This window comes from Mustela putorius, unplaced genomic scaffold, assembly GCF_011764305.1.
Source record: "Mustela putorius furo isolate JIRA1106 unplaced genomic scaffold, ASM1176430v1.1 tig00000127_pilon_pilon_pilon, whole genome shotgun sequence".
Classification (NCBI taxonomy): domain Eukaryota; kingdom Metazoa; phylum Chordata; class Mammalia; order Carnivora; family Mustelidae; genus Mustela; species Mustela putorius.
The window spans coordinates 10,671,415-10,724,760 of NW_025421288.1; the positions used below are offsets into that span (position 1 = coordinate 10,671,415).

A 53,346-nucleotide genomic window follows, 5' to 3' on the forward strand; every position below is an offset into this window, starting at 1 on the left:
CAGTGGGGCGCCTGCATCCCTTCCTCTCTCTCTGCCTGCCTCTCTGCCTACTTGTGATCTCTGTCTGGCAAATAAATAAATAAAATCTTTTAAAAGAAATAATAAAATAAAACAAAATAAATCTAATATACAAAACAACAAACCGAAACATCTGAATCCCCATCACCAGGAAAGGAAGTCCACAAACCACCCAGCACCAGGTCCGTCCGCAGTTCCGCCCACTTCCCCAGCCCCCCACTCCCCCCAGACACCCCCCTACCCACCCTCCAGCGCCAAGCAAGCGCAGTTCCTCCCGGCGACGCCTCCTGCGGTCCCGGCGACGCCTCCTGCAGCCACTAGGAGACGCCCGAGCCCGGTCGTCCTCGAAGCACAAACCTGTTCCCACGTGACTCGCGCTGTAACCACGTGACCGGCGTCGCGCCCGGTGGGCGTCACGTGACGGACTCAGGTTTCCTCCAATCGTTGTGCGCGCTTCGGGGATTCCGCCCAGGACTCGGACCGAAACTTAAAACACCCCACTCTCCCGCCAGCCAAACGGCACGGCTGCTTGCTTCCAGCTGGACAGGGGAGTCTCTCAAAAGTCTTCTTCTAAAGCGGCTTCAAGAGGCGCGGGCCTACGGCGCGTTGAACCCCGGAAGTGACGTCTCCCAGAGGGGCCGGAAGTGGCAGTGGAGGGAGGGAAGATGGCGGAGGTGGTGAGTCCGGTGCCCGGGGCGGGGCGGAGGGAGCCAGGGGAGGTGGGTAGAACCCGAGGCCCCCCAGTAGCCGACCCTGGCGCCGCGCTGTCTCCCCAGGGGGAGATAATCGAGGGCTGCCGCCTGCCCGTGCTTCGGCGGAACCAGGACAACGAAGATGAGTGGCGTGAGTGACGTCGGGGGGCGGGGCTAAGGAACCTGAGGGCGAGGGGCGGGAGGGAGTCAACCGAACCCTCGGGAGGGGGTGGGGCCTCTATAATCCTGAGGCGGGCGGGGCGCAGATACCCAGGAGGGGCGTGGCTTTCTGCCTCTCCAATGGATAGGGCGGGGCTTGGGGAGGGGGCGGCACTTGATGACTAAAGGGGGTTCGGGTGAAAGCTTCTAAGTGCTGGGGCTTAGGGATCCGGCCTGGGGGAGGAGATCAGGTCTTAGGAGGGTGGACTCTCATCGCCTGGCTCGACTAAGGCTCCTGCCTGTGTTGTTCCCACAGCCCTGGCCGAGATCCTGAGCGTGAAGGACATCAGTGGCCGCAAGCTTTTCTACGTCCATTATATTGACTGTGAGTCCTGGGCTGGGGTGAGGTAGGGAGGCAGGGTGGGGTTGGGAGACAGCCTCTGGCATTCCTTCCTGAGCCATCCCCACTGCTGCAGTCAACAAACGCCTGGATGAATGGGTGACCCACGAGCGGCTGGACCTGAAGAAGATTCAGTTCCCCAAGAAAGAGGCCAAGACCCCCACGAAGAACGGACTTCCTGGGTCTCGCCCCGGCTCTCCAGAGAGAGAGGTGGTGAGTAGGTCCCCTGCTTCACCTTTTCTCTCCTGCCTCCTACTTTTCTCATCTCTTGGCCTCAGGGGCTTTTGGATGGGTAGAAGTCTGCACCCTTCCGCTCTGGCTTCAGCTTGCAAAGGATGGGGGCAAAATTGTAGCTTCCAGAGTTCAGTAGCTATTCCTGTGTCCTTGAGAGGGCAGAGGGTGGGGCTTGATTACTCCACGTTGAGGGGCCCCTACTCCCCTTTCCCATCCCACCACCATCCCCACCCCAGAGGAAGACCCTGGACCTATCTCTACAGCCGGCCTCCGCCCAGGCCAGCGGGAAGACCTTGCCAATCCCGGTCCAGATCACACTCCGCTTCAACCTGCCCAAGGAGCGGGAGGCCATTCCCGGTGGCGAGCCTGACCAGCCGCTCTCCTCCAGCTCCTGCCTGCAGCCCAACCACCGCTCAACGGTACCCTCAGCAATTCCAGGGACCTTGCTTTCCTCTGAGGTCCCACCTTCTCTACCTTCTGACCCACCTTTCTTGGTTTCTCTCTGCAGAAACGGAAGGTGGAGGTGGTTTCACCAGCAACTCCAGTGCCCAGCGAGACAGCTCCAGCCTCGGTTTTTCCCCAGGTGAGTCCCCCAGACCCTTTTCTTCTTCCTTTTCCCGTCCGGCAGCCCCTTTCAGGCTCCTCTCCCCACTCTCCGTTCTCTCTCCCCATGTTACCTGCAGAATGGATCAGCCCGTAGGGCAGTGGCAGCTCAGCCAGGACGGAAGCGAAAATCAAATTGCTTGGGCACTGATGAGGTAGGTCTGGGGAGGAGGGAAGCTGAGTGAAAAGGAGGAACATGGCAGGATAGAGAGTTTAGTGATGGGTTTAAAAAGAAACAAGAAAGGGCACCTGGCTGGCTCAGTTGGAAACGTGTGCCACTCGATCTCAGGGTTATGAGCCCCACCTTGGGTCTAGAGATTACTATAAAAGGTAATAAATAAACAACGCCTGGGTGGCTCAGTCAGTTAAGCATCTGCTTTCGGCTCAGGTCATGACCCCAGTGGGATTGAGTCCTGCATCAGGCTCCTTGCTCAGTGGGGATTCTGCTTCTCCCTCTGCCTGATCCGCCTGTAGCTCCCCTTGTTTTGCTCTCTGATGAGTAAATAACATTTTTAAAAACAAACACATAAATAAGTTAATAGCTAAACAGGAGGTGATGGCAGTGATGATTGTTGGTAGGATTAGGAGCCAGGTAGAGCTGGTTCGGGTCAATCATTAGTGTTCTCTTTCAAACCGCAATTGAGAACTTTCCTAGTTTCCTTTTATTTGGAAAGTGGGGGATATAATGTAGTACCGGTCTCCCCCTCTCCCTTGGCTGGTTGCTAGGCTTGAACAAGGAAAGCTGCAGAAGGGTTATGCGAGCTGTTAGGTGTCCTGCCTGAGCTATTTTCTGTAACCTGGTTTTTTTTTCCACCGGCCTGGGCAGGACTCCCAGGACAGCTCAGACGGAATACCGTCGGCGCCACGCATGACTGGCAGCTTGGTGTCAGACCGGAGCCACGACGACATTGTCACCCGGATGAAGAACATCGAGTGTATCGAGCTGGGCCGGCACCGCCTGAAGCCGTGGTACTTCTCCCCGTACCCGCAGGAGCTCACCACGTTGCCCGTCCTCTACCTCTGCGAGTTCTGCCTCAAATACGGCCGCAGCCTCAAGTGTCTGCAGCGTCACTTGGTACGAGGAGTCCTGGGGGGCTGCTTTCCTACCACCCCCCATGCAGTCCCTGCCTCTGATCCTCCTCTCTTCCTCAGACCAAGTGTGACTTGCGACATCCTCCAGGCAACGAGATTTACCGCAAGGGCACCATCTCTTTCTTTGAGATTGACGGCCGTAAGAACAAGGTCTGTGACCAAGGGGCAGTGGGGAGTCATCGGCGCTGGTGATCTGGGGGAAGTGAAACGCGCAGCTCTTTCCTGCTCAGGAAAACACAGAGCAGCCTGGCCAACAGATTAGTTTATGCCACTTCTGTTGAATTCCTGCTATAAGGCAGGTATTGGGGGATATACTGACCAGTAATTAGACAAAACCTCTTGAGTTTCATAGTCCGTGGAAAAAACAGATTTGCCAATGTCCACTTAGATCCCGGGGCTAAGGGTCACGAAACAAAGGGTGGGTTATGAGGACTGGGAGATGGCCCACAGTGCTTCCCAGAGGAGGTGGTCTTTGATCCTTGACATGAAGGATGGGGTAGGTCAGGGGATCCCAAGCAGCGGGGACGGATGTACAGATGGTATGAAAGGTCAGGATCATTCCCGCTGAAAGGCAGAGAGGAGAGGCAAGGCTGTTCTGAGACAGAGCTCAGGTGGCGAGAAGGTCAGCTGGGGGAGGGGGAGCGGTCACTGTAGGTTTGGGGCTTCAAACCTGCCTGGGTCATTGGCTGCGGGAAGGAAGAAGGGAGCCATCTGGGTGTACTCTTAAGACTGCGAGACCCTTCCTGGGGCACAGAGGGCGGTAGGGGAGAAGTAGGCATCTTGGACTGCGCGGGAGAGCTCTGGCTCGGTTGCTGAGGAGGCTCGAGGGAAGGATGTGCTGCTTTCACCGCTGTTCTGTTACTAAGACTCAGGCGCTCAGATGGCCGTGCCCAGCAGCTGGTTAAAAAGCCAAGTCTGGTGTGTGGGGGGACGTATGTATGGAGGTGAAGCAGAGCAGTAAGATTGTTTTGCTCCTGAAGCTGTTACTTTCAGTTTCAGAATATCCTCCCTCCGCTGTAGGACAGATCCGCCTCCAGCAGGTGTGACTGTAGGCCAGGAGAGTGTCGTGGTTTTTGACAAGCAGATTCCTAGACTGTCACCAGGGTAGAGCTGCTCTCCTAAACCCTGGCACAGTCTGTCTTCCTGGACCGACCAAAGTAGAGGGCCGTGGAAGCTCCCCCGCAGGCCTTAGGGGGAGGTGTGGGGAACAGGGGTAAACCAGCCCCAGCTCCCCAGCAAGACAGCTGGGGCAGACACTGTCCCGGAGCGGGTACACGCGCTCCTTGCCACTGAGAAGTAGCTGTGCCTGAGTGCCAGGGACAGCCTGACTGAGAGAACGGGCCAGGAGCCAGGGAGGAAGGGTCGTCACCTGTCACCAGCTTCTGGAAGAGATACCAAATGGCCACATTTAAGACAGGGTACCCAGAGCGGTGACAAGCCTTTTCCTTTGCAGAGTTATTCTCAGAACCTGTGTCTGTTGGCCAAGTGTTTCCTTGACCACAAGACGTTGTATTATGACACAGACCCCTTCCTCTTCTACGTCATGACAGAGTATGACTGCAAGGGCTTCCACATCGTGGGCTACTTCTCCAAGGTGAGCACTCACCGGGACCTGCTCTCGGCCCTGCCCGGAGCTGTGGCTCCGCCTCACTCACTCACCCCCATTTCCCAGGAAAAGGAATCCACGGAAGACTACAACGTGGCCTGCATCCTGACCCTGCCTCCCTACCAGCGCCGGGGCTATGGCAAGCTGCTGATCGAGTTCAGTGAGTACCTGCGAGCTCGGCTGGGGGTGGGTGGACCTGCAGGGCCAGGCCTGGGACCAGGGCTGCCAGCACACCTCCGCTAGGTGCTAGGTTGCTGTGGTCATCAGCCCTACCTGGCTGGCCAGAAAGCAAGCTGGCACTTGGCCAAGGTTCCCTCCATGCTCAGGGTGACTGCCCTGTCTATCTGGGCTAGGTTTGCAGCTCCTCATTTTGCCTTGGCAAAAGTTTTTAAGCACCACCCAATTTTTCCCAACTCTGATTCATCTGCTCCCGCCCAGGGCCCTGGACAGAAGGCAGGTGAGCTTGTCTGTCTGATTCTGGGCCATCATACAAATTCCTGAGCAAGGAGCAGTGCTTCGTTTGACTAGTTGTGGCCTGAGCCTTGCAGGCGGCGGAAGTTCGAAATGCTGTTAATCCGGCAAAAACAAGGAAGCACTGACTCGTATGGCTTTGGCTTCTTCTCCTTGGGTTCAGGCAGGTCCATCTTGTGAAGGCCATGAGGGACTCAACTCCTTTGTACATGAACTCTTCTCTGTCCTCCAGCTGCCCCTTCTGCTTCCCAGCAGCTTAATCCCACTCCGTTCAACTCACCACTCGGTGGAACCCTTGGGGTAATCAAGCCCTGACCTGAGAGACAGGAGGGGGCGCCTCAGCTGTTTGATGAAGACGCAGAGGCTTGACTTGATCAAGGTCACAGTCTATTTGAGGAATATTATTAACAGAATGAAGCCGGGATGGGGTCCCATCCTCAGAAAGCCCTCAGCTTGGTAGGGTGGGCAGACATTTAAAATGAATCTAAGCCTTGAAGGTCAGACCTCAGTGGAAACAGAATGTGAGCAAGGTGACCAGCGCGAGGCACTCGGTCCTCCCCCGCAGGAGCGGACAGGTGCTCCAGAAGCACCCCCCGTGGGCAGTACTTGATGGCAGGTAGATGTTCGCCAGGGAGGGGCCGGGAGCTCCCTGCTGAGGCAAGTGTGGCCTCCAGATGGTCTGTCGGGACTCCACAGGCGCTGGCGGGCCCAGCAGAATTCAGTAGGAATCAGGTGTGCCTCCTACCCCTTCCAGGCTGTTTTTCTCTAAAGCAGCAGCCTCTCTGTCCCTCTCCCAGCTAGACTGGTCAGTGGAAGTCACAGGAAATTGGGCCACGCTGACTGATCAAGATTGGAAGGGGTGGGCAGAAAGGGCCATGACCCAACATAGTTATGATTGAGGGTGAAGAAGGGCTTCTAGAGGTAATGGTGACACCCCAGAACCCTGAGGGACAATGAAGATTCTGTCAAGAGACACGAAGCTATATAAGGTTCCACAGGGCCTGAGGGTCTTACTGGGAACTGTGTGTCAGTGGCCAGTGCTCAGGGGGTGGAGGAGGGCAGAGCAGTCCGAGGGAGAGAACCCGTGGAGAGGTCAGTTACCTACTGAGCCGTGGCCACGTTCTGACCCCGGAAGTGCATTGGTGCCTCTCTCTTGCCATTGTGGTCTTGGAGCAGCTGATGCTCCTCGGGCTGCAGCTCGGGGGACTGATTTAACTGCAGAGCCAAATCTCCGGCCTAGAGCAAACGTGGGGTCTGCCTTCCCTTCTCACTGGCGGCCAGAGTCTGGAATGATGACAGTCGGGGGCACTTGCCTTTCCTCCCATTTCCTCTGCGCCCCCCTGGGATTATAGCCGTTCCCATCAGTACCTACCTCTGCCGCACAGAGATGAAGAAGGAATGGTTCTTAGTTCTCTACAGGGAAACAGACGAAGCAGACAAGCCCCACGGGGCAGGACCGAGATGGGAACCCGGCAGTTTACTTCTCTAACTCGTGTTCTGGAACGTTGGTTGCATGAAGGTGTGATCACTGACCTACCCCTTCCTGCTCCCTTGCTGTAGGCTATGAACTCTCTAAAGTGGAGGGAAAAACGGGGACTCCTGAGAAGCCCCTTTCAGACCTTGGCCTCCTATCCTACCGGAGCTACTGGTCCCAGACCATTCTGGAGATCCTGATGGGGCTGAAGTCAGAGAGCGGGGAGAGGCCACAGATCACCATCAAGTGAGCCTGGCCCTCCTTCCTCCCCTGGGGGTGCATGGCATGGCCCATCCTCACTCCTGAGGTTCCTGGGGGCTTGGGGCAGAGACGAAGGCCTCCAGAGGACCTGATCTTTGCCCTCCCACAGCGAGATCAGTGAAATCACCAGCATCAAGAAGGAAGATGTCATTTCCACTCTACAATACCTCAACCTCATCAACTACTACAAGGTAGGGAGGCAGGCAAGGGGAGACAGGTGCGTGTAGGGCTGCAGAGTGCAGGCCCCACGTGGGCTGACCCCCTCTGGCCCCCGTCTCCCATCCAGGGTCAGTATATCCTCACGCTGTCCGAGGACATCGTGGATGGACACGAAAGAGCTATGCTCAAGAGGCTCCTTCGGATCGACTCCAAGTGTCTGCACTTCACTCCCAAGGACTGGAGCAAGAGGGGAAAGTGGTGACCGGACACTGGCCACAGCAGTGGTGACAAAGGAGAACTGGGGCTGACGGCACATCCCACCCCTACTGGGGCCCCCAGAGGCACACCAAGGGAGGTGGCGCTGAGGACAGTGCCATAAGGAGAGGACAGGCCTGGTAGGGGCTGCTGGTGCCTAGCACCAGGGTAAGCTCAGGGCTCAGATCAGCTCCAAGGTCAGCCGGCTGCAGGTCTGGGCCTGCTGTGAACCAGAGACTGGACAAAGCCAGGCAGCTGTGTACAGTGGGATGGGGGGGGTGGGGTGGGGGAGTGGGTACACTCTGTACAGGGGGCCAGTGGCTGTAAAAATTTCTTTTGTAAAGTAGGAGTTGCGGGGGAATGGGTCCTGGCTGCAAAATTCTGGCCTCTTTTGCCCTCACTGCCCCTTGGCAATAAACTCTTTCTATGGGCCAGAGCCATGAAAGTTTCTTGTTGGAGAAGGGGCAGTGTAGTTCGGGGACTCCCAACATGCCCACAAACTCACTGGTGCTGTAAAGAGCTTGTTTATTGGCGGTGATGGAATCTGCGGTTCCGAGATGAAGAGCTGACTTATTGGGGTGGAGGGACTGGTGACTTTCAATGTCACGTTCAGGTTTTCAGTCCTCAGGCACCTGTGCGTGAATCTGCAACAGGAGTCCCCTCTACTGTTAGATTTTTGATATACAGTGACTGGGTGGCCCACGTACTCTAGGTGGGACCAAGCTATGCAGAATGATAACCCTCTTCTAGACAGGTCAGGGGTGGGGAAACCACACTGCGCGCCCCCCCCCCCCCACCCCGTCTAATCCTCCAGACCCAGGCTCCATCTGCCCCATTGTGCTCCCGGGCCCGGAAGCTCCAAATCCACTCGGGCAAGATTCTGAACAACCCAGGGAATAACCTTGAAGTCACAGGATAATGGATGGGGTTGTTAGAGTGAGAGCCCGTCCATCCACTCACCGCTGCAGCGAGGCTGGGCCAGGTTAGGGCCCCGCGCACTTTGGCATCCGGACCAGGAATGGTCTCCAGGCCCCACAGTGTGAAGCGGCTGAAACTGGCAGCAGCTCCGATAAACTGGTCCTGAGGAAGGGACTCAGCTCAACATCGGGGCCACCGCTGCCGCCGCAACCCCCGCTCCGCCCCTGTCCCCCTGTGCTCACAAAGTCCCGCTCCAGCGCCTCGGGGGGCTCCGCCAGCTCCAGCTCCTCTCGCTCATCCTCATTTGACGAACCTTCCGAGAAATCCTTCCCTACCGGCACCTCTCCCTTTTCTTCCATCACCGTCACGTATCCCACGAGGCCGGGCGGCAGCACCACCTCCTCGCCTCGTAGTCTGCGGCCCCGAAACGACACTTCGAGTCCTGCAGGAAGCAGGCGCAGGGTCTCGGTGAGGACCTGATTCAGGCCTTGCGGGGCAAGCCCCTTGGGGCCCTCCCCCCACCTCAGGTGGACCACGATCCCCAGGAGTCCTCGCGCCGCTCCTCGCCGAAGAGAGCGCGCGGTGGGCGCGGGGGCTGCCGGGAGCCGTAGTCCCGCGCTGAACGCTCACCATCCGGACCCTGGCGGATGGCTGGGGTGAAGAAGCGCTCCACCGGGGCGGGCCCGTTAACCTGAACCTCGCAGGGCAGAAGATGCAGCGTAGCGCAGGCGGCGTCGCGCAGCGTGCCTGGGCGCAAGTGGACGCGGCACTTCTCGACCGCCACCTCGTCGCTGCTTTCCATTCTCCGCCGCGATTCCGCCGCTCGCTGGCTAAGGCCAAAGCTGGCGCGTAAAGCGCGCGGAGCCTGTCGGGAGGCCAGGGACAATCAGCGCAGAGGCTCCTGGGAGGCGTAGTCCTTCCCTGAGACTCCTTTGAGCCCCTTGCGAGCCCCGCCTCTCCGTGTTCAAGTCCCGGTCTTTTTTTCTCAAACATGTTTTTCGGTGGTACATTCTTATTGTAAAAAATTAAAACTATTCCGAAAATTACTCTTTTTGTGTTATTGGTAGGGAGAGTTGCTTGTTTGTTTGTTTTACTGGGACATCAACCCTTCCTCAAATGCGTGGAAGATACTGTATCCTAGTTCGTGGTTTGTTTTCCAAACAGTGACTTTTATTTTTTTGTAGTAGATTTATCAAGCTTTTCTTCTTATGCCTTTTTTGTTTTCACAGTACTATTTCGTTTTTGGTTTCTTAAGCCCTCTCCGTTTATTTGTCCAGATACCCAAGTTAGATATGTTTTGCCAAGTTCTTTTATAAAACAAGCACATACAAAACTGGCAATTAAGATTACAATTGCACTTGATTTATGGACTTGAGAAAGTGAAGCACACCTCTAGACGTCCAGGTGCTGTGCGTGGTGTTCTGTGAAACAGGAACAATTTCACAGTACGTCAACATCAGACGATGTCACCCCGTGACGGGCGGGATCAAGACAATAACAAGATCATGTGAACAACAGCAAAGACAGGAACATTGTCCAGACCGCAAAAATGATGAAACATGCCTCCATCTTGGGTAATATACGTGACCTTTACCAATTACAGCTTTAGCTTTTGTCTAGGTAGGACTTGTTAACATATCCCATCCTAGAAACACGCCCACTTCTGACAGTATCCAATCCAGAGGAAAACTCTGGCTTTCTTAAACCTTCCCCTAAATCACCTAGCACAAGCCCAAATCCTACAAATCCTTCCTAAACACCCTTTTACTCAGATGCCCAACAGCGCAAGAGTAAAAAATCCATTCCTTCAACTATAGGTGTGTTCTTGGTAGTCTTTGGCTGGAGCGTATTAAAAGAGAAGAGTCTTGCTTTAGTTTTCTATCAAGCGTAAGATACATAATACCACTTATTCACATCTCCTCTTATGTCTGTGCAATTGTGAAGTTTTCTTTATATATAATAGTTATTAAATATTTTAAAGTTTATTCTAGATAGCTTTTATTTTTTTCGGTTATAAAATAGATTTTTCCCATTTTATTTTATTATTTTTTTAAGAGATGGAGGGATGGGGAGGGACAAAGGGAGAGGGGGAGAGAGACTTTTTAAAAAAGATTTTATTTATTTATGAGAGACAGAGAACAGGGGGAGGAGCAGAGGGAGAGGGACAAGCAGACCCAGCGCTGAGTGCAGAAACGGATGCCCGGCTCGATTTCATAACCCTTAGATTATGACCTGAGCCAAAAATCAAATCAGTTGCTTAACCAACTGAGCCACCCAGGTGCCCCGCTTTCCATTTTGTTTTAGCTATTATTTATCTAAAGCAGAGGTTGGCAAATTTCACATATGATCTCTGTCACAATTACTCAACTTTGTCATTGTAGCATAAAAACAGCTATAAACAATATGCAAATAAATAAGCATGGCTGTCTTCCAGAAAAACATTGTTTGCAAAAACAAGGCGTGAGCTGGATTTGGTTGGCAGGCATAGCTTTTGGGAAATCTGTTGATTCTGACACATTAGTTCTTAAACCGGATAGATACTGGAGTCTTCTGTTATTTCTAAGAGTTTTCATTTTATTTTCTTGGTTCTTCCAGAATTAGTCCTTCCACTTCCAAACAATGATAACTTTGCCTCCTCATTGCATTATGTACTTTGTATAATTTTCTAGCACTTTCAGAACAATTTCACATTCACTAGTATCAGTGGGCATCTTTTTCTTTTTTCCTGAAATTTTCGTGGGAATGCTTTGCTATTTCACCAATAATCATGAAGCTTTCAATTTATTATATGCATCTGGTTAAGGCTATACTACTATCCAATTTTTTAACTCAGGAGTAGATGTTGAATTTTATTTTTATATTTTTGATTCTGCAACTTTCCCACAGTCTAGATTCTACTGATTGTGTTCCTAGGGTCATGGGCATCTGTCCTACAGTTCCTTCAAATTAATAGTGAGATCTAGAAGTGCCATCAGATTCTTGGGGTGGCGTTGGGGGGGCAAGATTTATTTCAAGGAGATGGCTTCTTTTTCTGCCAGGGGTCTTCTCATATCTCTTTTTTGTGAGGTTAGCAGTCATAGATGATCACTTTCTAGATCCTTTCATTCATTAGGAGTAACAAAAAGCTGATATTCTAAGTCTACCATTCTTCTTTTTTTTTAAGATTAAAAAAAATTATTTACTTATTTATTTCACAGAAAGACAGACAGACAGAGCACAAGAAGTCAGAGTGGCAGGCAGAGGGAGAGGAAGAAGTAGACTCCACACTGAACAGGGAGCCTGATGTGGGGCTCTATCCCAGGACCCTTAGACCATGACCTGAGCTGAAGGCAGCCGCTGAACCGACTGAGCCTCCCAGGCACCCCAAGATTTTTAATTTATTCACTTGAGAGAGAGAGACAGAGCAAGTAGAGGAAGAGGCAGGGGGGAGAGGGAGAAGCAGACTCCCCGCTGAGCTGGGAGCCTTACATGGGGCTTGATCCAAGCACCTGGAGATCATGACCTGAGCCAAAGGCAGACACCCAACCATCTGAGCAATCCAGGTGCCCCCTAAGTCAGCCATTCTTCTTTCACTGTTTATAATACTTCTATAAAGACAACAGTCCCTCATCAACTATCTGGTTGCCTCTTGGTACAGTGAGTATAAGTAAAGTAAAATAATTGTTTGATGCTTTCCTTTTATTTCCGTTTTTAAAATAATAAGTTGTTTCCCTGGCATGCTCCAACTATGACCTTTTTAAAAAATTATTAAATAGATTTTTAACATTTTTATATAATTTGGCTAACTGTGGTTATTATTCTTTTTAAAAAAGGTTTATTTAACCAGAAATAGGCCCTCAACTCTATGGTCATCTAATCTTCAGCAAAGCAGGAAAGAATGTCCAATGGAAAAAAGACAGTCTCTTCAACAAATGGTGTTGGGGAAATTGGACAGCCACATGCAGAAAAATGAAACTGGACCATTTCCTTACACCACACACGAAAATAGACTCAAAATGGATGAAGGACCTCAATGTGAGAAAGGAATCCATCAAAATCCTTGAGGAGAACACAGACAGCAACCTCTTTGACTTCAGCCGCAGCAACTTCTTCCTGGGAACATCGCCAAAGGCAAGAGAAGCAGGGCAAAAATGAACTATTGGGACTTCATCAAGATCAAAAGCTTTTACACAGCAAAGGAATCAGTCAACAAAACCAAAAGACAACTGACAGAATGGGAGAAGATATTTGCAAACAACATATCAGATAAAGGGCTAGTATCCAAAAATCTATAAAGAACTTATCAAACTCAACACCCAAAGAACAAATAATTTGATCAATAAATGGGCAGAGGACATGAACAGACATTCTGCAAAGAAGACATTCAGCTGGCCAACAGACACATGAAAAAGTGCTCCACATCACTCGGCATCAGGGAAATACAAATCAAAACCACAATGAGATACCACCTTACACCAGTCAGAATGGCTAAAAGTAACAAGTCAGGAAATGACAGATGCTGGCGAGGATGCAGAGAAAGGGGAACCTCTTACACTGTTGGTGGGAATGCAAGCTGGTGCAGCCACTCTGGAAAACAACATGGAGGTTCCTCAAAAAGTTGAAAATAGAGCTACCCTATGACCCAGCAATGGCATTACTTGGTATTTACCCTAAAGATACAAATGTAGTGATCCGAAGGGGCACGTGCACCCGAATGTTTACAGCAGCCATGTCCACAATAGCCAAACTATGGAAAGAACCTAGATGTCCATCAACAGATGAATGGATAAAGAAGATGTGGTCTATATGTACAATGGAATACTATGCAGCCATCAAAAGAAGTGAAATTTTGCCATTTACAATGACGTGGATGGAACTAGAGGGTATTATGCTGAGCGAAATAAGTCAATCAGAGAAAGACAGTAATCATATGATCTCCCTGATATGAGGAAGTTGAGAGAGGCTTGGGGGGTAGGAAAAGAATAAATGAAACAAGATGGGATCAAGAGGGAGACAAACAATAAGAGACTCTTAATCTCACAAAACTAACTAAGGGTTGCCGGGGAGAGGGGATAGGGAGAGGGTGTCTGGGGATGGACATTGGGGAGGGTTTGTGCTATGGTCAGTGCTGTGAAGTGTGTAAACCTGGTGATTCACAGACCTGTATTCCTGGGGCTAATAATTCATTATATGTTAATAAAAATTTTTTAACGGTTTATTTATTTATTCTAGAGAGAAGGGTAGGGGCAGAGAGAGAGAGAATCTTAAGCAGACTACACTGAGCACAGATCCTGATGTGGGGCTTGATCTCACAACCCTGAGATCAGGACCTGAATGGAAACCAAGAGTCAAGCGCCTAACCGACTGAGCCACCAGGCGCCCGTGATTCTGATTCTTATCAGTCCCCACATTGTCCTATCTTGTCAGTGCTCGCCTCTTCAAGTTACCTCATGAGTCTCTCTATGTGACCTTTTTTGAGACTTCTCTAGTTTTTTGGTTTGTTTTCCAGGATCACAAGATGTTCCTGGCTCATTTTATACCTCATTGTTTATACATTTATATCTTTTTTTTTTTCTGCCCCAGACTTGAATCATCCATTTCTTCAAGGACCCTGGTTTTCTTACTAAGAAATTGTATTTACTAAACCAATGTGAAACTATAGGTTATTGTTAGTTGTGAAACTATACCAATGTGAAACTAAACCAACATCTAGATTGTTTCTAGATGTTTTCAGTTTCTAGATGTTTTCAGTGGACAAAGCTAAAAATATGTGGATTTTTCTTTTAAAAGGAAAATGCCTCATGAAATCCTACTGTTACTTCTAGGACTACAGGACTTTTTACTAACCTCAGTGCTTGTACATTTGTGTGTGTGTTTTTTTAATTTAGATTTTTTTTTAAGATTTATTTATTTATTTATTTGACAGAGAGAGATCACAAGTAGGCAGAGAGGCAGGCAGAGAGAGAGAGAGGAGGAAGCAGGCTCCCTGCTGAGCAGAGAGCCCGATGCGGGACTCGATCCCAGCACCCCGAGATCATGACCTGAGCCGAAGGCAGAGGCTTACCCCACTGAGCCACCCAGGTGTCCCTGCTTGTACATTTGTATCCTTTTTTTCTCCACTGAAAAATGCCAGTTCTCATCCACTTGGTTCCCCCACTATATACGCAACAGTGTCGGAAGAAAAATAACACCACAACTAACAATAACATTAACAAACACAGTTTGAACATTTATTTTTGTAGTTTCCTTTGTCCTTAAAATAAATTCTACCAAGGGCACCTGGATGGCTCAGTGGATTAAAGCCTCTGTCTTCAGCTCCGGTCATGGTCTCGGTCCTGGGATCGTGCCTCGCATTGGGCTCTCTGCTTCCCCCCCCTCTCTCTCTGCCGCCTCTCTGCCTACTTGTGATCTCTCTCTGTCAAATAAATTAATAAAATCTTTTAAAAAAGGCATATTCTACCAGAGGTATATATAATTCTGTTACTGTTTTCAAAAATCACTGAAATATTGGAAACTTTGTGTATTATTTTATTTTATTTTTAAGATTTTATTTATTTATTTGACAGACAGAGATCACAAGTAGGCAGAGAGGCGGCAGAGAGAGAGGAAGAGAAGCAGGCTCCCTGCTGAGCAGAGAGCCCGACGTGGGACTCGATCCCAGGACCCTGGGATCATGACCTGAGCCGAAGGCAGAGGCTTTAACCGGCTGAGATACCCAGGTGCCCCCATTGTGTATTATTTTAAATCAGTAGCCTAAATTTATATGCATTGAATTCAATTTCCGATATTTTGTTGAGGGTTTTTACCCTGTGTTCATGAGCCATACTGATCTGTAGCTTTCTTTTCTTGCGATGTCTTTATCTGGCTTTGGCGCTAGGATGATGCTGGCCTCATAGAACGAGTTTGAATGTGTCACCTCTGCTTCTATTTTTCTAGAAGAGATTATGGAGAATTTTTATTGTTCTTTCTTTTTAAAAAGATTTTATTTATTTATCACAAATAGTCAGAGAGGCAGGCAGAGAGAGAGAGAGAGAGAGAGAGAGAGAAGCAGGATCCCTGCTAAGCAGAAAGCCCGATGCAGGGCTCGATCCAGGACCCTGAGATCATGACCTGAGCTGAAGGCAGGGGCTTTAACCCACTGAGCCACCCGGGCGCCCCTAGATTTATTTTTTAAATAGACTTTGGGGCGCCTGGGTGGCTCAGTTGTTGAGCGTCTGACTTCAGCTTGGGTCATGATCCCAGGGTCCTGGGATCAAGCCCTGCTTCTCCATCTCCCACTCCCCTGCTTGTATTCCCTCTCTCACTGTCTCTCTCTCTCTGTGAAATAAATAAATAAAAATATTTAAAAAAACACACACCTTAGTAGGGCACCTGGGCAGTGTAGTTGGTCCGGGCCCCAAATCTTGGTGTTGGCTCAGGTCTGATCTCAGGGTCTCAAGGTTGAGACCCGCTTTGGGCTCTGCACACGGTGCGGAGTTGGCTTGTGTTTCTCTCTCCCTCACCCTCTGCCCCTTCCTGCAGCTGTGCTCTCTGTCTCTGAAATAAATAAACAGATGTTTAAAAAAAAAAAAAAAGGAGCTTAGTGGCAAAGAGGTCTAATAAGGAGGTTTGTACACAGACTTTTTGGGATGGGTTCCGAGCGTAATGTTCGATCTCCTGGATAAGGGTGTCGAGGGCGATACAGTAATCTCCCAGTCATTTCTGTTCTTGTCCGATGGGCTCCTGGGATAGTCGTTCTGGGGCAGGGATGGGGGCTGCACGGTGAGCTCAGCACCATGAACTTCTCTCCAGCGAAGCTGATCTGACCACCGCCACGGACAAAGGCTTCACAGTCTAAGAGGAGTGACCCGCACTGAACTCCTGATACAGCAGAATCTGTTCCAAGAGATCAGCCAGACACGCAGTTTCAGTTTGACGACGCCGGATGGCCCCCGGGATGGAGGTGGCCGAAATTCCTCTCCAACGATTGCTTATTCTGGACATGGCTTTGTTTCCCCAACCATAGAGCCTCAGCCGGGACCTGCATTGGCGGTATCCCCCGCAACATTGCTTCCAGCACAGAAGCTCTCTTGGGTGCAAAAGAAGTGAGACAGTGGGACCAGGACCTTGGACGTCACAGGTCTTACCACAAGCCTTCTGGGAATAACCGTTTTTATAAAACAGCAGGGTGCTCACTCAAAACAACTACTCCGTCTACCGGCAGACGATATCTTGCCAGCTCCAGGCAGCCGTCCTATAGGACACGGCATGTCCTTAGCCTCCAAGTACCTATGACTTCTCATCGATAGCAGTGACCGAGTGGTGACATAGAGAGGTCAAGGTCGTTGAGAGAAAAGTTCAATGTTACTTACAGTTCCCCCTGGAAAGAGGCACAGCACGACACACAGGGCCATGTGGGGAAGCACCAGAGTTGACCAGGAGTTAGAGAGGAGTGAAGCGAAGGCATGGCCGCTGCCTTTTTCTGGGGTTCTGTGGGAAAGTCAAGGCAGGGCAGGGGAAACAGTTTAGGATTTGCTCATTTGAACAATTCCGGCAGATTTGGGGGCATAGGGACTGTTCCTACGTGTCTTGTACCAGGGTTGATTTAGGACAAGGGAATATTGGCTTGGTATTTGAGAAGTAAAGAGAGGAGGTTGTGCAGAGTGTGGGCTCCGCATCCCAAGGGCGATGTAAACAACTTAGCCGTTAATTCGGGTTGTAACTAATGGACGCCAAATAGACAAATGCGGAATCTAAGAAAACACAGAACAGTGCTTTGAATCAAGGACTGTATGTCGTGTTTTTTCACTTTTGATCAGAATATAACGGTCTGGGAACCAAGGGATAAAAGTAGGAGTGGCTTCTCTTAAATACAATGATCATCTCACATGTTTTTCAACTTTTATTTGCATTAGTCTTAGACTTACAGAGAACTTGAGTTCCCAATACCCTTCGCTTGGCTTCTCATAATGGTGACATTTTCTAGAGCCAGAGTGCAATGATCAAAACAAGGAAATTAGCGCTGATACAATACTAGGAACTAATCCACAGACAATATGCAAAATTTGGCAGCTTTCCCATCAATGCCCATTCTCTGGCCCAGGATCTGACCTAACATCCCACATTACATCTAATTATCATGTTTCTAGTCTACTCTCCTATGTGGCAGTTCCTTAGTCTTTTTTTTTTTTCTTTCTTTTATGATCATGACACTTAGGGAGAGCACTGGCCAGTTACTTTGTAGAATATCTCTCAGTTTGGATTTGCCTGATGCTTTCTCCCAACTGGATTGAAGCTATTTATTTTTGGCAAGAATACCACAGAGGTGCTATTGTGCCTTTTCCCAACAACATATCACTGCGCTTTAAAAAAATTGGGTGCCTGGGTGGCTCAGTGGGTTAAAGCCTCTGCCTTTGGCTCAGGTCATGACCCCAGGGTCCTGGGATCAAACCCCGCATTGGGCTCTCTGCTCAGCAGGGAGCATGCTTTCCCCTGTCTCTCTCTCTCTCTCTCTGCCTCTGCCTACTTGTGATCTCTGTCTGTCAAATAAATAAATAAAATCTTTAAAAAAAGATTTTATTTTGAAGCAATCTCTATATTCAGCGTGCGCTTGAACCCACAACCCCAAGAGTTGGGAGCAGACTCCCCAAGAGTTGCATGCTTCTCGGACTGAGCCAGCCAGATGCCCCATCACTGCACTTATTACTGGTATGTTAACTCCTATCACTTGGTGAAGGTCATGTCTGTCAGAGTTCTCCCCTTTAAAATCACTATATTTTATATTATATTTCACAAGTGTCTTACAGGGAGATATTTTGAGACTCTGCAAATAATCGGTCCCTTATCACATTCCCTCCACTATTTAAGAATTCACTATTTAAGAATTATGTTACTGCTGCAGTGTTTGCCTAGTGGTGATTCTATTTCTGACATTCCTTTGACATTGCTTAATCGGAATTCTAACGCTGTTTCTTCTCCCTCGCTTACTCATTCAATTACCTACTTAGAGCAACATGGGCTCACGGATATTTACTCATTCTATAGGTTTTACCCCATCATTATCATTATTTTCCTACTTAACTTATTCCAGGCTCGGCCGCCGAGAGCTCCTTCAAGTTCACTGCCTCCATACATTGAACAAATCGCCATTATTAGAATATTTCATATTGATAAATAGTTCACATATCACACGATTCACCCCTTTAGAGTGTAAAATATAGTCATTTTAGTATATTCACAAGATTGTGAAACCAGTACAACGATCAAATTCCGGAATATTTTCATCATGCCAAAGGGAAATTCTATTTCCATTTGTAGACACTTCTTTTTTATTTTTTTTAGCAGCTAAATTTGTGGTAATTTATTTTTATTTATTTTTGAGGGAGAGAGAGTGTGTGAGTGGGGAGGAAGAGTAGAGGGAGAGGGAAACAGATTTTTTTTAAAGATTTTATGTATTTATTTGACAGAGAGGGAGAGCACAAGCAGGGAAGAGGGGCAGAGGGAGAGGGAGAAGCAGACTCCCCACTGGAGACTCCGATGCGGGGCTCAATCCCAGGACTCCAGGATCATGACCTGAGCCGAAGTCAACCACTTAGCCCACTGAGTCACCCAGGTGCCCCCCACTTTGCACGTTTTTTGATTAGGTTGTTTGTCTCTTTGTCGTTGAATTATAATAGTTTTTGATATATGTTGATACTATACCCTTATCAGATACATGATTTGCTAATATTTTCTCCCATTCTGTGGACCATCTTTTCATTTTCCTGATCGTGTCCCTTGATGCACAAATTTTAGAATTTTCAGTGTAGTTCATTTTACCTTTGTTGCTATTTATGTTTTTAATATCATACCTAAGAAACCATTGCCAAGGCTAAAGTCCTAAAGATTTACCCCATCTTTTCTTCTGTTTTATAGCTTGAGCTCTTACATTTAGCTCTTAGTTAATTTTTGCCTTAGAAATTGCATGTGAATTTTTAGGATCAGCTTTTTTTTTTTTTAAATATTTTTATTTATTTATTTGACAGAGAGAGATCACAAGTAGGCAGAGAGGCAGACAGAGAGAGAGGAGGAAGCAGGCTCCCCGCTGAGCAGAGAGCCCGATGCGGGGCTTGATTCCAGGATCCTGAGATCATGACCCAAGCCGAAGGCAGCGGCTTAACCCACTGAGCCACCCAGGCGCCCCTAGGATCAGCTTTTCCATTAATGCAAAAAAAAAAAAAAAAAGACTGTGATGTGAGGATTGGACTGAACCCATAGACAATTTGGGGGGAGTATTACCACCTTAACAATATTCAGCCTTTCAATCCAGAAACATGGATGCCTTCCCATTATTTACATCTTTAATTTCTTTTGGAAATGTTTGTAAGTTGTCGGTGTACAACTCCTGCATTTCCTCGATCAGACTTATTCTGGGATAAATTTTTTCTTAATTTACTTTTTAGATTGTTCATTGCTAGTGTATAGAGTTCAGTAGACTTCCTTGAGATCTACCATATTGATTATTATGTTGTTTATGTCTTCGATCTCATTCCTTATTTTTGGTCCTCTTCTTCATCTGTCTTTAACCGAGTGTGATATATTAAAATCTCCTGTAATTAGTGTATTTCTATTTCTATTTATTTGCCCCCTCTGTAGTTTCTACATCTTAAAAGTGTTTCCTGGAGTGTCTGACTGGCTCAGCCAGATGAGTGTGTGACTCTTGATCTTGGGGTCATGAGTTTGAGCCCCACGTTGGGCACAGAGATTACTATAAAAACTAATTTGCTATGCTATTTGGTGCATAAATATTGACAAATGTTACATCTTTGTTGTAAATTATGGCTTATAATATTTAAAAATGCCCTTTGTGTCATGTCTAATCTATTTGAATTTAATTCTATTAAATTAATTCTATTAACTCTATTAAATTCTTTTATTCTGATTTTCTATTTTAAAAATCAGAGCATTACCACTGATTTTTTATTGTTTCCATCTGCCTGGTGTACCTTTGTCCATCCCCTTATCTTTAGTTTCTCTGAATCATGTTGCTGTAGCTGTTTCTCTTGTAGAGAACGCATAGCTGGGTCTTGCTAGTAGAGCCCCATTAAAAACTTTAAAAAAGGGACACCTGGGTGGCTCAGTCAATTAAGCGTCTGCCTTCAGTTCGGGTTATGATCCAGGGTCCTGGAATCGAGTCCTGCATTGGGCTCCTTGCTCAGCAGGGAGCCTGCTTCTCCCCCTGCCTGCTGTTCCCCCTGTTTGTGCTCTTTCTGGCTCTCTGACAAATAAATAAATAAAATCTTTTAAAAAATCGAAGACAGGGCGCCTGGGTGGCTCAGTGGGTTAAGCCGCTGCCTTAGGCTCAGGTCATGATCTCAGGGTCCTGGGATCGAGTCCCGTGTCGGGCTCTCTGCTCAGCAGGGAGCCTGCTTCCCTCTCTCTCTCTCTCTGCCTGCCTCTCCATCTACTTGTGATCTCTCTCTGTCAAATAAATAAATAAAATCTCTAAAAAAAAATCGAAGAAATAGGTGAGTTAAGCTTTAAATGTACATTTATCAATATAATTGTTATGTTTGTTATGTTTAATATTTCTTCTTTTTCCTCCAAGATTTTATTTAAATTAAAATTGTTCATGTGTAGCGTAGTATTAGCTCCAGAAGTAGAATCCAGTGATTCATCACTTACATATACTACCCAGTGTTGGGGCGCCTGGGTGGCTCAGTCATTGAGCGTCTGCTTTCGGCTCAGATCATGATCCTGGGGTCCTGGGATCGAGCCCCACATCGGGCTCTCTGCTCAGCAGGGAGTCTGCTTCTCCCTCTCCCTCTCCCCCTGCCTGTTTTCCCTCTATCGCTGTGTCCCTCTCTGCCAAATAAACAAATAAAATCGTAAAGAAAAACAAACAGCCGGTGTTCATCACAGCAAGTGCCTCCCTAATGCCCTCCAGCAACCTTCAGTTTGTTCTCCATAGTTAAGAGTCTCTTATGGTTTGCCTCACTCTCTGTTTTCATTTCATTTTTCCTTCCCCTCCCCTATGTTTGTCTGTTTTTCTTAAATTCCACATATGAGTGAAATCATATGGTATTTGTCTTTCTCTGATGGGCTTACTTCACTTAGTGTAATACCCTCTGGTTCCATCCACATTGTGGATTTTTTTTTCTGTATAAAAATCTTTATTTTAACATTTAAAAGAGTCACGTGTTCACTCTGACAGTTTTATCAGGCTTGGCCACCCAGTAAGTTACACATATGTCAGTACTTAGAAGGTTTGCATCCCTCTTTAACAGTGGGAGTCAGGGTGAAGTGGCCAGTCTCCCCACGGTCAGACCCCAACTTGCAAATGGCAAGATGTCATTTTTTTATGGCAAGTTATATTCCATTATATATATAATATATGCTATATATTATATGTAATATATATCATATATAATATAATATCTACATTATATAATTATGGTTATATTTATATAATTTATATAACATATAATATATAAAATACAATTATAATTATATAATATTTATATATAAATATTATATATATGTGATATATACGCATTACATCTTCTTTATCCACTTGTCAACCAATGGACATGTCAACTCTTTCCATACTTTGGCTAGTGTTGATAATGCTGCTATCATATTGGGGTGCACGTGCCTCTTTGAATCAATAGTTTTGTATAGTAGTGCAATTACTGGGTCATGGAGTAGCTCCATCTTTTCTTTAGAATTTATTTATATTTTTGAGAGTGAGTGGGGGGAGGGGCAAAGGAAGAGGGAGAGAGACAATCCCAAGCAAACTCCCTGCTGAGCACAGATATGAGGCCGGATACAAGGCTTCATCCCATGACCCTGAGATCATGACCTGAGCCAAAATCAAGAGTCGGATACTTAACTGACTGGGCCACACAGGGGCCCTGGATAGTTCTATTTTCAACTTTTTGAGGAACCCCATGCTGTTTTCCAGAGTGGCTGCACCAACTTGCATTCCCACCAACAGCGTAGGAGGTTCCCCTTTCTCCGCATCCTTCCAGTATCTGTCATTTCCTGACTTGTTAATTTTAACCATTCCGACAGGTGTGAGGTGGTATCTCATTGTGGTTTTGATTTGTATTTCCCTGATGATGAGTGATGTTGAACATTTTTTTTTTTGTATGTCTTCTTTGAAGAAATGTCTGTTCATGTTTTCTTCCCATTTCTTAATGGGACTTTTTTGGGGGGTGGGTGTTGAGTTTGATTAATTCTTTGTAGATTTTTGAAACTAGTTCTTTATCTGACATGTCATTTGCAAATATCTTCTCCCATTCCATCCGTTGCCTTTTAGTTTGGTTGACTGTCTCCTTCACTGTGCGGAAGTTTTTTATCTGAATGAAGTCCCAATGGTTCACTTTTGCTTTTGTTTCCCTTGCCTCTGGAGACGTGTCTAGGAAGAAGTTTCTATGGCTGAGGTTAAAGAGGTTGCTGCCTGGGTTCTCCTCTAAGATTTCGACGGATTCCTCTCTCACATTTAGGTCTTTTAATCCATTTTGAATTTATTTTAGTGTATGGTGTAAGAATGAAGTGGCCCAATTTCATTCTTCTGCATGTTGCTATTCAATTTTCACAACACCATTTGTTGAAGAGAGTCTTTTTTTCCATTGGATATTCTTTCCTACTTTGCAAAGATTAGTTGACCACATAGTTCTGGGTCCATTTCTGGGTTCTCTACTCTGTTCCACTGATCTATGTGTCTGTTTTGTGCCAGTACCATACTGTCTTGATGATGACAGCTTTGTAATACAGCTTGAAGTCTGGAATTGTGATGCCTCCAGCTTTAGTTTTCTTTTTCAACATTACCTTGGCTATTTGAAGTCTTTTCTAGTTCTGATATTTCTTTCTCTATGAGGTGTATATTCTTTGATACATTTTTTAAAGATTTTATTTATTTATTTAGAGAGCGTGAAAGTGTGAGCAGAGGAAGGGGCAGAGGGAGAGAGAGACTCTCAAGTAGACACTGAGTGTGGGTGGAGGTGGGATCTCTCAACCCCGAGCTCATGACCTGAGCCCAAGAGTCGAATGCTCAATCAGCTGAGCCACTCAGGAGCCCCTATTCTTTGATCTTCCATTTATAAGTTTATAGGATACATATGAAAGCTTGTATTTTTGTTCTAGCGTTTGATATTGTATTTATACTTAAAAAAAAAAAAACCCTCCGTTTCAAAACTCTATCTGGATTATCCATTTTTACTGGCACCTTTAACTCTCCCCTATTGCCTGTTTTATCAGCCAGGGTCCAATCAGGAGAGAAATCACACAGTCATGTGAAGGCGGGAAGGTTTTTTTTGTTGGTTTGTTTTTAAGATTTTTTATTTTATTTATTTATCAGATAGAGATCACAAGTGAGCAGAGAGGCAGGTAGAGAGAAAGGGGGAAGCAGGCTCCGCACTGAGCAGAGAGCCCCAGGTGGGGCTGGATCCCAGGACCCTGGGATCATGACCTGAACTGAAGGCAGAGGCTTAACCCACTGAGCCACCCAGGCGCCCCTGAACGGGGAAGTTTAATATAAAGAATTATTAACCATAATAGGTGGCTGAAGTTCCAAGACATTGGCCAGCAATAAGAAAAGAGAACTCCAAAGCATATAGAAATAGCAGATAAAAGCAGCATGACCCAAGCTGAAGGCAGACGCTTAACTGAGCCAGCCACCCAGATGCCCCTCTCACTGGAGATACTCTGATGCAAAACCGAGGTGAGGTGCTGGGAAGTGCTGTCAGGCCCTAGAAGAGGCTGGTGCTGGCAAAGCCATGGGTGCAGGAGCTGCCTGACGCCTGGAGGCCCGGGACATTGTCTTGTGAGTCCTCCGGAGACTGGAAGGCAATCTTCCTGCTGCAGTGGCTCCTCTGCGCCCTCTGCTGACGAAGCTTAGTAATGAGCCAACTGGCCAAGACCAGGCTTTGAAGGGCCCAGATTTCTTTTCACAGAGCAGCCAGTAAGAGTGAATTTGGAGCCGAGTCACCCATACACCATCAATGGGCTTAACCCTATTTCCCTCCCTCTCCCTTCTCCACGCTTTTAATTACACTAATTATCGCGATAAACATTTTTACTTATTTACCCTCATGCCCCCTTAGGTGGGAGATACATGTATCATCATGGCTGGATGAAGCACCTTCTCTTTCAGACGGCTCCTGGGTGCCGAGTTCCTAAAGTACTCGTTGAAAAACAGAAAGCTCTTTCCTATGGCCTTCACACTTGCAGGACGACTTGTTTGAATATAAAAATCCTTGGTTCACACTTTTTTTTTTTTAAAGATTTATTTATTTATTTATTTGACAGATAGAGATCACAAGTAGGCAGAGAGAGGAGGAAGCTGGCTCCCTGCTGAGCAGAGAACCCAATATGGGGCTCGATCCCAGAATCCTGGGATCATGACCTGAGCCATAGGCAGAGGCTTAACCCACTGAGACACCCAGGCGCCCCAATCAATAAAAACTTTTTAAAAAAGTTATTTGGCCTTTCTTTCTGAAAATCTTGAGCTTTCTTTATTTCTTTCTTTTTTAATTTCTTTTCTTTTCTTTTTTTTTTTTTTTTAGACACAGAGAGTGAGCATGGGAGCAAAGGGAAAAGGGGAGAAGAGAAAGAAAATATGAAGCAGAGCCCCACCTCACTGAGATCCCGACCTGAGCTGAAATCAGGAGTTGGAAGCTTAACCAACTGAGCCACTTAGGCGCCCCTTGAGAATTCTTTTTTAAAAATATTTTGAAATCTAATAATTTTATGAGGATGTGTCTCAACGTTGATTGTTCTGGGTTAGTTTTCCCAAGTTCCCAGGGGGCCCTTCCAAGGTGCAGATTTTTTTGCTCTTGGAAAGTTTTCTTATAGTGTTAAATATCAGTTCTGGTTCATTGGTTTTTCTTCTAAGACTCCAATAACACAGACGGGATTCCTCTTTGACACTGCTCTGCCATAATTTTGTTCGGACTTCTACTTTTTAATCTCATGTTCTTGGTCATTTTCCTGTCTTTTATTATACATTTATTTGAGTCCATTCTCCCTCGGACATTTTATAATGTAATCTATATTTCTGGATAATTTTGTCTGTTTCTTCCCTTTCTCTCCTGAGTTCAATTAACCTTCTATATTCTTCTCCTGGGTTTTATCTATTTCCATTCTTTTCAAAATTTCTCATCCTGGGGAATTTTGCATATCTTCAAATGCCTGTTTTGTGTGCCCGTAGTTCTGTTTACAGTGCTGTGTTTAGCTTTCTCATATTTTGCGGCTGTTTATTCAGGAGCCTGTGTGAATTTTCCTTCATTGACATGCCATGAAATCCATTTTTTGATATTTTGCCATGACTCCATATGAACCTGTTAATCTTTTCTTGCTCGTTTCTGTGGTGCTGGGTGTTTTATTCCAAGTTCAATGCTCCCTCTTCTGCCAACTCGGAGAGTCCAGATGCTTTCCTGGATTTTTGTTTGTTTGGAGAGTGGGGAAGGAGTTTTGGGCCCTTTGATTTTCTTCTTTTGTCTTGCAGAGCCATGAAATTTCTCCATTTGCTTCCCGTTTGAAAGCCAAATGCCAAAAGGTACTTCTCCCTTCCTTTCTGCTCTTGGCTTTCCCTAAATCTATGTGTTTCAAAGACAGCCCACTCAAATCGCCGGGTACTTTGAAATTCCTCCCTTGTAGTCAAAGCTCTGACTTGGGGCGCATGGGTGGCTCAGTGGGATAAAGCCTCTGCCTTTGGCTCAGGTCATGATCCCAGGGTGCTGGGATTGAGTCCCGCATCAGGCTCTCTGCTCAGCCAGAAGCTTGCTTCCTCCTCTCTCTCTGCCTGCCTCTCTGTCTGCTTGTGATCTCTGTCTGCCAAATAAATAAATAAAATCTTTAAAAAAAAATAAAAAAGATCTGGCCTGCTCTAGACCTGTCTTCACATTTTCCGATTTCTGGTGGACTCCATCTTTCTGGGGTCTTCCATCCAGCGTTGGCCATTACTAGCTCTAGTTTCTCGCCGTCAGTCTGCCCAGAGCCCGTGCAGGGTGGGGTTGGGACGGGGACATGGGTGATGTTTTGCTGTCACTTGTTTTTTGTTTTTACTTACAGGTACTTTTTTGAGTTTGAGCATTTTAGCTTCAAGTTATACTAAGGGTTACTTGGTTTTGTGTAATTATATCTTTCTCTTTTCTTTATTCCAGGTTATTTGGTTGGGGGCAGGGAGATGGGCACCTGCGCTGCTACCATCATCTTCAGCAATCTGGAAGCCTCTCTCAAATATCTGTTTCTCATCCCTCCAGCTTTGGACCTTGCTGGTTCAGAGTCCTTAGTACTCAAGCCTGAATGCTAATGGACCCAACACTGGTTCTTTTGAACTGGAAGGGAAGACCACTCCCTTGTCATTTTGCCCTCTTCGTGCCTTGGAACCAACAGCTCTGAAAGGTTGATTGGTCCTGATGATCAAGGAAGAAATCACTGTGGCCACATGATGGAGAAGGGGAGTCCCCAGGACTCAAGGAATGAAAGACCTTCAACACAGGCAGGCTTACAAAGGACTCAGACCTCTTAGGGATGAAGGTCATCTTACTAGGTAAAGAGCTTTGAAGGTTTAAAAAAAAAATATATATATATATATGTATATACAATGGATTGTAGAAGAAATAAGATATAAATACCAATCTGGGGTTGAGAGATAAAATACAAGATGCCTGATTATATCTGAATTTTAGAGAAACAATTTTTTGGGTGGGTAAAAATATGTTCTAATGTTTGGGACCTACTGATACTAAGAAATCATTTGTCATTTCTTTGAAGTTAACTGGGCACCCTGTACAATATACTCGTTTGCGAAAGTTGGAGGTCCCCATTATGGCCTTGTAACTCGTTACACAATACTTTCTTCCTTGCAAGTAAAATATAGCTTGACCAATATCCCTCCTATGTCTTTCCTCTTGTGTCATAGAAGGTGTGTGTTATTAATGTTTGCCGTCTTAATCCAGTGCCTTCGTTACAGTATACCGAGACCGGATTGTGACTCAACTCTCGAACACCTCCATATCCATGAACATTTCCACAGCGGCCCGGCCAGGGCAGGAGAGGGCCAGGAAGCCGAGTGGTTAGCAGTGAATCTTTTGCCCCAGAATGGACCCTCTGTGTTTCAGTAGCCCGAACAGATCTCATGGCTGGGCCCAACCTCAGGCAGGTGGGGAAGGCTATGAACCTACAGGAAGTGAAGAACCAGCAACTGGCGAACATCACGAATGTCCAGACGGGTGGCCAGCGGCTGCTGGAAATTGGGGTTTCCTTTTGGGGAAGAAATCTTGGTTGTAGGAGAGGTTGTCGTGGGAGCAGGCTGGTGTTGCTAGGACCTTCGAGAAGTTGAAGTGTGAGCTGGGGTATATATGGATGGGCGTGTGCCAAGGGGTGGACGGCGGTGGATGGCGTGGGCTGGTTCACTCATGTCCATCCCTACCTTCCGAGGCATACTGCGAGCAGGCGGAGACACCTCTTAGTCAAGTCAAGCCCATCCATGCCTTATGATTCAACAATTCTTCTCCTAGGAGTGTGTATCCCAGGGAAACTGTCACATAGACACAAGGAGGGGACATCTATGACACCCGCCATGACAGATGTGTGGCAGGGTCGGGGAGTCGGGGGCCTCTGGGGCCCAGCACTGGAGAATTGGGCAGATGCATGGATGGCTAGTGAGTCCTTACACAGGCCAGTGATCTCCATCTTTGGCTAAGGATTAACCCTACATCCTGCGGCTGAGGGCAAAAAGAGAACAGGCAGATTTTCCGGACTCCCCTGTGCTGGAGGTCTGTGGGAGACATACAGCCCACTCACGGGAAACCGTCTGAAGGACGTGGATGGAGGAGACCAGGCCAAGGCCGCTGCGCAGCTTCAGGGGCTCAGCCTTTCTATCGGGTGCCAGACGCAGGAGTCGTGGGGGTCAGGAGGCCCTGCTGGAAGGCCCATCCGCCTGCTGACGTCCGGCCCCGCCCCGGTGCTGAGAGAAGTCAGACTCCAGCCGGGGCAGCGGGCTCTGGAACCCGCCGGTGCCGGGGCTGGGGGCTGGCTCCGGGGCTGAGGGCTGGCTCCGGGGCTGGGGGCTGGCTCCGGGGCTGAGGGCTGGCTCCGGGGCTGGGGGCTGGCTCCGGGGCTGGGGGCTGGCTCCGGGGCTGGGGGCTGGCTCCCAGCGGCCCCTCCTTGAGCCTTCCCAGCCACCTGGGACACGGGTATCCGCAACCCCTTTCTGCCGCAAACAGCTGGACAAGCTTGTGTCCTGGAGCCAGCCCCTTCCCGATCGGCTGTGGCTGGCTCAGCTCCCACAGCTGACTACCGTGCCTCAAACTTGGCACCTCCTGACCTGACCTGGAAGAGCCCCGCTTGTCCCAGGCCCTGCTCTCCCTCTGGTCCTGCCACAATCCAGAGGGCGGGACTGGGGAGCCCGAGAGGCAGGGACCACGGAAGTTAGGCCCCAAGCCCCTGGTCCTTCTGGGGTCCAGCACTTCCTACTGTCGCTCCGGCAGCCTCCTGAGGGCTGGCCCAGGCCTCTGTGGTCCTCCCGCCCGTGCAGTTCTCGCTTCTGACGGTGCGGTTATGGAAACCTGCTCCGAGGTGACAAAACACGATTACTAACCAGCTGGGTGACCACAGGAAAATCATTTAACCCCTCTGGCCTACAAATTTCCTCATCTGTGGGGCCCTGCTGAGCTGTTGCAAGCATGGCGGGAGGCATGGTCTGTGGAAAATACCAGCGCGGTGCCTGGTTAGCAGAGCAGCTTTGCAATACATTTGAAGCCGAGGTATCTCACATATTTGGAAAAAGGCCAAGGGGAACGAGTTTGTCTAACCTAGAAGATTCTTAGGTCCTCAGGTGGGGTTGGGGGGAGGAAAAGTCAGCTTCGTTGTAGCCCACAGCTTGGAGCCTCTCTCTCTCTCTGTTTCTCGGCTCCCGAACTATACTGACCAGCCCTTCCTTGAGCTGGTTCCAGTCAACGTGGCATGGGGACCCCCTCCAACCCCGGGGGGGGCCACCAGACCACTGCAACCTCCTCTGTTCCTGTCCTTTGGTCAGACATCTTAGCTAGGCTGAGCTCCCCGGGGCAGGGACCCCGCAAAGCTTGGAGGAGGCCCAAAGCCGGCTCCCACATCCCTCAGTTACTGCATGGCTTCCAAGCCGGGCCTGACCCTGTTTGGGAAGCAGAGATAGGGACGCTTTTGCTCCCATTTGCCCAGCAGGGCAGCGCTTCCTTCTCTGAAGGTTTTCCTGGAGCCTCTCCTCCCCCAAGCCCCCTGAGCATGCCCCCAGCCAGGGCTCAAAAGGAAACACACCCGTGAAGGTCATTAGTGAATATGTTTGGTTTTTTCTTTTCTTTTCTACCCCCCCCCTTTTTTTTTCTTAAGAAAGGAGTCACAGGACTGTGTTCTGGCCCGCAGGGCCCCCCCTGAGCAAGACTGTCCCAGGGTCTGGCCTAGTCTCCGGGTTCAGCCAGTGGCTGAGAGCCCACGGAGGTAGTCCCCGGCCAGAGGCAGCACAGCCCAGTGGTCGGTGCGCAGGGCCACAGGCACTCCGCCGGCCTGGGCCGCCTCCAGTCGCAGCAGCAGCCTCGAGTCTGGGGGCAGGCGGATGGCCACATGGTAGCTGGTGGGGGGCTGGGCCACCACCACAAAGGGCTCCAGGTGGCGGGACACCAAGGCCTCCAGCCCCTGCGGCCCAAGAGGGCACCAGAGGCGACTCTCCGCGCCCTTTGGCAGGCAGGAGTCCCAGAGCTCCTCAAAGAAGCCCTGCTTGTCCCCGTCGTCGGGGGCCTGGGGGAAAGGCAGGAAAAGGTCCTCGAAGTTCACGGGCACGGGCGGCAGGTGGGCGTGGCACGTGAGGCCGGCGGGGGTGGCGTACAGGGCGCGCACGCTCAGCTGCGTGGGAGCCGGGAGCCGGGGCTGCAGCGGCAGGAGCAGAGGGCTGCAGGGGCGGCCCGGGCGCAGGCAGGGCACGTGGACCGCGTCCAGCGGCGCGTACAGCTGGCCTTGCACGCGGAAGCGCAGCTCGAGAGAGAACACGGGCTCCAGCACCTCCACCTGGAGCTGCAGCACCGGGCCCGGGCCCGCTGCTCTGCGGGGCCCCACACTTAGCCGAATCGGGGCCGGGGCCTCCTGCACCATCAGCACGGCGGCAAAGCCCTGGTTCTCGGCCACCAGCGAGGAGGTCAGTGCCGGTGCGGCCAGAGAGGGGCCCAGGGCCACCCCTAGCTTAGGCCCCGCCAGGTGGGCCAGGAGGATGTAGTAGAGCCGGGCATGGTCCCGTCCATCAGGGTCATCCAGCTGCCTGGCCAGTGCCTGCAGCAAGTCGGCCAGGCCTTCCCGGACACCCGCCCGCATCAAGGTCCGGCAGACCCGCAGCAGAGCCTGCTGGAGGCCCCAGTCTGTGCAGTGGGCCGCCGCAGCTCGCAGGAAGCCTAGGGTGGCACTTGGAGCATTCCCGTCGGCCACTTTCGCCAGTATCTTCAGGTGCCAACGAAGGGCCTCGTCTCTACCGGCTCTGGACACCACCTCCTGCCGCAGCACCGCTCTCAGGGGCTCCCCTAGCTCGGGGCCCACCCTATCCAAGAGATCCACAAAATGGGGAGCCAGCGCAGGCCGGGCTCGGTATAGCTCGGCCAGCCCGTGGGTCAAGGGCGTCAGCACCAGAGGTTGCGTGGCTAGGCAGCGAACGACCAGGTAGGAGGCCTGGAAGCAGAGAGCAGCCAAGGCCCGGGGGCCCCCATCCAAGTCTGCCCTCTGGCGCAGGCCAGCCAGCAGCTCCCCTAGGTAACGCTGGGGGCTCCAGCCCTGGCCTTTCTCCTCTTCTTCATCTTCCGCACAGAGCAGGCACAGCAGGTGCAGGCGGGCCAGGAGAGCCATCGGGTCATGAAGGAGACTGGGCAGGAGGCTGCGGCCCAGCCGGGGCCCCAGCAGCAGGGGGGCGGCCTCCTCCCCAGCAGGGCCTAGAGGGCAGTTCTCAGGGAAGCTCAGCAGACAGTGCAGGTAAAAGAGGTGGGCGGGTAGGGGCAGGGCGGGGTGCTGGGCGGCCAAGGTGAGCCTGCGGAGCAGCAAGGCCTCATCCTGGGCTGTGAACAGGGCTTCGCCAAAGGCCGCCTTGAGTGCCAGCACCGCATGCAGGAGTGCCAGCTGGGCCGTGCCCAGCAGCCGTACCAACTGTGGCTTGAAGAGCACTGGCGGCTGTCCCCGGAGACCCCGCAGAGCCCAGCCCAGAAGCCACAGAAGCTGGGCCTGAGCCACAGGAGTGAGTAGGTAGGAGGAGTCCAGAAGCTGGGCCACAGCAGCCCGCAGCTCCCGGGCCTCCTCAGGACTGGGCTCCAGCACTGCAAGGCCACACTCCTCGTCCTCGGCTGCCGGCCAGCTGGGTGCCTGGGGCTGCGGGTGGGCACCCCCCTCCTCAGCTAGTGCCCAGTTCCAGGGACCACCTGGGGTGGGCGCATCTCCGGCCACGAGCAGGCCCTGCAGTCCGGCCTTGGCCTTGGCCCGTATCACCAAGGCGTTGCGCAGAGCGAGTGCCAGCAGCAGGCTGAGCGGCTGGACCGGGCCTTCCTGCCCCAGCAGGCGCCGCAGCAGCCCCAGGCAGTCCCCCAGCAGCCCAGGCTTGCAGCTCTCCAGCTCCCGCAGGCACTCACACGCCGTGGCCTGCAGGGGGCGCTGCTCCGAGGCGGGGCCAAAGCCTCGCCCCAGATCGCGGCCCGAAGCCAAGCCAAGAAGTAGTGGCAGGAGCCGGCGGGAGGCTCCCGAGGTGGGGCCCAGCGCGTCTCCGGCCGCCAGGACTGTGGTGGCCGCCAGCAGCAGGGGCCGCCGCAGGGCTGAGGGCCGTGGGGGCAGAAGGACCAGGGTGTCCAACAACGAGGTGGCCGCTGCCTCGGCTGCAGCGGCGTCCGGCCACAGCTGGGCTGGGTACTCCAAGCTCAGAGCCAGCAAGGAAACCTGGGGATGGGAGATTTAGGTGGGAATCACGAAAATGTGGTTCGAGCGCGGGGGTGCTGAGGTGACCAGATGGCCCAGGGCGGGGGGATGCACGCAGGGCCTACCTTGGTCTGTTCGCTCAGCTTCTCACTTCTCAGTTCGATCAACAGGTCACGACCCAGATCCTCACCCTCGGGACCGGCCATGAAGGCGGACGGGCTGGCCCGGAAGGCGCCCAGGCGCTGGGCCCAGGTTTCCCGGCTCGGGGGTCCCATGGTGCCGCACCCACGTCCCTGCGAAGAAGCGAAGGAAGGTCAGGCCCGCGGCCGCCAGAGGGCGCGCGAGCACCTGCACGCACCCCGAAGGGGCCGCCGTCACCCCAGGGCCGCCTCGCAAATCCCAGCCGCCCCCTGCCACGCGCAGACGCCAGCGGGGGACCCCGTGCCCGGACCCCGAGATAAAGCCGAGAGGTCTCGGGGGCGACGCCGGAGCGGGCAACCAAGGGTCCCCGCGGGGCAGGGCCGCCGGCGCCCGGTGCGTGCCGAGAGCTCATTACGCCGCCCGCCCGCTGCCCGCACCGAAACCACAGCGCCGCCCCGGCCCCCGGCGCCCGCGGTAACGGGCCGGCCGCTCTCACCGCGCCTGACTCAGCCGCCGCGGGCGCTCGGGCCGGCCGGCTCCTTCCGGGCGGCGGCGCGCGGCGGGGCGGGGCGCGCGGCGCGTGGGCGGCGGGGGCGGGGCCGTAACGGGGCCACCGCCTCCCCTCCCGCCCCGCCAGCAGGTGCCGACTCGCCGGTTTCGCTGGGGCTGAGTAACTGTCCCGCTGCGTGCGGGGCCCCCCTTCCCCGAAACCGCCTCAGGCCCGGGCAGAGGCGGTGGAGCTGGGTGGGCCCAGGCTCCCGGATGCCGGGGTTCGGTCCGGGCGGGGGCCGCGATCCCAGAGCCTTCCGACAGCCCGGGCCCGCCGCGCCCGCGAGGATGGCCACCAGCACGTCCCCCCTTGCCCACCTGCCGGCGTCCGGGCTCTCCGCACCCTGCGGAGGGCGTGGGGTGCGGGTCTCCGGGCTCCCAGGGTGTCCGCTGGGGGGTGTGCAAGGTGCGGTCCCAGAGCGCCCGCAGGAAGTGCTCCTCGCAGCCCCGGCCGAACCGGTCGGGCGGGCGCCTCCGGGCTTGGCTTCGCTTCTCCGACGCCGGCCCCGGCCACCCCCCCCACCCCCACCCCCCGGCTGGGCTTGGGGGCGCGGAGCCGGCGCCGGGGTCACCGCGGGCGGAAGCTGCTGACCTTTGCCTTAGGCCATACCAATAGCTGACAGTCGGCAAGGGCTGCGGCAGCCTAGCCAGGGTAAAGCTGGCAGGGCAAGGCCATAATCCTGGAGGAAGCCGGAAAACAACGGGATGCCGACGTGCAGAGTGGCAGGGCCGGGTGGATCACAGGGCTCGCGGCAGGCCTGGCACGGACCTGGAAACGGAGACTTCGCCACTAAAGACCTCGGGCCAAGCGGTGCACCAATCCAGCACTCTTGGAATTCCAGAGGGCAGGATCGGAGCTGTTTGGCCACGCTCGGGGGTCGCCTGTAGCTCCCAGAGCAGTGTCTCCTGGGCCCGGAACCGCAAGGGCGGATGCCCCATTGACCGCTGGCTTCCGTGGCCCAGAACTGCCGGCGTCCAGGCCCCACAGGCTACAGTAAAGCCTTTAGCTCTAATTAGCCAGCTTTGAAGATGAAACAGACCTGAGCCCCCATGTTCTGGCTGCTGCCAACTCGTTTCTCTCCTTTCTCCAGGCTCCGCAGGCCCCTCCCCACCCGTCCTGCTGCCCACCAGAGGGGAGGTGGAAAAGAGGCTCTCTGGGCGCCGGTGGTGCCAGGGATGCCAGGGGGATGGAGACAGGGACCCGCCCCGAGGGACAGGTCCAGCTGGAAAGCCCGGTCCCAACTCTGGCTCTGGCTCCATAGTTGACTCACAGGCGGCAGCCCCAAACCACTTCCCTCTAGGTGCCTCAGTTTCCCCATCTATAAAATGGGAGTGCTGACTCCCGCCCAAGAGACTGTGGGGTGGGGCAGCCCGGCTAATTAAACCTAAGATGAAAGAGGCCAGGATGAGAGCAGCCCTGGGAGGGAAGGCAGCTTGGGGGTAACAAGGAGCCTGTCTGGTTTCCCTGTCTGGGGCCCAGAGGGTGCTGATAACCACAGGCCCCTAGACCTCACCACTCACAGGGAGAGAGGAACGATTATTAAACCTCTTTTTACAGTTGGGGAGACAGGCTTCAAAGGGTCAGGAAGTCTGCCACTGGCTTTGGCCCGCATTTAGCCTCTGACCTTCAGCAGCGTTTCTGAGCTTTGGCTTCTTAGGGCCAGGGGTCTGGAGGGAGGGAACCTGTGTGTGGTTCCCGATGTGGTGGGTGCATGCACACGACTCCCAGGCTCACAGCCACCCTGGGGTACCCGGGGATGGCTACCATGCCCAGATGAGAAAACCAAGGCCCGGAGAAGTGCAGTCACTTGCCCCAAGTCATAGAACCCCTAAGAGGTAGAGGCTGGACCTCAGCAACAGCCCCCTACCGCCCCTGATGCCTTCCTTCCACATCAGCTACCCTCAGCCCTCGGAGGGTGTCCAGGTCCTGGGATGGGCTTTCCCCTTACCTGCCTGCCCAGATGTCCCTGCCCTGTTCCCCTCTAGGATGGCGGCACTGGTCTGTCCCTGGCACAGGCCAGGCAGAGAGTTAAGCTCAGCCCGTCAGCACTGCGCACGATCATTCCAAGTCTGCAGTCAGCGGGCCCGCCGGGGAAAGCGACCCCCCAGCCAAGAGGGCCCAGGTGTGGGCTGCAGCCAGGTAGCGGAGCAGCGAACTCCCCCACTTGAAGTTCACACCTCATTCCTTCTCTTTCTGCTGAGTTTCCAGCCTCCAGGGTGTAGCCCAGCTCCTGGGAGATAGACACAAGGCTTGGAAAAGGGAAAGTCAGTTTTCTGAGGGGTCCTGAGCCTCAGTTTTCTCATCTGTAAAATGGGGACATGGCCAACCCATCTTCTCAGCACTGGGTGCTCCCTGGGGATACAGAGATGTCTTAAAAAGAACACCTCAATAGGCAAATCCGTAGAGAGCAGAGTAATGGATGCCAGGAGCTTGGGGAAGAGAGAAATGGGGAGTGACTGCTCATGTGTACAGCGTTTCTTCTGGGGTGATGAGAATGTTCTGGAAGACCGTGGTGATGGCTGCACAACTCTGTGAAGATACCAAATCCCCTGAAGTGTATACTCTGAAAAGGTGGGTTTTATGGTCTATGAATTGTATCTAAATAAAACTACTAAAATGGTGTTAAAAGAAAAGCGGTCCCTTATATACAGAACACAAGACGCGGGAGGGGGACAACAAACAAACAGGACAAATAAAAACTTCACAAAGGAAAAGATGCTGCCAGGAAAACAGGACAGGGTAATGGGTGAGGCGGTGGGGGTGGGGGACACTTGGCTGAAACCTGAATGACAAGAGGTAAGCAGTCATCGGGTGGAGAAAAGCCACCTGGGAGGAGGCACAGCGGAGGAGAGGTCAGAACAGGACCAGGCTCTGGCCCGCCGGGAGGATGGCGGGCACCCGGCGTGCGGGCGCGCGCAGAACCAGCAGGAATGGAGAGGCCAGCGGTTGGGAGGTCGGGAGGGGCCAGAGTGCATCAAGCCCCCAAGATGTTATTCCAGCTGCCATGGGAGCCACGGGAGGGCTTGGGCTGGGGGGAGACAGCTGGCTGGGTGGGGGGGAAGGGGCTATCTGTGGCCTTGGCCCACGGTGGCAGCTGTGGATGGAGGTGTGGGCATATGCGGCTGATTTGGGCACCCCTGGGACTCAGCGGTGGGTAGATGTTAGGGTGACGGAAGAGGGGGGACAGATGACCCCAGGCTTTGGCCCTGAGTACTTGGTTCCAGTCTCCGCGGTGGGGAAGGCCATGGGAACTGAGGAGGGAATCAAGTCTGGCAGGCCAGATGCGCAGCCACCGTGGAGAGCCTCACCTGGGTCCTTGGCCTTCTCTAGCAGGAACTTTTGGCTTCTCCCTGCACAGCTCCAGAGGCTCCAGATGGCCCAGAAATGCTCCTCCTCTGGCGACTGCCCCCTGCACCCCCCAGCTCCGGCCGAGGGAGCCTTCTGCCCAGCTGGACGTCGGGACAGTTGGGAGGCCCACGGGCAGGAACTCTGCAGAGGTGAAGGGGTCGGTGTCCTGACGGCACTCATGGTTGCTCAGGGGCCTGGCTGCCTCCCCGAGGCTATTGTTACCTGGCGCTGGAAAGGCCACTATGTGAGCCACACAGAGGCCTTGGTGGCCGTGGAACCATCAGCCTGCATGATGAGTCTATTTCCAAAGGCTGCTAGACTTCCGGCAAAAGCAAATCAACATCTCTTGACCTCTCTGAGGAACAGAGCTGGAAGTAGGAGCCCCACTTTACAGATGTATAAACTGAGGTCCTGACAGGTTAGGTGGCTTGCCTTGAGTCCCCAGAGACTGAAAGTCTGGGGCACCCAAGTGATCTCACCGCACATCTCATCTCCTGGGAGCCCTTCAGCCTCCCTACTTCCCAGTCCCTGCCCTGCCTCTACCCTCTCCCGGCTTCCCTGCTGAGCCTTGTCTGGGAACAGGAAGGGGTAGTTCAAGACCTTCTCCATCTAACTCCTGCCCCAGATCTTTCTAGGCTTCTCAGGCTGGGAGCCCAGCATTCAAGGCGGGAGCCAGCCTCGACTTTTCGGGGAGCACCGTCCTGGCTTGCTTGCTGGAGTTCTGCCTTCCTTCACTCTCCTGTCCCAACACTATGCCAACAAGAGAGGTCCACTCAGAACACCTAGAATCAGAGCTCATGGCTCCCTTTGCAGATCGCCAAGGCCACCATCCCAGCCCTGCTCGGATCGTAGCGTCCTTACCAGTCTCTCTAGTACTCCATTCTACCACAGCTTCGCACCATACGGAGCCTCATGCGACATGGCACAGCCGCCTCTTCAACCTCAGTTCCCACACCTGCCTTCCCCTCCCAATCCCACCTCGTCTTTTGTTTCATCTCATGACACTAGCCTCACTCCTACTCTGGGGCCCCAGGTGTCCTTCTGGGGATCTGGCTCTCCCGCCGGCTCGCCCAGCCGGCCCCTACCTCTTGTTCAGACCTCAACACCCCCACCTGTGACTATCCCATCGCCGAAGTCATGCATGGCACTTTCTTCTTTCCTTCTTTCTCTGTCTGCCTGGCACCACAGAATCATCAGTGCCAAGCAAATGGTGGGTGTTCGATATTTGTTGACTGAAGGAAGGAGTGAATGAATGACATCTGACACTGTGTGGACGGAGCAGAGGAGCCTGCCCTCATGGAGTTCACAGGTTAGCTCGGTGTTTATCCAAGTTCATGCACATTGTCTCATTCTAGGGCGGCTCAGGAACCACAGACTACACACCAGCAGCCTATGGGGCAAATCGGACCTGCAATGGTATTTTCTTTGACGTGTTCCATGGGGTTTTTTAAAAGATTTTTTTTTGAGGGGAGCCTGGGTGGTTCAGTCATTAAGGGTCTGCCTTTGGCTTGAGTCACGATCCCAGGATTCTGGAATTGAGCCCTGCATCGGGCTCCCTGCTCTGCCAGAGCTCTGCTTCTCCCTCTCCCCCTCCCCCTGCTTGTCTCTCGCTGTCTCTCACTCTGTCAAATAAATAAATATCTTAAAAAAATTTTTTTTGAGCCAACTTTAAAAAATTGGTCGATTTTACACACAAACCTGGGTTTTTGGCTTCTTTTCGAAAATGGACGGATGTGGCCATACCGGGCTTCTTTGTTCAAATGACATGATTATTCGTGCCGCTTTAGACGGCCACGTTTTGCACCGTCCCTACGGCTCTCTCCATCTCTCCCTCCCTGACAGCCTGCGTCAGTTGCCTTCGGTCACTGAACCTGCCCTGTTGCTTTCCTTCTAATCAGTTTGCTTTGTATCCGTTACCTCTACCAAAAGTTGGAACATGAAAAGCTGAATGGGTCACACGAGTCAAGAAAAAGAGATATTCTTTCTTGCAACAAGTATTTATCCATAACCCACTCTGTGCCAGGTACAGCGGTGGATACTGGATACCAGAGATACTGCAGCAGATAGCATGGGTGACTATCCCTCCTGACACTGTGTGACATTCTTTCCACAAGTGGAGACAGTTGAGTTGTTCCTTACTAACCTCCTCCCCCCAACAAGAAAGACTGTGCTTCTTGTGTCCGAGGTCATCTGTGAAGACTTAGTTTCCACTAAGCACCTACTGTGTAACAAGCCCTGGGCAGGGTCTGGCACAGCCGAAATGCTCAATAAATATTTGTTGACTTAATTGGCTAAATCTACTTCCTAGACACACTGTTGGAAAATGTTTCTCCAGGATTTATTCAAAAGGTAAGGTGCTCACTTCCCGCCAGTTGAGCCAAAGGGTGCAGGTAATAAGGGAGGGGTGACAAAGTATGTTTGGGGTGCGCGAAGGCAGAGTCCTAGGAGAGGAAGGGGCAACGAGCAGCGCCCGCTGCCAGAGCCCACAGTGACCCCGGGAGGTAGGTGACAGGATGCCCAGGTGATAGACTAGGAAACAGGCTGGAAAGGAAAGGCCTTTGGCCAAAGTCACAAGCCCCAGGAGGGAGTGAAGGAGGAAGCCACCTGTTCCTGAAGTGCACACTCTCCCCGCCCACCTTCAGGGGCTCCTGGACCACCTATGGGGGGTGGAATGTAGAGGGCCTGCCCCAAAGTCGGCAGCCAGGCTTCTGCTCCCCTTTGACTCCTGACTTTTGGAATTGTGCGAATTCATTTATCAGACTCATTTCCTCTTAATCTGTTCCAGCAAATATTTAACACATGGAAAAGGTGTATGTGTGGTAGAGATCCTGAGATGTTTATTTTATATGGGGTAGACAGAGAGCTAAAAAGAGGAAGGGGTCCCATTCCTGACCCCAGGACGCCAGCTGGTAAGAGAAGCCCAAAGTGTCACAGTAACTTGGAAAGCAACAAGCACTCGCGGGGTGGGCCTCCCTCCAGCTAAACCTGGGGGCTGGACAGAGTCTGTTGAACGGTTGGGGGTGGGGGTATAGGGGAGGGTGTGTGTCCCAGGCTGACCCTCAGCCGAGGGTGGGCTTTTGCCGGAAGCAGACAAGAGCCCTCTGCCTTGCAGGGGCTGAAACCAGGCAAAGTAGGTTGGGCACCTGAAATCTGGCTCTTTGGGACCAGGAATGAGGTGTTTGCGGGAGTGTGAGCCCTAGCAACAAAGGCGCTAAGGTCTTACGGATCTCAGTGGACTCGGAGAGGTTTAAACGCCCCTTCCTCCACGAAGCCCTCCTCCCTTCCCTGGCCAGAAAGCGGGCTGGGACGGGGACCGGCCACCGGCTCTCCGCGGGCACTCTCCGCTTGGTACAGTGGCCGCGTGGTCCCCGCGGGCCCGCCCACCGGCCTACGCGCTCCTGGAGCCTCGCGTGCCTGCCCGCACGGAGCCGGAGCCCAGCAAATACCACTTGTCTGAACCACGAATTGCTCAGCCGGGCCTTCGGGATCCGGGCCGCCTGGGTCCAGGCCCGGTTCAACAAGTGTGGGCGGGACCGCCCGTTCCCGCCCGACGGCTTCGCGCCTCCCCGGGCGCCCCGGGCGCGCCTCCCCGGGCCGGGCCCCGTTGGGCGAGTTTCATGTCATCCCCCGCAGAGCGTGCGAGCGCGGGTGCACATAACGTTGCCCCCTTCCCTCCTCGGCTCCCCCCGAAACTCCGAAGCTTCCGTTCGCGAAGCACTAGCTAGCGCTCCCGGCTGGGGGTGGGGGGGGGGTTCCCCGGCGAGCGGGCGGCGGCCGGGCCGGCGGGGCAGCCGGGTGCTGGGTGCCCCGCGCCGGGCACCCCCCCTCCGCCCCCGCCCGGCCACCCCGCCCAGGCCGCGAGGCCACCTCACCGGCAGCGGAATGGAAACCGGTTCGACAGGTAACAAATAGGTGGGTTGTCACCGTTATTTCCCAACGCATGCGCCGTCGCTCCCCGGGACGCTCCAAGCTAATTAGCTCAGATCACCCCCCCACCCCGCCCCAGCCACCAACACACACCGCCGCGAGCCAATAAAGCGTGAACCCGTCCGTCCGGCTCGCACTTTAAGACTTCCCGAGCAGCCGCGGGGGACGCCAGTCGAGCCGGGAGACGCTTACCTGCCGCTTCCCCGGCCGCGCGGTGCACCTGGCAGCAGGGGCCTCGGCCGGCACGGAGGGCGGCAACCGCCCCGCGGAGTGGGAGGCGGGCGCGCGCGCCGTCCCGGGCACGGTCTCCCCGCAGAACGTGGGGGGCCCTTGGCGCCTCGTTCCCCGAACCGCCCCCTCCCCTCCCCGGCCCCGCGGCTCGGCCCGGCACAGGTGGGACGGCTCCCGGCTGTAGTTGCGGAAGCGGACGGCGCCGGGCGAAGAGGGTTCGAAGATGCCCCGCGCGTTCCTGGTGAAGAAGCCGTGCGTCTCCACGTGCAAGAGGAACTGGAGCGAGCTCCCCGACGAGGAGCGCGGCGAGATCTACGTGCCAGGTGAGGCGCGGCCGCTCCCCCGAGCCTGCGGCGCCCGAGGGGCCGGGGCAGGGGGCCGTCCGGGCGGCGTGCCTGCGGGGCGCAGCGGCGCGGAGCCGGGCGGGCGGGCGGGCGCAGCCGGGGCGCCCGATTTAATGTTTAAGCGGCCGCGGCCCCGTTAGCCCGGGGCGCGGGGGGAGGGGAAAGGAGGGGGGAGGGGAGGCGGCGGAGGCGCCGGCTGGGGGCGGGGGCCGGCGGGAGGGGGCGAGGGCAGTTCCCAGACCCCGCGGCTAGGCCGGGGGCGGGCGGGTCCGTGGCGCGCGGGTCCGCGCGGGTCCGCCCTCCCCTCCACCGGCCCGAGCCGCGGCGCAGGGGAGGCAACGGGGTGTGTCACCGCTCCGGCGACCCTCCACTCTCACGTCGTAAATCCAGAAAGCGGGGACTTTTATGAGGCGGGAGGAGGGCACTGGAGCGATGCCACCTCGGGGGGCAGGGAGCGAACTGGAGCTTCAGCCGCAATTTGTGCAAAATGTAAGAGAAAACTCGTTTAAGCCGCCTTCCTGGATCTCTCCGTCTTTCCCACACTCCGGTGGCCAGAAGGTCGTGGTGGGGGTCTGGCCGCCAAGGGTTACCCGCCGGCCGCCCCGCGGAGTGCACGGAGATCCGTGGGGACGGTTCCTGGCTACGCCCCGCTTGTCCTGGGGACCAGGGTGGGATCGGGTCTCACCGCCGGCAGAAACGCGCCTCCCTGCCCGGGACATACTTGCAGAGGACGCAGCTGAGCGGACGGACAGTGCTTTTCTCGAGCCCAGCCCCCCCGCCGCCGCTGGTGCGCCCAGCCTGTTTTTGGAGGACGCCTTGACAGCGTCCGAGCCTTTGAATGAGTAACCCGAGTTGTTTCCCTCTCCAGTGGCATCTTCCTCTGGAAGTCCTGAGAACACTTTGGTGCATTCTATCCTCCTCCACCCCCAAGAAAATTTTTGGTCGGGAGAAAGGCAGCTTCCTTCCGAACTCCCCCTCCCCTCGCCTTGCGGGTGGGGCGCCCCCCCCCGCCCCCCGCGCTGCACACCCAGCCCAGCGCCTCCAAGGGAGGTGGAGGTGGGAGGCAGGGGTTGTAATTAACCAACCGACTTTGACCCTTGATCTCCGGGCTCCCTGGCACCGCCCAGGGCCTTGCAGGAGAGTGGTGAAATGAGGGCCGTGAGGGGCCCTGTACCAGCTCCTGCCTCAGTTTCTCTCCTAGCATAAACTGGTGGAGACAGTGGGTGTAGTGGTGAGATCTCTGTGACCTGACGGGCCAGGAGCCAATGGCCTGTGACACTGCTGAGATGTTTCACAGGTTATCTCAAGGGCTTTGGCGCTGCTTCTAGAGCCTCCTTAAAACAAGGGGAAACTGAGGCCAAAACGCAGCTCACCTGAGGTGGATTGGGGTGTGGGCCCAGGATTCTGTGTATAGTTTCCTGCCTGACCAAGTTCCTGGCAGGCGGGGTGGCGTTGGGGTGTTCCCCCCCCCCAGAAGGGCCGGAGAGGAACGGAGCCCCCTTCTTCGCTCCTGCCTCCTCCCTCACCTGTGTTTGTCTTGCTGCTTAGCTGCGCCTTCGGATCTGATAAACTGAACTTGGACTGTGTTAAAGGTGAGCTGAGCCTTGCGGGAGACTCAGTGTGCTGTTATTTTTAGTTTTATTTCACATCCCAATCAGTAACAGATCATGTGTTGACTTTTACAAAGGACAAAGAAATTCCGTTTGTTCAAATCATTGACTTCCTTGCATCCTGGTGACTTTCCCCACCAGAGTTCTGGTGGCCCTTGCGGGAGCAGTGTGAGGGGCTGTCCCTACAGGGGATGGCCGAGGAGGGCTTCCGGGTGGTCTGTGCCACCTGCTGCTGGTGTCCAGAGCAGGGAGCTGCGCAGGCCTCTCTCGAGACAGGATCGGCCCAGATGGTTGGGTCCGGGTCTAAACCTGGAGGGCACAGGTGAGCGTCTGCCCTCGTCGTTCTGGGGAGGGTGAGTCCTGTGGGGTGAAGCAAGGGGTAGAAGGCAAAGCACTTAATTTAGCTTCTAGAAGCCATGTGGCCCACTGGAGAGTTTTCCCACAGGTTTTGGAAATGAGAAAGGGAATGTTCTCGGGCCACGCTTGGGTGCCTCAGATGGCTGGAGAGGGGGGAGTGTGTTTTGTGGTGGCTTGTCCCCTGGCTGAGCCATTCCATCACTAGCCGACCATGACCCCAGGAGCCGGCTGGGCACGTTTCCTTCAGCCCACCTCACAGGCTCAGCACGTTGTGACCAGCTAAGCATTGACCCCGGTCCCATTGGGAGAGGCCCTGCGGGAGCTGGGGAACAGGGAAGCCTTTGAGGTCTGACCTTCCTGCCCGACCCTCGGAGACCCTGAAGGCATCAGAGAGCCCCTGGGAGGCTGAAGGCTCAGGGCACCGGTATCCGGCACTCTAGCCTCTCTCCCTGAGGCACGATTCTAGAAGTTCCCATCCCCAGGGCAGAACCTTTTCCTGGCTTCACTCCCCCTTCCAAAGCCAAGGGGAAAAGCCCAGAAGCGGGCACAGGGGGCTGTGAGGTCATAGAGGAAGGGAGGCCGCGGTTACCTCTCGGCCCAAGAGCCCAGCCTGAGCCCTTCACGCCCTGCCCTCCTGTCCCCCAAGGCGTTTCTCCCTTGCTCTAGCAACAGAACAGGGAGTGATGCTGGCTTCTCAAGAAGGAAGCACTGGTACCCACTAAATTCCATCTCTTGGACTGAAAGGGAAGCCGGGGAAACAGGGATGAAGCCCCGTACCCCAAGCCCTTGCTGAGCCACAGTGGAAAGTCAGGAAGGTGCTTGAAGGCAGATGAGCCTAGGAGCAGCCTGGAAGCCACAATGCCCTGCTCCCAGATATGGGCATCCCAGGGCCCCTTCTAGGCCCCCCTGCACCCCCTTCCTGTCATTGGGGCCTCTGCAATCTGTCTCCCCAGTTCACCAGCACCCTCCCACCCCAGGGAGGCAGCCAGGCCGAGGCAGGGGAGATGGGAGGTGCTGAGCCCGGAGCTGACGAGGCAGGCCAGGAGCCTGGCTGCTCACTGTCCAGGCCGAGGCGGACCGGCTTCTCAGTCCGCTCTGGGCCCCAGAGTACGTGTGTTCGGTGGGAGGGACTGAGGGCTGCGGGGGAGATCCGGCCTCCAGTGAGGGTCATTCTTCTAATTCCTGGGAAATGCTGGCAAGGAAGGAAAGGCCTGCTATCGTCTCCAGGCCGCAAGGCTGGGAGCACAGAAAGCCACCCAGTGAGTGGGGATGGAAGAGCAACTTGGGCCTGGGCAGTGGCCTAGATGGGGCTCCTGCCTGCCCTGTGGGGCGCTGTCCCCTAAGCTGCCAAGCTCTTTGCTCTCAGCTGGGGTGACCCAAGACAGACTCCTGCCAGACCGTTTGTCCCAGAAAGAAAGCAGGTGAGGCAAGTCCTCTGGGCACAGGGAAGACTAGAGCGAGGGTGGCCACTGTTGATGGTCACTTGCAACACATTCGGAGTCCCACAGAGGTGCCCGTCCCCGTGCTGGCTGGAAGAGTGGGGTGGGGGGGGCGGCAAAGGGAGGCACAGCCCGCAGCGGGTCAGGGCTGCCCACCCTGGCACCAGGGCCGAGGTGCCCGGCGCTGAGGGGCCCAGTGTCGACTTTGAAAGGCAATTGGGAAAGGGGAAAAAGAGATTGCCTGAGAGACACTTGGCACTCACAGGATGAAAGCCACAGGCTGGGGCACAGGCCCGTTGTTTCCAGGGCTGCCCATCTCTACCAGTTGGCTGGCCCTCACTGCCTTTCCGGCACTGCTACCTGGCCTGCAGGGGCGGGGGGCAGAGGGGCACGGGGAACCCCTGCCTCTCCTGATAAGGGGGCAAGGCCAGCTCACACCAGCGTGGGTCTTGCTGATACATGGTCCCTCCTGATTCGGAGCTGAGTCACAACCCACCCCCCTCTACCCACCCACCAGGCCAACCCCAGCACCGCCCCCCCGAAACCTCCCTCCAGGGTCGGGGATCAGGCATCCTCACATGTGCCTCACCTGCTCTCCTTAGAGAACAGCCCTGACCGGAAGCCTGGCGTGGGGTAGGACCTGGCCCTCTGGCCAGCGTGCGGCCAGCAGCATGCAGTCTGGGGTAGGGACAGGCTTGAGAGAGGGGACTTGCTGAGGACGAGGAGTTGGGGAGCTGGCCCTTGGCTGGAAAGCTGCCCTGGGCCCCCTGGGCCCTCCGCATCACCCCACAGAGGTGAGCGGGGGGGGGGGGCAACAGAAGGGGAGCCCGTGAGCCCCTGCGGGAGTAAGTGGGGAGACGGCCCAGCTGGTCTGGCCCCGCCACACTCCGCAGCTGTGGGCGGGCGATGAGTGGCCACAGCCGCCTTGCCGGAAACATCTAATTAGGGGACAAAGAGCAGCACAAGCAGGGCCCGGCCGGTTCTGCTTCCTGCCTCCTGCCGCCAGGTGCCACCCAGTGACACCCAGGGACACCCAGGGACAGGAGCGGCACGCCGATGAGCACTCTGTGTGCGTGCGGCAGCGGCAGGGTGTGCTCCCGGGGGTGGCGGGAGGACAGGTTTGGCGGGCGGGGCCGAGGCAAACATCCCCACCCTGGCACCCTATGGCGGCCGTCCAAGCCCCGCTGCCCCTGGCTCGGGCAGAGGGGGGTGTAGACCGCCACCCCCTCAGTGGAGCCAGGGGGAGCCCAGAGCGACAGCTCCCTCTGAGCACAGACTGGTAAGCCCTCACCTGCTGTCACTCCTCCCTCCGCCGTTGCCTGGGCGGCTGCTGTGGCCCGGCTCCCACTTCCAGGAGCTTCGCTCAGGCTCTCTGATACTGAAAGACAGAAGGGGGTAGAGCTTCCTGTGGGTCTCTACCTGGATTGAGAAATGGAAATTGTCATTCAGCTTTGAATTCTCGGCCAAGATCTCTCTCCAGTGGCCGGTAAAGCGGCCTCAGAAGCCGCCAGCACTCTGACAGCCCCCGCCCGGTGTGCAGACCGCCGTCACTGTGGGGAGGCCAGAGGGACCCCGAGAGCTTGTCCCCCCCCACCTCCCAGCACCCCCCCCCCCGCCAGCCTCCCAGGGTTCCGAGGGAGGCGCCGTGCCAGCTCAGAGGCCGGGCCGGGGCCAGGCACTGGTGAATCAACACCCGGAATGAGGTGGCTCATTAAAGTCCCCCGGACAGACGGACGCCAGTGCCAGCAGAACGGGTTCTGGGCGGCAGGCAGGCGCATTCTTCCCTTGTCAGACCTTTGTTGTGTTTTGAGGGGGCGAGAGCCAGGGCCTCTCCCGAAACTTCTTCGGTGCTTTCATATTCGTGCTTCCTGCATTAGTAGCTCCTGGGCCTTCCTTGTCTTCTACCTGCAGCGCCCCCTGTCCTGGGGCCGCCCCTCCCTGGGTCCCGAGGCCTCTCTGTCTCAGCAGCTCCTGGGCCAGGGGGTGTGCTGGGCCTTGTCCGCTGGTCTGAGACCTACACTGGGTCTCCTACATCCGTCTTCTAGAAGCACCCTCATCCTTTCCTTCCTATGCCCCTCTTGATTTATCCTTTCGAAGCTTGGAAAATGTTCCTGGCTTATGGCGTTTAGGGACAGCAGATCCTCGCACTACAAGACGGGTTTGAACCACACGGCGGGGGCCGCTCAGACATTGGGTCCTTCCCGTAAATACAGCCCAGGGCTGGGAATGTGTTTTCTCTTTCTTAGGATTTTCTTCATAACACTTTTCTTTATTATCCTTATCCTTATGACACATAGAACATGCAAAACGTGTGTTCCACTACTGTTTCTGTTCTCGATAAGGCTTCTGGGCAGTTGACGTTCTGGGGCAGCCAGAAGTTACATTCGGATTTTTGATGGTGGGGGTGGGACTCTGTGCCCTTAAGCCCTACCCAGTTAAAAGGTCAAGTGTACAGAGTTTAGCCTTTCGGGGAAGGAAAAGACTGATACATTAAAACATTAGCTAGTCTGGTCCCTCTTTGGTCCCCTCCGTGTGGCTCAGGCAGCGCCTCCTCCTCCGTCCTCCGCCACGGGGGGGGGCCAAGCCTCTCTGGCCCCGTTCAGTGTGAGCTGTCCCTGGCAGGGAGCGGCCGCCACCGAGGGCTGCCAGGTATCGGTGCCTTGGAGGGTGGAGGCTGGGAGCCCAGCCCTCGCTGTGCTATGGCGAGCAAGCGGTCCCCGCTGTGGGGCAGGCTTGCATAAGAGCTGGGCACGGCGCCCGGGAGACCGTCCCGCGGCGTCCACCTGCTGCCGCCTGACCTCCTCCCTGCTCCCCCTCACCTGTCCTGTTTGCCTGCCGCGCTTGGCCGGCGGGAGCGGCGAGCCTAGAGCCCTGCAGAGCTGCAGCAGCAGACCCCAGCCAGCCCCGAGGACCACCCGCTCCCCCCAGGCCAGCCGCTAAATCGGCCTGTAGAAGCAGCCCAGGTCGGCCCAGGCCAGGGGCCAGGGATGAATCCCCGGACCCAGGGCCTCCAGTGGTGCCCCCTTGTCCACGCAGGAGCACGGATGAGACCTGGAATCCAGAGGGACTGGCCCAGGTGGGCCAGGCGGACAGCTCTGGAGGGATAATTGGCGGGGCAGGTTCGGTCCTCCCAGTTCCGCTAAGGCACAAATTACTCAGCAGGCAGGCCTGTGGGCTGTGGTGCTCGGCGAGCGTCCCCTGTAATGACCTTAATGGGGCAGGAGGGAGGGGCAGCGAGTACGGGCTGGGGACAGCCTGCCCTGCCAAGGTGGAGGCTCCCGGGCCCGGCCAGCCCACTGCCCGGCAGCTGTCCGGAGAGACGCCTGAATCCTGTTGTCCCTGCCAGACCCCTCACCTGGCTCTTCTTCTCTTTGCAGTCAGTCTGGGCTTTTGCCCCCCGCAGCCCTACCGGGAGCCAGAGCCATCGGTGGCTGAGCCCCCGTCGTGCCCCCTGGTTTTGGACATGAGCCTTCGGGACTCCAGCTATGGTGTGGCCCCAGGGCCCTGCGTGGTAGCCCAGCTGCCCTCCGAAGACATGAATCGTTTGGCAGAGCCCCAGAGCAGAGACCACGGCTTTCTGCGCACCAAAATGAAGGTACTGAGTCTCCTACCGTCTCCGAGGACCGGGAGCGTGTCTACAGACCTGTGTCTGGCCCACCAGACCGGGTACAGTGAGACCCAGGCAGAGGCTGGCCTTGGATCTGGGCCTGGGTTTTTGCTGAGAAGCGGACCCAGCAGGGCACAGGTTGGGGCGGAAAAGAAGAAAAGTAGGTCTAAAGCGACAGCGTCGTACTTTGGGAAGAAGCAGCAGGGCCTCAGAGATATTTCACCCTTGGGAGTCTGTTCTAGGAGTTGCTTCGGTTTGTTCTGGCCTTAAAGGGAGCCACCTCTTTGCAAGCTCTAGGAAAAGTGGGGGACAGGAGCCCAGCTCCGCCCCTTCTCCTGGCTTCCCCTCCGTGCTGTGCTGCGCCCAGAGTGAACTCTGGAGTCCACCTTGTGGTTCACTGTCCCTTGAGGCAGGTGCCCTGCAGTTTCCCTCTCCCCCAAGTGTGCCACTTCTGTCCCCGTTGGCCTCTGAGGCCTCGCATCGAGGGCAAAGCCAGGGGAGCCGCCCGCTGCACTCAGCCTCAGTGGTGGGAACCGTAAGGAGGGCAGGAGGCAGTAGAAATGCCCCCGCTTTCAAGGAGCATGCAGCCAGTGAGGCTGTCCCTGGCCGGGCCCGAGTTCCTGAAAGGTCTAGGCTCTCGAAGCACCTGCCAGCAGCGATCTAGTGGAAGGGTTCTTGTAGCCCTGTTCTCTGTGCCAAAGCACTGAAGAAAGCTGGCACCAGAAGGCCCTTCCTCCTTCTCTTCCCCATGTAGGCCAAGTGCATGTTGTAACTAGAGGGAAAGCACCCAGACACAGCTGGTCAGGTGGCCAGGGAGCCAGCACAGTGGCCCTGAGCCCCTGTGGGCCTTCCTGTCATCCACTGGACCCCGGCTGGTAGGAAGGGCATGGAGAGAGGGCAGAGGGCACAGGATGGCAGGTGCACCCGAGGAGTGGGTCTTGAAAGGTCTTAGCTGGCCGGCAACAGAGGGCCTTTCCCTGGGGCCTGAAGCGGTCGAGGAGGAGCGGATGGGTGGCACGGGGTGGCAGGAGGAGGGGTCACAACAGGGCCACAGAGCACAAGCAGCCTCTGGACGGTAATAGAGTGGAGGATGGAGACCACATCTCCCTGTGCGGGCCACGCGGCCGGAAAGGCACGGCTGTCACTCGGAGCTGCATCCTCTCTGAGGGGCAGAGGGTGGCCAGGATTTGCTTCCAAATGATCCAGGGCCAAGGGCTAGGCTGCGATGGAAGGAGAAGACAAGACCGGCCCTAAATGCTACATGATGGTCACTGTAGTCACGGTGCTCATCTCCGTGTCTGACAAGATCTGAGATTTTCCGTAGTGACAAAAGAAACAAAGAAGGTGTCTAGGTAAGAGGGTCGTGAGGATGGCAAGGGGCCTCCCCTCACACCGCGACGGGCCTGGCTCTGTACAAGCAGGGGGCCGGGCTCCAGGCTCTGAGCGGTGGCGGCCCCAGAGGCCGTGTCCTGGTCGTCCTCGGTCCCACCTCAGAGGAGGCGAACAGAGGGCACAGATGCAGAACAGTGGCTTTGAGCCCCGAGGCGGGAGCCTTCCTGACAGGTGGTGGTGACCAGCCGTTCGTACAGGGAGCTTGTTGCAGGTCTCTAGAGAGGGCAAAGGGGCCGGGCGGCCGGGGGTTGGGGAAGCCGGCAGCAGCCTGACCATGGACCCAAAGTCTCCTTCCGGCCCCTCCCGCGCTGATCTGTGAGGCAGCGGCACAGAGGTGCGGCCTCTGGAGGGCGAGCTCGGCTGTCCCTGGGCCATGGCATGCCCCCATGCAGCCCACGCTCCGGACGGCTGTCGCAAACCCCATCCTCGCCCATAGGTGACCGTGGGGGACAGTCCCAGTGGAGACCTCTTCACCTGCCACATCTGCCAGAAGGCCTTCACCTACCAGCGCATGCTGAACCGCCACATGAAGTGTCACAACGACGTCAAGAGGCACCTGTGCACCTACTGCGGGAAAGGCTTCAACGACACGTTCGACCTGAAGAGGCACGTCCGCACCCACACCGGTGAGAAGAGCCCCTGGGAGGCCCTGCCCGGCGGGGGAGGGGAGATCCACGGCCCGGGAGGGGGCGTCCTGGAGCTCATGGGTCGGTCCCTCAGGGAGCTGGAGACGGGGCCGGCGTCCTCCGCTCCTCCCGCCCAGAGTCAGGTGGCCTGGCCTCTCCACGTCAGGGAAGGGGCCCACGGGCTTGCCGTCGGCCCGCTGACCCCCATGCGCCCCTCCCCGCAGGTGTGCGGCCCTACAAATGCAGCCTGTGCGACAAGGCCTTCACGCAGCGCTGCTCGCTGGAGTCCCATCTCAAGAAGATCCACGGCGTGCAGCAGAAGTACGCGTACAAGGAGCGGCGGGCCAAGCTGTACGTGTGCGAGGAGTGCGGCTGCACGTCCGAGAGCCAGGAGGGCCACGTCCTGCACCTGAAGGAGCACCACCCCGACAGCCCGCTGCTGCGCAAGACCTCCAAGAAGGTGGCCGTAGCCCTGCAGAACACCGTCACCTCCCTGCTCCAGAGCAACCACCACCTCTGAGCGGCCCCGCCCGGCCCGGGTCGCCTGCCCGCTGCCTGGCGGTGGCCGGGCCTAGAGCCCCCTGCGGCTCCCATGTCCACTCAGGCCTGGCGCTGAGCTCTGCTCACGTTTGCGTTTTTGTCTGAGGGGCAGAGGCCACGCTGAGCCCGGACCAACGTGGGCGAGGCCCGGGGCGCCTTCCCCGTGAAGCAGCCCGCCCGCAGTGAGAAGACTTCCTTCCCAGAGGACGGATGGGGATGCTCGGCGGCCATGCTGCTCTGGAGCGCGGAGCATGGGTCCGGGGCCACAAGCTCCCCCCTGGGCCGCGGAGGGAAGAGCAGGGGCTGAGAGCAGCTGGGCAAAGCAGGGTGCTGGGGGAGCTGGCGCCCGCCTGCCCTGCAGTGTGCCTAAAGCTCAGGGCCATGGGGGCCGTGGCCCTTCCCTCGGGGCGGTGCATACACTGTGCACAGCCACGGATGCTCCTGCACACACAGGAGGCCTTTCCACACATCACCTCATTTTTAGGAAACCGACAACAAGGTGCCAAGGAAGTTTTATTTCCTTTTTTTTTGACACATGTACAGATATTAATATATTTTTGGTGCCAATGGTGGCTATTTTTAAGAGAGGATGGAGCTGGCTTTGTTCCCTCTCCATGCAGTTCTATTTATCCTGGACATTTCATACCTCCTCTGTGCCTTGGCTCTGGGGGCAGGTGGGGGGCTTCCCTAAGCCACTCCCAAGCCTTGTACCTCCCAAGATATCTCACCAAAGACCTTCCTCCAGTCCTGCCTGGGGGCTACCCATCTGCTGGGGTAACGCACTGCGTTGGCTACTCCCCCTCCCCCGGGGGGCTCTGCTTCCCTCCTACATCCTTTCAAAGCCTGCTTGGGGGTTACCAAGAGCCTGTTTGCCTCCTAAGAATGGACCTTTTGTGGAACAACTCACCGTTGTGGAGGCCAAGAGTTTGTCCAGTGGCAGCGGTAGGAGGAAGGCCTGTGGGGTGGTGAGTCCTTGATCCCCAGAGTCCACTGTCTGGGACACTGAGAAGAGAACAGGACCAGGCTGCAAGGCCTGCCCTTCCTGGGTGGAGTGAACAAACCTAGGGCAGCAGCGAAAAATTGGGCCCCATCAGAGGCCCCTCGGGAGGGCAGCATTAGATGTTTGAGGCCTACTTTCTGACTTTTTCACATGGCTGGGTTACGAGCGCGTGAGGAACAAGCCATCCCAGAACTGGTTGGCTCGACTGGAGGAAATCGGCCACCAGGCTCTAATGGTGTGGCTGGGTTTCCTGCTAAAAAACAGGAGAAGGGGTGTGGGTCGAAAAGGAGAGAGGGCAGGGCTGGAGCCGGCCTGCCGAAGAAGGGGAAGGCAAACTAGAAAGAGGTCCGAAGAGTGCGGCGCGCTGGGCCGGCCGGGCCCCTGGGCAGAACCAGCCCCAGACTGAGGGGAAGGTGCTTTCTCCGACCGCCCTCTGACTGTGTATAGATTGTTCTGGAAGACTCCTGTTTTATTTTACTTTAGAGTGTCTGGGAGCTGCTGTATTCTGGAAGTTATATAGTATAAAATAACCTTATCTGGAAGCTCTGTTTCGTTTACATTTCTGTAGCCCTGTGTTATTGCAATCGGAGGGAGCCCTAATGCTCTGTGTTGTCTGTTTTATTTTATAACTTTCCCTCCAACTATTAAAATCCAAGAATTATCGTTTTCTGAGTTTCTGCTTTTTTGTCTTATAGACCTCTTTTTCCACCCGCAGGGAAATCAATCAAAAACGGTTGTTGCATTCTAGGCAAACCAGTGAGCCTCAAGTCAAGCCGAGACTCTGACCTGCACAGATGCAGTGGCCTGCCCCTGGTCTCGGCACTCAGAGCCTGCCGACTGACCCCTGGCTGCTCGCCCCACCTGCCCTGTGCTCCTGCGTCCTGACGTGGCGGCCAGGCCAGCATAGTCACTCGTAGTCCAGTTTCCACTTCCCTTCCTAGCACCTGCTAGGACCACAGAAGGAAGACAGTGATCCCAAATGACAGGGCGCAAAGGTCACATCACTTCTGGGTTGGGCACCTAGTATCGGGCCAGCTACATCCTCACAGCTCGTGTTCTGTGCCAGGCACCTTGCGTTTCACCCACATTGGCTCACTTGATCTTTTGGCCACTGCCCGGAAGACACTGCCATTCCCGCCGTGAGAAGCTGGGTAGTGGGCCTGGGTCTCGCCATGAGCTCTGCCACCATGACACCAGAGTGCAGCCCGTCCCTCCGGGCCATTCAAACCAGGCAGGAATTTAGAGATTAACTGGCCTTCCCCATCACCTACCTAGGGTCACCTGGGGAGACATGATCACTCTGGGGACTCAGTTCTGTGTTCTTCCGTCATGTCCCCCCTGCTAGATGGACAACCGAGGAGGAGCGTGGCTGCTGGTCCTGGGCCTTCAGTGTGATCTTCCAGGAGGTGTGAAGAGGGTTCATGTCCTGGTGCTGTGAAGAGAAAGGAAAACGTGGCTCTGACCTTTAAGGCTCCCTGTAAGAAGCCCAGAGGATTGCCAAGGGCCCCTAACCCTCTTTGTGTCTTTCAGTAGCCAGAGGATCTTTATCACGAGAAGCCTCCCAGTGTGAAAGGCCAACCAAACCCCATTTCGATATGTCCCGAGATGAGCTGAACCCATTGTTGGGAACTCAGATGATGCACCGCTAGGCCAACCTCAGGAGGAGCTGGGAGCCAGGCCCAAGCTTCTAGGAAGCCAGGCCCAAGCTTCTAGGAAGCCAGGGGTGGGGGTGGGGGAATGTTCCTGGGGCTCCCCGCGAGCTGCTACTTTCTCTCCCACTCCTTAGAACTCCTGCGTGGGACACGGCTCCGAGCAAGGAGCCCTTCTTGTGGCATCAGGCCAGAGGGCCCCATTACAAGGCCCATCATGCTCTCCAGACCCTGTAGCGTGGGTGCCGTGGGAGAAAAAGGACAAGCACAGGGTGGAGGGTGCGCTTCCACTGACTGGGAGATGGGCCCCAGCCAGGTGGGGAGGAGAGAGGAATGGGGGTCAACATACAACCAAGGGCACAGGCGTCCCGGACTACAGATGCTGTG

General features: G+C 54.4%; 4 protein-coding genes across 14 annotated transcripts; 2 read left to right on the forward strand and 2 right to left on the reverse strand.

Moving 5' to 3' along the window:
• Positions 1 to 447: 447 nt before the first annotated feature.
• Positions 448 to 9,388, forward strand: KAT5 (lysine acetyltransferase 5). Of its 7 annotated transcripts, none has more exons than XM_045065035.1 (14): positions 454 to 695; positions 795 to 861; positions 1,186 to 1,254; positions 1,346 to 1,482; positions 1,740 to 1,922; positions 2,012 to 2,086; positions 2,187 to 2,261; positions 2,933 to 3,181; positions 3,259 to 3,348; positions 4,652 to 4,792; positions 4,871 to 4,964; positions 6,836 to 6,995; positions 7,120 to 7,201; positions 7,297 to 9,388. In XM_045065035.1, exons 1-14 carry the CDS (start codon positions 684 to 686, stop codon positions 7,429 to 7,431), a joined length of 1,569 nt encoding a protein of 522 aa, XP_044920970.1. In that variant the 5' UTR covers positions 454 to 683; the 3' UTR covers positions 7,432 to 9,388. The 7 variants fall into 7 exon arrangements, with proteins under 7 accessions (XP_044920994.1, XP_044920959.1, XP_044920970.1 ...); XM_004770032.3 differs by having other exon boundaries at positions 455 to 695; positions 1,767 to 1,922; XM_045065024.1 differs by having other exon boundaries at positions 453 to 861.
• On the reverse strand, positions 7,933 to 9,144 carry RNASEH2C (ribonuclease H2 subunit C). Its single transcript, XM_004770035.3, has 4 exons — positions 8,973 to 9,144; positions 8,585 to 8,784; positions 8,385 to 8,504; positions 7,933 to 8,068 (listed from the first exon to the last, which is right to left on the reverse strand). The coding sequence occupies exons 1-4, from the start codon at positions 9,142 to 9,144 to the stop codon at positions 8,042 to 8,044; spliced, it is 519 nt and encodes a 172-aa protein (XP_004770092.1). The 3' UTR covers positions 7,933 to 8,041.
• A 19,772-nt stretch (positions 9,389 to 29,160) lies between the features above and the next one.
• AP5B1 (adaptor related protein complex 5 subunit beta 1) lies at positions 29,161 to 37,728 on the reverse strand. Of its 4 annotated transcripts, none has more exons than XM_013044582.2 (3): positions 33,207 to 37,728; positions 32,324 to 32,491; positions 29,161 to 32,219 (listed from the first exon to the last, which is right to left on the reverse strand). In XM_013044582.2, exons 2-3 carry the CDS (start codon positions 32,471 to 32,473, stop codon positions 29,736 to 29,738), a joined length of 2,634 nt encoding a protein of 877 aa, XP_012900036.1. In that variant the 5' UTR covers positions 32,474 to 32,491; positions 33,207 to 37,728; the 3' UTR covers positions 29,161 to 29,735. The 4 variants fall into 4 exon arrangements, with proteins under 4 accessions (XP_012900036.1, XP_044921017.1, XP_004770079.1 ...); XM_045065082.1 differs by lacking the exon at positions 33,207 to 37,728 and adding an exon at positions 32,836 to 32,891; XM_004770022.3 differs by lacking the exon at positions 33,207 to 37,728 and adding an exon at positions 32,777 to 32,868.
• Positions 37,729 to 40,223: 2,495 nt separating this feature from the next.
• Positions 40,224 to 51,976, forward strand: OVOL1 (ovo like transcriptional repressor 1). Of its 2 annotated transcripts, none has more exons than XM_004770028.3 (4): positions 40,224 to 40,718; positions 47,523 to 47,740; positions 49,581 to 49,770; positions 49,995 to 51,976. In XM_004770028.3, exons 1-4 carry the CDS (start codon positions 40,619 to 40,621, stop codon positions 50,288 to 50,290), a joined length of 804 nt encoding a protein of 267 aa, XP_004770085.1. In that variant the 5' UTR covers positions 40,224 to 40,618; the 3' UTR covers positions 50,291 to 51,976. The 2 variants fall into 2 exon arrangements, with proteins under 2 accessions (XP_004770085.1, XP_012900046.1); XM_013044592.2 differs by lacking the exon at positions 40,224 to 40,718 and adding an exon at positions 46,596 to 47,221.
• The last annotated feature ends 1,370 nt before the right edge of the window (positions 51,977 to 53,346 follow it).

What these genes read in the sequence shown, in the direction of transcription:
- KAT5 (XM_045065024.1), top strand. Translation starts at nt 684, where the DNA reads ATGGCGGAGGTGGTGAGTCCGGTGCCCGGGGCGGGGCGGAGGGAGCCA. An exon ending in CTACGTCCATTATATTGACT is followed by an intron (nt 1,255 to 1,345) that starts GTGAGTCCTGGG and finishes CCACTGCTGCAG; the next exon opens with TCAACAAACGCCTGGATGAA. An exon ending in TCGTGGGCTACTTCTCCAAG is followed by an intron (nt 4,793 to 4,870) that starts GTGAGCACTCAC and finishes CCCATTTCCCAG; the next exon opens with GAAAAGGAATCCACGGAAGA.
- RNASEH2C (XM_004770035.3), bottom strand. Translation starts at nt 9,144, where the DNA reads ATGGAAAGCAGCGACGAGGTGGCGGTCGAGAAGTGCCGCGTCCACTTG. An exon ending in CATCCGCCAGGGTCCGGATG is followed by an intron (nt 8,785 to 8,972) that starts GTGAGCGTTCAG and finishes TGCTTCCTGCAG; the next exon opens with GACTCGAAGTGTCGTTTCGG. An exon ending in GGCCCAGCCTCGCTGCAGCG is followed by an intron (nt 8,069 to 8,384) that starts GTGAGTGGATGG and finishes CTCCTGTTGCAG; the next exon opens with ATTCACGCACAGGTGCCTGA.
- AP5B1 (XM_045065074.1), bottom strand. Translation starts at nt 32,751, where the DNA reads ATGAGCTCTCGGCACGCACCGGGCGCCGGCGGCCCTGCCCCGCGGGGA. An exon ending in CCTCTCGGCTTTATCTCGGG is followed by an intron (nt 32,492 to 32,649) that starts GTCCGGGCACGG and finishes GCTTCTTCGCAG; the next exon opens with GGACGTGGGTGCGGCACCAT. An exon ending in AGCTGAGCGAACAGACCAAG is followed by an intron (nt 32,220 to 32,323) that starts GTAGGCCCTGCG and finishes TCCCATCCCCAG; the next exon opens with GTTTCCTTGCTGGCTCTGAG.
- OVOL1 (XM_004770028.3), top strand. Translation starts at nt 40,619, where the DNA reads ATGCCCCGCGCGTTCCTGGTGAAGAAGCCGTGCGTCTCCACGTGCAAG. An exon ending in CGGCGAGATCTACGTGCCAG is followed by an intron (nt 40,719 to 47,522) that starts GTGAGGCGCGGC and finishes TTCTCTTTGCAG; the next exon opens with TCAGTCTGGGCTTTTGCCCC. An exon ending in TTCTGCGCACCAAAATGAAG is followed by an intron (nt 47,741 to 49,580) that starts GTACTGAGTCTC and finishes CCTCGCCCATAG; the next exon opens with GTGACCGTGGGGGACAGTCC.